This window comes from Durio zibethinus, chromosome 22, assembly GCF_047325235.1.
Source record: "Durio zibethinus cultivar Kanyao isolate XHJ-2024 chromosome 22, ASM4732523v1, whole genome shotgun sequence".
Lineage (NCBI taxonomy): Eukaryota > Viridiplantae > Streptophyta > Magnoliopsida > Malvales > Malvaceae > Durio > Durio zibethinus.
Genome location: NC_143183.1, coordinates 14,213,943 through 14,286,031, shown reverse-complemented (window position 1 = coordinate 14,286,031; position 72,089 = coordinate 14,213,943). Strand labels below are relative to the sequence as shown.

At 30.6% G+C, this 72,089-nt stretch overlaps 1 protein-coding gene and 1 long non-coding RNA gene across 3 annotated transcripts; both read left to right on the top strand.

Annotated features, from left to right (window-relative positions):
* The first annotated feature begins 17,888 nt into the window (after positions 1-17,888).
* Positions 17,889-22,091, top strand: LOC149512623 (uncharacterized). The gene is made up of 3 exons (XR_016331999.1): positions 17,889-18,201; positions 18,294-20,250; positions 20,324-22,091. It is a non-coding gene; the product is annotated as an uncharacterized LOC149512623 (long non-coding RNA).
* Positions 22,092-59,178: 37,087 nt separating this feature from the next.
* LOC111307326 (uncharacterized) lies at positions 59,179-62,693 on the top strand. 2 transcript variants are annotated; one of them, XM_022905335.2, is made up of 7 exons: positions 59,179-59,425; positions 59,664-59,781; positions 60,041-60,129; positions 60,228-60,274; positions 60,374-60,462; positions 60,966-61,099; positions 61,823-62,693. In XM_022905335.2, the coding sequence occupies exons 1-7, from the start codon at positions 59,327-59,329 to the stop codon at positions 62,486-62,488; spliced, it is 1,242 nt and encodes a 413-aa protein (XP_022761070.2). In that variant the 5' UTR covers positions 59,179-59,326; the 3' UTR covers positions 62,489-62,693. The 2 variants fall into 2 exon arrangements, with proteins under 2 accessions (XP_022761070.2, XP_089607738.1); XM_089751612.1 differs by having other exon boundaries at positions 60,207-60,274.
* Positions 62,694-72,089: the final 9,396 nt, after the last annotated feature.

Sequence of the window (72,089 nt, the reverse complement as noted above, 5' to 3'; positions counted from 1 at the left end):
TCCTCTCTATGGGGAGGACTATATTTGTTTTGTTTGGATTTTTTTTTTTTGTTTGTGGTTATGGCTAGTCGAAAGGGAACTGGGTTAAGGGTAGAACTGGGTCTCTAAACAGATATCTCAAGGCTGTTGATATGGTGGTTTCGGGTGTAGAGAGAGGGTGTGTGGCACTGGGTAAGCTTGGGTTTGTGGAGTGTGGATGTTTGAAGGCCTGGTGAGGGTCAAATGGGGGTGAGAGGGATTGGTACTTTAGGGTTTATGAGTTTTTATCTCTTGGTAGTGGTCTAGGCATCCGAGGATCCTCCGAAAGGAAAAGAGCTAGGTGTTTTTTAAGGAGATGGATGTTTGGGTTTCAAGATAATTGGGGCATAGGTTTAGCAGGGTAGGCTACGAGGGTGGCTGTAAGCGTGGCTGTAGTGTTCTAATTAGGTGACTGGATAGGAGGTGGCTGGTCGGAAGGCTACAGGGGGCTATAAGATGGCTAGTGCTAGGCATCAGCTCCCTTGCTTTTCTACTACTTTTTCTTTTTTTCTTTTTTATATTTTCTGTTTATATTTTCTTTTTGTTTGTTTCGTTTTTTTAATAAATTATTATTAATATCTAATAAATAACAGAAAAGTAGAAACAACAACAATGGGCTCAAGCTTGAAGAAGAAATTGGGCCTTGACCCGTTAGTTCGATAAAGCCCAAAACTTAAATCGAGACCCAGACAAATTTGATGTCTACATTAATCAATAAAAACCTTGTTATAGTTAATCAAAACCTTGTTATATTTAATCAGCAAGGTCAATTTTCATATTCGCTATATCAATACGTCCAACTGTCATGTTATCATTAAAAAGATTGACATTCAAACTCTTAATCATAATATGGACTTGCCCACAGATCTTTGCTCATAGAAAGAGTTTGTCCAATTATCACCATTAATATCCTCTGGATATATCATCTCACAGTAGATCAACTAGGATCCAATGACTTGAGATCATTAAATGCAACTTACACTCATTTACATGACACTTTCTTGAGTTTCATATGAACTTTTCATTAATGATCATTAATTCTGATCATATCATCGTCTATTTTCTTATATTATCTTATATATAAAATAAAAAGGAGGTTTATATACATATTTTTTAATTTTTATTCTTCAAGCTTACTTAATAATTTTTACAGCTGATTTTTTTTCTTCCTCTAACCTTAACCTTAGACATTTTACTAACTTAAATATCGAAAAGTATCTCGAAAAACCAACTTCAATACCTTTTAATCGTACTTTCTTACTGTAAGTTCAAACCTTCCAAACCTCCTTTCACATCATCATCACAGCTCCTTAGCTCAATCACCTCCCAAAACACCTTCAACCAACCTAAAAGAACAAAACACCTTTAATGATGCTGTTAATTTATAGGAAACCAACATTCAACATTTAATCTATTGAACACCTATGGATTAATTTGAAATTAGCTGTTGTGCTTAGTTTGGGCTTATTCACATCTCCTATTCAATTAATAGTTGTCATTGCTTCAAAGTTTTCTTATTCTCTGAGACTTATGCTCTAAACCAGACATCATACGACAGATAAAACATTTGTTAGTAACAAATCATTTTATTTTTCAGTTATTATGGCAGTTGCACTATCACTAAGCAGCTGAAAAGAGATATTTTGACCCTTTCTATTGTTCTCCTTTAAATAATATGGATATGAGGTTAACAAAAAAAGGAAAAAAAAAGGATTGATCAGCTTGGGTCGATCCACGGGATAAAGCCAAACTTGCATCTTACTCCTAAGCTTTAATCCAAAATTTTAATCATTTTGAAAAGGATATATTTTATTAAATTATAATGTCTTATTACATAGAGATTGTAGTCTGCCAATCTACACGCAAAACCTGTCCATACTATTCTTTTTTTCACCTATTGTTTAACTGCAAATGAAGACATGAAATCATGTAGGTTATCCCATCCATTCAACATTTTCCCTAGTCAACTTCAGAGGGATATGAAAACAAGAAATAAACCGCTATTCCCCAACTGCTGAAAAGTGACAAAGCAACTATAAGAAGCCAAAATTTAAGTAAAGAAACTATCCTTTCCTTTCCCCAGAAGCTTATCAATAATAATCATTAAGTTTAAGGAAATTTTGGATTAAGGACCCTTTCATACATTAAATTTGATTAATCTCACTGGAAAAGTGAATTAAGAAAGAGGAAACAAAAAAGTATAACTCGTGTTCTGGTATCTGATGCATATTCAAAGGAAAATAAAGAAGAAAAAGGAGAAAAACAAACAACTGTTTCATAGAGTATAAAACATGATAAATATATTATGTACAGGAGTAGGGAAGTCTCAAATATTGTTGCTTTAGAAACTCTGCCCCCTCAAAAGGCCCTTCACTGTTTAGCCGGTAAGGAAGGTGAATTTGACTCCACCAGTATTGACCATAACACATGCACATCTTCGTAGGGGCAGGACTTCACATCCTCGTATAAAATGTATATCCCTCTTCCTGAAAATTTCAGAAAAAAAAGGAAAATCGATTTAAGAAGATGAATTTTGATTGAATTTTTTCTATACTAATGAGTGACCTACACAGCAGCTTATTTTTGTTGATGAAATTGAGCAAGCATTGGTGCCATTAAAAGAAGGAAACTTGGCATGCATTTAGCCTGGAAAGAGGAGAAAAATCATGAAAATGCAGTGAATGGTAATGAACATACTCTTCTTTTGAGCTGAGTGCAGACGAAACCAGAGTTTCTTCAATGGGGAGAGGAGGGATTGCAGCCACCCCATTTGGAGAAGAGGGCGGGGCTCATGTAGGTGAAAAGGTGGGAGCAAAAAATAAGACAAGCTCAACACAGACAGAAGAACTGTAGGTTTGCTTAGACAAGCAGGATGTTGTCTTTGTCAACAAATTTTTTCTTCTTTTACTTAAAATATTTTCGTTTTTATTGAAAAAATATTTAACATTCCACTTGCTTGCCATTGCCAATCATGCATATATCACACTTCGCTTTTGGTGCAGTGTCATTGTTAAATCCTTTTTCCCTTCTAGAATAAGAAGCCACCCCACCAATCAGCTGTGATTGTCACACTTCTGTTGAAGCCTTTTTGCCCCCGACTTTCATAAACTTCCCCTGTGCATCAAGCCACAAAATTTTCTAGTTTCATAGACTACAGTATCATTTTGGAAAATAAGGTTTTGGATAGGCAATACTCTAATGGAGGGTTTCTTCTTTTTGCATTTTTCCGGGCCACCTCTTGTAAGTAAACCAAAAACTTGTGATAAGAAGTTTACTACAAGGGTCTCCCTCCCATGAGACACCTCTCCTGTTGGGTACCTTCAAATGTGACAGTGGCATGGCTTCCAGAAATTGGACTGATTAATCATTATTCAAAGAACTAAGTTTGAATTGAATTGAATTGACTCTTTTCAGCTTGTAGCGATTAGTGTACTTTAATTTCTTATATTAAGTACAAAATTCCTGATCAGCTGGAAGCAGGAGCTTGGCTGTAGATATTGGAGCACTTGCAGCGGAAAGCATTACAGTTAACGACCTGGAGAACCAGCTTGCAGTTGTATTTTCCATTCTCCCTCTAGTCTTTATTTATTAACTGGAGGAAATTTTAATTTTTTTAATAAAAAAGCCGTAACCAAAAATAGTAGAAAAAATTGAAAATGTTTGATCTTGTATAAAAAGCGCAAGAACTGAGGTATTATTTTTAAGATTTTGTTAGCTACTGCTTTATAGACGCTTTATAAAATTACTATATTAAATTAAATAATTTGTTCTTTTAACACATTAGAATCATATATTTACTGAAAATTATGTATAAAAAATATCATCTTAACCTACTGATACGATTAAAATTCTTCTTAAAAAATTTAAAACATAAAAAAAGTAAAACTAGATGGTCCAAATCTAAATTAAATATTATTAATTTATTATACTATTCAAGATTCCAATATAAGCAAAGACATTTTTTATTCAGAAAAGGCGATATCCTTGGTGAAAATTCCTTTAGAAGATAAAGATAAAATTATTTATTTATTTATTTATATATTTGAATTATCAGTTTTTTTTTTAAATTTTTTAGCCGGCTAGGGATTTTTCTCACTTTAGCATGAACAATTAAGCCTGAATGCATCACGTTTCAGTTCAAAAAGAATATTCTACTTCCAAAAATAATAATAATAATAATAAAACCAAGTGCAATGGCAGTTTAAAACTTCTCATTTTCGTTTTGGCCTTAATGCAAAGTTGGATTTTTTTTTTTCATTGTTTTCTCTAAAGTAGTATTTTGTTTTGTCGGCAGTTGGCATCATCAACACAACGAACCATAGAAGCATCTTTTTTTGAATTTCTTTGTATAAATTTTTTCCTTTCAAAAAACCAAACCATAGAAAAGTAGTTTTAATTCCTGTAACATTCATATACAAAATTAATTTTTTAAGTCGGTGCTTTTATTCATATATTTTAATCAAGAAGAAGACTCAATCACAACAACCGAACAGATAAAAAAATTTATGAAACATCTTGGGTCCAAACATCACCACCACTAATCCTGGTACTATTTTGAGCTAAATTTATATAAAGTAATTTTCAAAACGTAATTAAAATCAATAATTAATATCTATATATTAAAATTGTTACCGAAGAAGAAGTAGTTTTTTGGCACATGTTTAAGTTCTAAAAATATTATTTCGTCCTTTAATTGACTACAAAAATACTATTCTGCCTTTTAGATGAAACATAAAAATTTAAAATATAAATTATAATAATTATATATTAAAACTGCCGTCTAATGGATAGTTTTTTTTTTTACACATGTTTAAGTTATAAAAGTATTATTTAACCCTTTAGTTGATTTTAAAAATACAATTTTACTCTATAAATGAAATTTAAAAAAAAAAACTAAAAATATAAATGGTAGTTAAACACAAAGAAAATTTTTTACCACCAATCTATGGCTGCAGTCGGCAAAGTTAGTGCCTCGCTTTAACGGCTAAGACAAATCCCATAATATTAAACATCAAAAAAATAAAAAGACTAAAAACAAAATTAACCAAACAACAAAAAAATAAACGCAAACGATATCAGAATATAAAACACTTAACCAAAATATAAATCAACTTAAATGAGAAAAAATACACAAAAAATCACATATCCAAGATATCTTATCTCTCCTAGGATTTAATTTAGAATTTTTTGGTAGATTTTGAGGAATCTAAACGCTGGAAACCAAGAAAAAGGATAAAAGAAGTTATAGTAAAAGTTTGGTGGGCAATGGTAGAGACGACAACTCGAGATCTGAAATTTTTAGTTTCGAGTTTGAGGCTAGATTCATTAATTTTTAATAAAAACAAATAGTAGATCAAAACGAAGATTTTTGTGATTTTTTAAGGATTTCTGACACTGATGACTGGCGATCAAGGACGACGAGGATGGTGGGTCGACATGGTTCGACGTCAGAAACTGGATTTACAGAAAGAAGTGGATTTTTAGAGATAGAAAGAAAAAAGTGAAATGAAAAAAAAAAAATTATTGAACTAAAAAAACAAGAACGTTCATGCTTCGATTGGGGATCAAATCCGAAACCCACATACTCAACTCGATCATCGTGAAGAATGGCATACGTCCTAATAATTTGTTAAATTTGAGTAATTTTAATTTCTTTGAATTGGTTAAAATAATAAAAAAAATTCCCTAACCTTTGCTATTTTCCTTAAATAAATTTTTGTATTTTTATAGTATTTAAATAAATTTTTTTCTTTTATACTAAATATATCTTTAAATTTTAATTTATATACAAATAATTTTTTCACTTTTAATTTACACATAAATAAATCATTAATATAAATCAATTTTTTATTTAAAGTAAAAATTATATGAACATGAATAAAAAAATAAAAATTTATTTGAGATTAATAAAAATATATAACTTTATTTAAAAAACTAAAATAAGTTTTCCAATATCATTTTTGTGCATAATTTCACATGATTGTACAATAATAGTATTACAATACAAACAAAATAAACTGTCAAATATTATAAAATAATAAACTTAGAGTTCAAAAAATAGTATTAAAAAATGGAAAAATTTTGAAGTAAACTGCAACAAGCGATACTTCAAAAATCAAATTAATAAACTGCCATCATTAAAAAATTAAATAAATTCAGAAAACATAATTCCACTAACCTTTGGGCCTTTGAGATGGAGAATAAAAAACAAAAACAATTCTGAGAAAGCTTCTTCTTATCTCTTGTAAAAAATTATCAAAATACCCACTCCAATCACCATAATTAACGCCCCTAACCCTACCCTACTATAAGTCCTTTAATTTCCCAAGCAGCAACCCACCTCCGGGTGGCCGTTACAGTGGGGATGGATTTACAGTGAGGGCAATGGGGGCAACTGCCCCATTAAAATCTTTAATTTTTTTTTTAAATATATTATGATATTAGACAAAAATTTTAATATTTTTACTTTTTACCCCCACTAAATTGAAAATATATATATATATATATGAAAGGGAGAGATTTAAAAATATTATAAAATATAAATATACTTTAGTAAAAAAAATGGACTTATTTCAAAATGAAGTATTATATGTAAATATTAATAAATTTTGGTTTATAAATAATTATTTCATATAAGTCTCACTCTAGCTAATTTAAGTCCCAACTTAAAATTATTTTTTCTCTTTTGTCCTTATATGTCTATTTTCCTCTCTTTTCATTTGTGGACTTCATTTTTTTTTATTTATGTGAAATATCATGATATTATTGTAAAAGTGTTAAAGTCAAGCATAAAATAATAAAATATTTATAAAAAGGAACAAGAAAGCACAAATTGAAATTAAACTAATTTTGTATAGTATAATATAGATAATAGGTAAAATGGAACTACAACAAAATACTCATGATAAAAAAATTATTTTTAACATATCAAAGCACTTTCTTCTCTTATTGTTTTTTCTTTTATATTGATAATGTGATAAGGTGTTTTTTTAATATTATTTAGAATTTTTAATAATATATATTTGGTGTAAAATAATATTGTTGAGATGTAACATAACAAACTTGTAGAAATGTAATCTAACAAAATTTAAAATTTAGAAAAAAAAAAAAGCATCAATTTTAAAATTATTGAAAAAGTTAAAATATATATAAAAGAAGCATGTTATTGATCCTATTTTGTATTTCATGTCTTATCTTATGTCTTATAAATTATAGAGAAATTAAATTAGTATTTAATTTAAGTTAGTCAAAAACAAATATCATTGATAAGAAAAAGTGAATTTTAAAGGAAATATCCAAAATTGAATAAAGTTATATACTTTTACTATTGACAATGAAAAAGAAAATCTTACATTTTCTACCTATAAAATTATTTAACACAATTATATAGTACTATTTTCATTTAAAAAATGATAATATTGTGTTTGTGTTTATTTGATATTTAAAATTCTGATGTATTTAATATTATAAGTTTTTGTTATATTTGTGTTAATTTTTATTTTAACTTTTTATATATTTGATATTGTAAAAAATATTTCAAATTATTTTATTAAAAGTTTGTTTTACATTTAGAAAAAATTACCTTTACATTAAATAAAAATTTTTATATAAAATATATTATATAATAAATTTGCCCCCCATTGAAAAAAAGAAATTCTAGATCTATCCCTACGCTACAACGTATCTACTAATGTATGATTCAGAGAATCAGCCATAAGAGGCAAAGGTGGAGGTGACATCGAGGAGAAAGTATTAGTAGTTGGTGGCATAGGGGAAAGAGGAACATTAGTTCGGGAAGGTTTTAATAAAATCATGATTTTGAATTTTTTTCTCTTTCTTTTTTTATGCCTAAGGTTTGAAACAAAGTAGAAGCTGAAAGAGATTTTTTTTTTTGTTTTATTATTTTCTAGTTTCACAGCTCAAAAAAATTATAGAAAAACATATTTTCTCATATCTTGTTTCTTTTTTTTTTTTTCAAAACTCTAGATAATTGTTTTTTCATCGTCCCATATTTTGATATTTTGTTAGTATAATTAACTACGATGTTTAGCTTTTAATTAAGTAAAATAAATAAAATTAAATTTTAAACACATGTAAAAAAGGACGTTATTATATTCCTTTAAACCAAACTAAAATTCCTTAAATCTTTAAACTCTCATTTTTAATGTTCGCACATTGTAATTATAACTCATTCTAATTCAATTAACCATTTGGGTTTCCTTTTTTGATTGCTAGTGCGAAAAGCTTGACTTTACCCGATTTGTTAGGAAAGTTTTTAACATTTTATTTAATTGACATTTGATTGAGTTTAAACTTAGAATAACATATGCAATTAACATAAAGTAATTAATAAAGTAATCAAAACAACACTTATGTATGTGCTATCCTCTGTCCATGCACATATATTTTCACTTATGTAAATGCATACATATAGGGGGAAAGAGAAAGTTTGAAGATATGTACACTACATATCTAAATCATTCATGAGATCTACAACTAAATGCCACATTTTACCATTGCTATCAAGATTCTTTAAAGAAATGTATTAAGGTGTCAGACTCTCAATGTGAACTTGAAAAGATAGTTTTGGTAAAGAAGAAAAATAAAATCAAGGAAATCTAAATAAGCAAACCTGATAAAAATGTGAATAATATGCCCCCAAACTTTTTTTTTAGATCTATTAAAAACCATTACAAGAATTACAATAATCAAAACTTATTATTAGAAAGCCTAAAACTCACTTCAAATCATATAGGATTCCATAAAAGTCTCAACTATCACAAATTAAATATAATAATAGAGAAAAGATTGATATAAGAATGTACTCAGAATACCAGTTCTACATGAAAAGTTACATCAATAACAGTTGTTGATTTCTCTCCAACTCCAATATCACTCAAAAGAGCTTAAGGAAAAAGTTAAAGTAAATAACAAACAACTATAGAAATGATCAACATAGAGTCTATACTTTATACAAAATTCAGAAGAATTCCAATATCAATTGAATTTGATCCTTACTTGGATAAAAAAACATTGTTCTTATCTATGTTGAAAATCTTTGCAAATGTAATGAAACAAAAAAGGATTGAAACTTTAATTAATAAAGATTAATAAGTTAAGTAGCACCCAACTGCCCATCAATGTTTTTTTTTTTTTTAACTGCAAAGAGTCCCAGACTTAAAAATGGACATAATCTGGAGTCACACTACATGGGAAACCTTATATTCAGGCTAATATTAAGACTTCTAACAAAACCAAACAAAAAGAAACATACTACTTGAAATTAATAACTTTTTTTCATATTTGAATCCATATCAATGTAATCTATTTGCTAGCATAATAGAGCAAAATACTAATTCATTTGACCATCACCTTGACCACATAGTTTCTGATTACTTGATATAACTCAAACTACCCAAAGTCCATTGTATAACCTACCTACAATATTCCACAAAAATATTAAATACTAAAAAATGAAACTTCAAAAGAAAATTGAACTTCATAATAACTAAAAGAAACCCATAGCTTACTTGCTACAGAAAAATCAAAACTTTGAATAGAAACCATCATTTCTTCATGCAAAGAACTAATACTGAGCCAACCAATTCTTTGTTCAACTTAAAGAAGCTGATGCTAAGTTACATATAACCAGCAAAAAAAAACTTCAAACCTCTAAAAAAATTATTTTTTCATTTTTTAGTATTTCAAGAACCCAACAACAAACAAAACAAGCTAAGATCCAATGTCAAACAAACTAAACTAAAAAAAATAAAAAGAATAAAAAGCTAAGAAGAAATGTGAGAAAGAGACAAACCTGGATTTGAGTAAAAGAAAGAACTTTAATGATATATATATATATAAAGAGAGAATAATGTAAAAACTAAAAAAAAACTCATAATGAAATTAGGAACAGGACGAAAGGTTGGTATTTCTATACACTTTTTATCCTAAACTTGAAGAAAGTTTCACCGCATATGGGTTTCAATTGGAGTTTTTAGAAAAAACCACAAACCCAAAGAAAAATAAAGGATATTAATCTACAAAAATTCAGTAGTGCTTTCAATCTTCATGAATAGTCATTATAGAACTAAGAGTCAAAGTTACTAAGCTCTGTGTGCTTTCTTACATGCTAATTGTAAAACCAAGTGCAAAGCTTTTTTTTTTATTTTCCAAGTTTGTAAATTCTATTGGTCCAATTTTCCAATTCACTTAAAAGTTAAGAGATGGTACAAACCTCATCATCATTCACATCTAAGCAATAATAACATTTATAAAAGAATAATAGGAAAACATTAGAATAAATAACTATTAAGAACCAAACAAAAATAAAAAATAAGTAAAATAAAAGACATAATATTCAAAATTACCTCAAATCTAACTGAGCAATTATCTTGAACAATCATTGTTAATGCATATTCCTATCACTAAAATAAAAAGTAGAAAACATTAATTAGATAAATTTTATTTGAAAATAAATTAAAAAAAAAAACTCAAAGAACATCTTAAACTTCATTAAAGAAATTTATATTTTTATGTCAATGGAACTCAAACATAGTCAAAATCTCAAAGATTTATACAAGACTGAAATCAAACTTGATTTCATTATATATAACAAAACTCAAACAACACTAAAAACAATTCATCAATATTTTCAAACAACAGTGAACTCAAAAAATTCATTGTATATAACAAAACTCAAATAATCCAAATCATCATGTATATAACACAATCTCAAACAACATAATGCCATAAACACTATTTTCATCCTTATTTTCACACACAATTTTATTTGTTTTAGCCTAAAATTTTTCCTCTGTATTAAGAATATCAGTGACACTATTCTGAAATTATTGCCAATATATTAGCAAGTCATAAAATGTCTAGAACAAGAAAAAGAATATTAATGTATGGGATGAACTTGACCAAAATCTGGTTGAGTTAAAGATAATTGTGATGGTTTTTTTCATGAATGAATGAAAGCTTATATAAATGTTATTATCACACATTATAAAAGAAGTCATTGTAAAGCCTATTTGTGTTAGAAATTGACTCCTAGTCTTACATTAAAAAAAAAAAACAGCAAATAGAAAAAAAAAAGATATTACATAGTGTTTTCTTGTGTAAAGAATATACAAATGAGAAAATTAAAATTGATAGCTTTTAAATGTTCTTCAAATAACAAAAACACTAATCAAAGCATTTCAAACAACTAAACAAGAAACCTGATCTCTACCAATCAAAAGATAATAGGAAAAAACTAATAAGTATGATAATAACCACTTTAGAAACATGATTCTCTACTGATAAAAAAATAACAGTAAAAAACTAATAAGTATGATAATAACCATTTTATTATCTTCCAACAATATAAGTTGAATTTAAGGCCTTAAAATCCAAAGAATTAATTGTAATCCATATTGAATAATTTTTCTTTTCTGTTAAAAACTTTAACTAGATAGAGTTAATATATATGAAAATCTACAAATGGAAAGTAAACAATTTCTAAAGTATATTAATATATATGTCTCAGGGCAGAAAAAGTGTGAAAATTTGGTAGGGTTAAAGGTGTTGTTTCAATGCCTGAATTTCATAAAAAAACAAAACCAAAAGTTGCACCATTGGCTAACTGTTGTAAAGCTCATGAGTCCATTTATGGTACAATCTACTATTGTTGTCAAACAAAATGGTTGTATATTTAAACCCATAACCTTTTATCTCATATTGTATATACATTTGTAATAACATTACATTTTTACCCTTATATGTTTTTTATGTTGACTAAATGCAAATTTCTAACATAAGGCTATGCATTTGTACTTTATATGTAATGTTTTAGACATTCTGGTTTTATTTCACATTTATGTAGGGACTATATCAATCCATGCCTTCCTATTAATCCCATTACAATGAAAAGATTTATATAGGTAGCATTTTCATATATAAACATTGAATTTATTTTTTAATGTTAAGTATCACTAATATGGTATAATCTCTAATTACAAATCCAAAACCTTACAATTACCAATTCAAAATGGGATTTTAATATAGAGGAAGCTATCAAACTTACCAAATTGCTAATAACTGTCAAACTTATCAAATTACTAATAACGACCACCACAAAGTAATTTTAATTTTTTTAGAATGAAAAGCTTTCATAAAATCATGAAATGGAGGATAATCACTTTTTCGCATTCTAACTAAGTTTTTCCCCAGTTTAAATGTAAACATAAGAATTCATTTCAGATATTAAATACTAACAACCTAATCAAATATAAAAACATCAAAAGACTATAGAAACTATAAAGAAAGCCACCTACCAAACTTGAATAGAAATTGAACAAGAGTTACACAATAACTGTTTGGTAAGTGGCTTCTTTTTTTACAGCATAATTATTTTCTTAAAAGTTTGAACACCTTTTCCTATTGCTATACAGGGAATATGGCTAGGTTCACTTATATATAATGTTATCCATATACATATTGAATAATCACTATTGTTGTTTTAAAGAAAAACCAATTACTGTTGGATGAAATATTATGTAACATGCAATAAGCTTTAACTATGTACACTGGTAAAATGTTGCATCAAGAAGTCATACCTAAAGGAATCTGGAAAATTGAAGCATAAACTCGAAGTATTTCAAGATCTATTTCAAAAAAGGTAAGAGAACTTTCATATGATTAAGTTTGGAGGTTTTTTGTTTGATATCGAATATAAATATCAAAGTTTAAATGTTATCAAACTCGTTTCTATTCGCTCTTAAACATAATATAAATCAATAATATACTATAAAAATTGATTAGGTTATTGTTATCATTACTTTTAATACACTAAAATTTACACCAAAATCCCTAAAAGTCTTACAGCATAGTTAAAATGCATCATCTGAATTAAACCACCTCAACCTATCTTTGTGCATCACCATGTGCTCTAAAATCTAAAGTGTATTAAACAATAGAGATCATTTTATGGTTAAGTTCAATTCTTGAAAAATGCAATACAAAAAAGCTAACTAATTATGAAAAAATAGGATTTGAGTTTAAAGAAGCTAATCATGAATGTGGTTAGTTTGTGATTATTATTGTCTTTAGAGCCTGATGATTGAAGAACATTATTTCATATGCATTTTGTCTTAGTTGGGATAACTTTTTTTGAAAAAAAAATCATTAAAAGTAGCAATACCAAATTTAATATATGGTAATGGTGTTTTTGAATCAAGCAAGAGAAAGAAAGAATGATGAGTAGAGTAAGTCAAAGATAGGTTAAGTGGTGATATAATCCAAATCATGGCACAACCACCCACTCTAAAATGAACATTTTTTTTAACTTTTTTTTTAATGTTAACTATTTAGTTTGGTAATAGCATTTATATTTGCATTCACTTGTAGATAAGTACTACTTACTTATGCAATATGTTATGACAGTTGATATTTTTCATAAAATATAACCTCAAAGTAATCTTAGATTCAAATTGCTCATAGAACAACTATACATAACTTACTCTAACAATAACATTATAATCAAACCTATTTTAACAACATCACATTTCTTCATTGACAAAAAATAACCCAAAAAATTAAACAAACCAAATATAAGAAAAAAAAATATAGCTCTAATTACTAATCCAAAGCAAAAAAAAAAAAAAAAGTTAATAAAAAAATACTATTGAAACAAAAAAAAAAAACAAATCAATCTATAAAAAAATCCCAACGAACTATCATCCATGCAACATACAACAAATATTTTCCACAAGTATTTAAAACAAAAAAAAAAAACCAGTATGCAAACCTTACAACAAGGTACATATGCAACCCATAAATCCAGATAACCCTTAAATCCAAATAATGCCAACATGCAAACCTCACAACAACTTGTTCTCTATTTTCAAATTTTCTTTTAAACTTTGTTAACACCTAAATGAAATCGATCAAAAATTATTACATTGAAAAAAATTTGTTCATAACAAAAATAACTAAAACCAAAATCACAAAAACCCAAACCCTATTTAACAATTAACTCTTCCAAACCAAATCAAAGTTTGAAAACACCAAAATCCTCTAAAGAAAAAAAAAACTCACATTCAATCAAAGAACAAAAACAACCTAAAAAATTGACCAAAAAACATAAAAAAGAACCAAAAGCCAAAAAACTAAAAAACAAAACACATACCAATATGTTTTGGGCCAACATTCATCTTTTTCAAACACCATTAATTACAAATAAAACAAAGGTAAAAAAAAACTTCAAAAAACCATCTATAATACACCTGGCAAATAGAAAACAAACTACAATATTATTATGTTAAGAAAAAAGCCACTTGCCAAACTTTTAAGACAAAACATTTTAAAAAAATTACATGTGTTGTCATCAGGATCCTTAAGGGATCCTTTTTGTATAGGGTAGTATAGTTTTTTTGTCCATCTTAAAATGTCATTAACCCATTTAAAATATCAGGTATCTCTTAACAGCCTATATGATAAAACAATGCCATTTTATAAAGCTTTTCAAACTGCATCATGTCCCAAAATAATCCCAATGATTTCACTAATTAATAAATTTATCCAAAAAATGATGGCACATGTTATGTCAAGTGTTAGCTAAACATAAATTTGGGATAGTTTTAATTAATAAATATAGTGAAATAACAAATCTGTCCAATAAAATTATGGCACATGTCATTCTAAGTTTTAGTTTAACATAAATTAGGGATATTTTTAATTAATAAGTATAGAAAGACCAAATAATTTGGATTTTTTTATCATCGGTTATTTAAAAGCTATGGTCTCTTTACACATCAATTTCTAATGAAATAAATGGGTTTCAAATTCTATAGTATTTCTACAAAATTGGTCCCTTTAACTTTCAACTATAAAGAAAAAAAGGCAAACCCAGTTCAAAAAGTGAAAATTACTTTTTTTTTTTTAAGGAATATCATTTACTTATGTTAATTAAGTTTTTAGATTTTATTAATGAAATTAAAATATTGTCACTTATTTTTTAAAATTATATTAAAAATAAAAAATGATATAATAAAAATGTACACATATAGTACTTAAATAAAAATTAAAAAGGTAAATATAATAGTAATAGAATATTTATACAATTATAAGTGTTTGTATTATTTTATTTCTTATGGAGAAGTTGGGATGTATATCATGTGGTAAGTGAGGTAAGTGATGATAAAACAAAATCTCCGAAAGACTAGTGGACCTTTGTTTGCTAACAAGGAAAAAATTGGCCCAATAGTTCTTATTAGGTCATGAGGCAATCTACAATAACACTCAACCTAAGGTGATCAAATATGATTGAGAAATATTGGATCCTTTTAATGATGATTTGATATGAAATCAAATTCATGCTCTATGGTATAATAATATATTATATGAAAAAAAAATTTACTGATACCATATTCTTGGTGATACAAATAAAGCAATTAAAAGAGAAATGATGAAGACTTCATTAACGGTGAATAAAATAATACATAGTAAAAGGAATGTTTGGAGTACAACACAGCAGATGGTTTAAGAGAAGAGAAATGGTTGGCTGCATGAAAAGAAGAATAAATAATGTAACTCACACTTGAACTTAAATGCTTGTAAAATAAAGTAATGGTGGTTGTTGATCTTTCTGTCCTACTTTGTTTCAGAGGATGTCCAAAATTTATAATCGTTTTTTAAAAAAGGGATTATTTAGCCGAAACACTCTTGTATAGTCATTGGAAGAGGTAGAGTTTATTATTTATTAGCTAAAAATAGTTATTCATTACAAAAAAATATCTTGAGCAACATCAAACATGACTCTTAGTTGATTCATAGACTAGAGCTTTTATTTGGTTATAATGTAAAATCCCTTGTAGCATTGGAGACAATACCTATGAATTTTTCCTATTACGATCGTCATTGGTTTCATCTCTATTAATGCATTGTAGAGGCTAATAAATGAGAATATTTAATCACGTGTTTAAAAAATCCTGTTAGGTTAATTAATCTCTCAACTTTGGTTCCTCATCCTAATAGCTATTTATGAGCTTTCTAAACAAAGTTCAATAGCACGAAAGAGGAACTAGAGATGCTACCAACCATTTCAATACCAACTAAACCACACTCCCATAATTGAACCTTCATGGCGTGTGCTTAGGTCATGTTTCAACTAATAAAAAAGTAGAAAGTTAGTGATGAAATATGAAATAATAGAATTAAAAATGATAAATAAGTAAATATATAAATAAAAGATTAAAATAATGAAAAAAGAAATTATTAAGAAAGAACAAGACTTATTTGGTTAAGGAGGTGAACTTAGTGACATAATTGACTAAAAATGATACCTTGAAATAGTCATTTAGGTCCTTCTTGCCTTTGTCAATGATAACACTTGTATACTTATTTATCCATGGTGGAGGTCTGCACAGTTTAAATGCCATATTGGTTCACACTAAAACTCATTAGTCTAACAAACAAGTTTGCTAATTGTTATTAATAAAATGTATGCTTGACCTCAATAAATATAGTTGTTAAGTTATATTATTTCTTTGGCTAACAATAAATGAGATGAGGTGATGATAGCCGTTGACACATATTATGGCTGATAATGATGAAATGAGGTAATGATAATCACGATTATTAAGGTTGATGATAAATAAAATAAAAGAGATAATGAAATGGCAAAGCTCACACTAAACAACATTATTGTGCCATTAAATAGGGTAACGAAGGGTTGTTATCATTGCCAGTTTGAAAAGGAATAGTTACTGTGGGCCCATCACATTAGGCAAAGGGTTTGTAAATTTTAGTCTCTAAAATAGAAAACTTAAGCTTTTGAAGGAGCCTAATATCTAGATATTAGGTTCTAGCTTAAAGCTTTATGTATTTCAATAAGAATAAATTTCAAAAAACTTCTTCAATGCATTGGAAATGAATTTATGAACTTTTCTTAACTATACTGGAAATTCATTCTAGGAAAGCATTGCAATTATCTGAAAATAAATTTTCAGAAATAATTTTTTACTTTAGTTTCTTTGTTGCGGTCTCCAAATTGGTCTATAATGATTTCTCCAACGTATGTGATGTTTAATTTTGGCAATAGAAACTTTTAATCTTTCGATCATGCACTATCTGTTCAATAACGTTTAAAACATTTATCAATTCTAACAAACATGCATTTAAAAAAAATCGCTTATTGTAAAAAGTGCCCGTGCAAGTGGCTACTACACCATGTGCAATGAAACAGTCACGCTCCATCGTGCATGGTGCAGCAACCAATTTTTATGAGTGCCTTTTCACACTAAACGATTCTTTTTAGATGCAAGTTTGTCAGAATTACAAAATGTTGCAAAAATTATTAAACATATAGTGCCTAGTGACTAAAAGATTAGAGGTCCTTGTTGATAGATTGCCAGTCTACTAATGAATAATGACATCAATTTTTATATATTGGAAAGTTATTTGATCTCGATTGGTAGCCGAAGGGTATTGTATACTAAAAATTTATTTTTAGAAGTTTGTAAAGGTTTCTGGAAATAAATATCTAGAAACCATAAAAATTTTCCAAAAATACACTTTCAAAAATTTCCAGAATTGAATTTCCAAAAAAGGATTTCGAAAATGAATTTTTGTACATTAAAAAAAATTTTGAATATCCATTTTAGGAAACTTTCAACACATTTCAAAAATTTATTTTCGGAAGCCTCGAATCATTGCCCCAAATTGCATCTCTTAACTTAAAATCTTAAAATTTTAAAAACTAAACATAAAATCAAACAAAAAAAAAAAGCGATTTGCCCATAATTCTAAGCTATTTAACATCAAAATCAAGAATAGGGCTTGATTTGGGGCTCCTAAATGGTTTAAGGTTTCAGTGAAAAAGAGAAATGGGTGTGGAGTGTTTGGTATTTTAGGAAACTAGTGTTTTAGTTTAAGGTGTGAAGAGAAAAAGGATGGTTGTTAATAGTAATGGGGTGTGAAGAGAAGAAATGGAGCCGTAAATAGTACCTCTCATTTCAAAGCTCTTCCCATTCCTTTATAAAACAACGCCAATTGCATCATCGGTTAACTTGTCTATCATTTTTTTGGGTATTTGAAAATATATGTGATTTGGGTCCTTCGTCTCACACCATTTCAAGATCCACAAGTCACTCAGCTTTTTCTTCTAGACCAACTTTCACTGTCAATTTGGGCATCTTCGGGGTAAGCTAATCTCTTTTTATCACTCTTCTTTTTCTGCATATTACGGGGCTCATTCTGTATTTTCGGTTTTATCTGTGTGCTTTGTTTTTTAGGAGAATTTTGAAATTATCGGTTATGCTCGAATGGGGATATTTTTCTAAAATGGTGGATCCTGGGAGGACACAGCGAAAAGTTTTCTTTTATTCGATAAACAAGGAGCGTTGGCAAGGATTAAAGACAGGCTTAAAGGATATGTGGGTGTGAATTTTTTAGCTAATGATAATGATGTTTGGTATCCATCTCCCAATGTTATGATAAGGACCTCATCTTGCTAGACTTGATATACACACTATGCCTATAGTTTTTGACTTTTTTTGTGGTATGTCGAAATCATATTCCTTTGGTATGATAATACTTTTCAAGATAAGGAATTTACTAAGATGTTGGAAAAGGCTGGGGTTTTCTCTACAGTCTTGTTATTCTGAAAGGCTGAATTTCATGGTAATCATCCGAGATTGTGACATTTGGTGAGATGCTGGATAAGCAATCTCACACCATTTTTATGGCATTTGGTGAAATAACAGTTACCTTAGAAGATGTGGTCGAGGTTACTTTGTTGTCGATCTTTGACGAGGTAGATCTCAACTGGATCATATTATCCACAGCAAAGAGAGAGACTCAACAGTTGTTGATGGGTATTTTTGAGAAAACGACCATTCAATCGGCACCAGAACCTGGGGTAGGGGGAAGAGCACCAAGTCATATCGATGGTGTGATTACTTCATAATCCGTAAAAGTGAAACTTTGAAGTTTCGATAGGAGGCTTTTGTTCTGGCTTAGCTGAGCAAATAAGTTTTTGGAGGTGCTCCTGGCAATAGGATGTGGGAACTGATTCCTATTGCCATCAAAATTTCCCCGATGTGCCAAATTTCCGTTAACTCCTTTGGCATTAGGTACTTTATATCATCATCTGATTTTGTTGGTTGACAATTAACTTGACAGGGTTGGGAAATACATAATCTATTCTTATGTTCATGTCCCAATACTGCAAGTCTTCATGTGGGAGCATTATTTTTGCTATGCAGGAAGTAGGGTGGCTTTGAACAAAATTCAAGGAGGGTTTTATGACAACTAGGAAGTTGTTTTTAGTTTTCTAGAAGGTAAATTTCCTATCATTTTCTTGTGGCTCGGACATAGAAGGAGCAATGGTATAGCTTTTAAAACAATAATGGATGATGAAAAATGCTTTGTGTGGCGTCTTTATTTGACTGCTGAGAAAGATTTTCAAAGTCATCTTATCAGTCACGTTCCAATAAAAGTTAACGTTGAGTGTGTCTTCTTTTCACAAGAGCTAGCTTTTCTGGCTACATATGCTATAAATCAACTACCAAGTGGGCTCCCTTATTTCCATGCTGATGGCAGTTTTTATAGCATTACTTCTGCCATAAGTTCAGAGGCAGTTTGGACTCGATCATATGTCCCAACCAACACATATAAGCTTCTTCAAGATTTGAAGTGGGAAAATGGCATTTTTCCATATATAGCGAAAGTGGCAATTTCTCTTTTGGTTCAATTTGAGCTCCATGTTTATTTTTTTGGTATGGAGTTCGCTCTTGGTATGACTTTGGAAATGGTGAATTTTGGGAAGAATATTGGAATAGATTGCAAAAGCTTTGATTTTGATAAGGTTGCATTAATGGATCGAAATGAGCACTCGATTGAAGGTGGTGAGCCTATCGATTGGCAGTGTTGTGAAGCATCACCATACACTGTTTTATGCTCGGTCCAATAAAGCTTGGGTTACTATAAGACTTAAAGATTCGCCTAAGGTTCCCATTCTGATTCCAAATATAGTTGACCGCATATTCAAGGGAGTTCCTTCTTCCTCCTTTAGTTAAAAAGACCAGAATGAGAAAACCGGGCACAACAAACCCAAAAATAGTAAATTCCCGATGAAAGTTGCAGTAGTTGATCATACGTCTCGAAGGAGGAGCCATAGGTTGAGCGTGAAGTCTTCATTTCATAACGCCTTTCTTTTCGAACCCATATTCTCCTATCGATCTTGCCGAGGTATACCTCTTGTAATTTCCTTAATCTTCCATTTTAACGATCCTAAAAATCATTGTATTTATTTTCTTTTCAGAGGCACTCCATTGATGGCGACAATCACGCCAATGATTAAGATCTCCAGTCTTAAATCTTGCTAAAGTAAGTTCCCTTGCTTATAACAAGCTAATATCATGATGGGTTTTGGAGTTATCTCTACTATTGTTGTAGGTTGAGTTTGCAAAAGACTCGAGTTCTTCCAAAGAGCAAAGAACTCTTCCAGGAGGCAAAGAACTAAAGGTAAAATGGAAAAAGTTATAAATGCAAAATCGCCGACAATGGACATTATTGATGGTGAGTTCTCTGGTATCTCTTCGAATAACATTCTCACTTTCCTTTCTTTTGCACTTAATGAAAGGGATGATTTGTTTGGTTGTGATTCTTGTATTTCTTGTTGGATTTTTATTTTATTTTATTTTTTGTTAGAGGCTACAAGCAAGAATGTTTCTTCCGTTGGTAGGAGTGAAATAGTGATTTGCATAGTTGCTAATACCCGTTTCTCTTGATTTCTTTTGACTTTATTGACTTATGTGCTGTATGGAAAGAGGGCTAATGAGAGTGTAGGTGCCCTTTGGCTATTGGATATAGGTGTTGCTTGTGTAGATGGTAAGTTGGAGAACAAGATATCTTGACTTTGCCTTGGATATTCGTGAGCATGGTAATTTCTGTCCTCGTATTTTATATCCTATATAATTTTGATACATTATGAATAATTTTAACATTGAACATAACATAAATACAAATAATTTAAATATAAATATGACGCATTTATTATATATATTACATGTGATACGATATGATTAATATATTTAAAATTTATTTATATTCAACTAACATAACACGATATGATTAACACAATTATATATGAATAGCATGATTAGACACAATTAATTATATAAATAATATAATACGATATAATATAATTAACATGATTATATACAAATAATACGATTATATACAATTAATGCATTTATTTAAACAAAAAATAAATTTAAATTAGTATTTAAACAAAAATTATTTAGAAATTAAATATTTATAATCTACTTAAACATCAAAATGATATGATAAATATGATTATTAATTAATTTTTTAAATAATTTAAAATAATTTTTAAATCTTTTTATGTTATGAATAGTATCGTATCTTAAATATGTTATTATCGTTTGACACGAATATGATATAAATAATATCGTGTTTAACCGTGTCAACAAGATTGAGACACGAAACACGATTATACTAACCCATACACGATTTTTTTCGTGTTATTTTATATATTATGTGTAAAATTGTCGGGTCTAGATACACATATACAAAGCAATGAATGTTTTTGTGTCTGATCTTTCTTGTATCAGCCAATGCCGCAAGTGCTAAAAGGGATGTTTCATTAGAAAAAATCAATGTAACTAGTGGTCCTACCTCCCAAGCTGTCAGTGGTTTTGTTGGGATAGTAACAGGTAATTTTGCTAAGTTTGTTGAAAGTGAGATGACTCGTATCCTTACTAGAAAGACTAGTGGAGCTGCTGCAAGCAAAGTTATCCAAGCCGTTAGTAAAGATGTTGAGATTGCCGCTGACAAGGTTGTTCGAGTTGCAATCAGTGGGGCTATTCAAACTGCTGCCGGTGATACTGTTAAGAAAAAGTACCCCTTACTTAGTCTATCATAGATTCTTTGCATTTGTTAAAGATTTGGAAAGCCATGTGCTGGTTTTAGATGTCTTGATAATGAGGATGATTGAGCTTATAGATAGAACTGTGAGTTGTCGAGAATCAGATTGTGGATGAGTTGATGGCATCGTTCATGCAAAACTTAGATTACTACATTCAGATACTTCTTGCTTCTTTGCTTCTCTGAAATGTTTTGCAGAATTTCACCTTTACTTATCTTGTTCTTACTATTACTGCTGAGGATTGGAAAACCTCTGATGATAAAAGTGTGTCGTATGATAATGATGATGAGAGCGAGGAAGATGTAGCCATGGTCGAGAATGATGACTTTCCCTTTACTAACACAGCTTTCAAGATTGTGCTAAGTAATGATATTTTCTGCTTAATAATAGTTACTATTTCCTGCAAGTAATTAGTGTATTCATATTTATCTGTGTGGCACAAATCAAATAACACAAACTTTTTTGTTTTAGACTCTCAGGTGGGTGTTATTGTCGTGATAAGGGTTAGATATCCCAGAGACAATGATGTATCCTTTAAAGATACCACTCTTCTGGGGCTACCCCCAGTGCTTCTACCAGTATTACTTTTGTGAAAGATAGAAAAATAACCATAGTTCACAGCAATGATTCGGGGCTTACCAACACCGTAGAGTCAAAGAACGAAACATATGCTATTAATTCGACCAAAAGAGTTCAGGTTCCTTATTCTGAGTCTGATGCTAATGATTTGCTAAGGATTATAGATGGTACAAACATAAGCTCTTATGTCTCACTTGTCAGTTTTGAAAGTGGTAACTCAGAGCGCCGTCTTGTGGGTCACAACCGTGTTCCATTAGAGGAAGTTCCATTGGTGACAATGATCTTTGAGAAATATCCATATTTTTATAGTAATCTAAAGGTTGCTCTTCGTCTGTTTTGCCGCGTCCTTAGAAAAATGAAGGTAACGATCCTAGAAAACTTACCTAAATGCTACTCAAATGGAGAGGTCACGTGAGGGATAACTTGTATGCAGGTTTTAAAGCTAAGTTTGCCTTGAGTCAATTGAAAAGAGTTGCTTAAGCTTATCTTGATCAGTGTGCACAATCATCCCCAGAACTGATGGAGTTAAAAAGCTTAGATGCAAATATAGCCAAAGATCACAGCAAAGATTGAGCACAAATAGCTGTAACTAATGGGTTGCTTAGTTCACGAAATGTTAGATTTCAGGTAAAAGAGTGATATTCGAAAAAGTGTAATCTTCAAAGAAAAGTATGATTTTAAGAGATTTCGTTTTCAGATTCCAGTATTTGGTTGGAAGAATATGCATTTATTAAATCATGTATTTTTATCATAATATCTTTGATAACATAACAAATACAATATTTTGTTAAAAAAATAAACACAAAAATTCATGCCTTTATCTTTAAAGGGATCGCAAGATTTTATATTTTTTTATTATTTAAATTATACCAATTGTTATGTTTATATAGGAAACCGCAATAATTGATTTTTTTTAAAACATAATTATGAACAATTACTGCATTATTTTTTACAAAAATGCAATAATTGATGATGATAAAAATATTACAATGATTAAATACTGTGTAATGAATAAATAAACGTTGTATTTGAGTTTTGTGTAAAAAAAACTTAATTATTGAGTTTTTCTTAAAAAAAAATAGTAATTGATCATTTATCATGTTTTTAATATACAAGGAACTATTACTTTATTTATTTTAAATTACATAGTAATTGAATTTTTTAAGAAATTACTTGACTCAATTATTGTGTTTCTTTTAAATAAATGCAGTAATTGATATTTTTAAAATCATAAACTCTATTTGATTTTAAACATTCTATTTACAATACTTAAACCTTCAACCAGCAAATGAAGCACCTGAATTTGAAAACCCCTAATCCATCATCCAATCACCCTCATTGCTAGGTCTCTATCATCGTGTCGTCGAGCTTAAATTGTCACCATTATCGCCTAGCCTAACTTTGGTAAGTTAATTTTTTTTCTTATTCTCTTTTCTTCATGGGTGGATGCGTTTGTGATTTTATTTGTTATGTATTTGCAACATGAATTTTTTAGATTTCATCTTATATATATAAAGCTAGTAATCATTTAAATTTGGCAATAATAGCATTATTATTCTACACTAGCATTGACATAGGTACAAACCCATTAAATCCTCAGCCTAATTTACATTCAATTGGGGGGAAGAACTATAGAAGCATTATGTACAAACCTCTCCCTTGTCTATGAATGGTTACCTACCCCCGAGCTTTTTGTTTTTCTTCTGGATAGACCTTTTACAGATTAAGAAGGATTGGCATAAAATGAAGACATGTTGATTTTCTAATCATATGGTTAGACATCATGCAATAAGATCAATATAGTAAATCAAAAACTAAAGAAGAGTAAAATGTTTGTATTAAGGGATGAATGAAATCAATAGACATTAAAAGAAAACAAAGATTATTAAAAACAATTATCACATACATTATACATTTAACAAGAAAAAAAATACATAAATATATATTCAAGAAAGGTAGAAAACAATCAGTACACTCAACGATATTGTACAAACATCAATTAAACCAAGAAAACATGATAAGAAATAATCAAAAATCTATAATGTCCTTATCCTCGGGATTGCAACCAATTCATGAACATCTCTTTTGCCAGATTGTCTCTAAATTGAGATCAAGCATTGGTTGACTCAACATGTGTAATCAAATCTTAATGTTTAGATCCATCTAGTTGATTACTACTTCTTTTAGCAACATCACCTTCAACAGGGTCAATTACTATCTCAGACCTAATAAAATTATGGAGAAGGCAATAAGCAAAAATTATTCTACACTATGTCTTTATTGAATAAAATAATTTCTCCCTTAAAATTATCCATCTAGTTTTCAATGTGCCAAAATATCTCTCAATACAATTTATTACTTGCAAGTATTTCATATTGAAGTATTCCTGTAAGGTCATCAATTGGAGTCCTAGCCTCCAATCATTTATATTGTATTTTTTACTTTTATAAGGTGCCAAAAAACCTTCCCTATTTGTGTATCTGACATCACATAAATAATAAGTACCTATTACAGTATAATAACATTAATACACATAAAAAAGGTGTTCCATTCTAACTAAACCAAAATATTAAAGCTAATACCTCGTGGGATCTTCAATCCATTTTTTACGTGTAATGACATCCCTTAACATTTTGCCATCTGCTGCAGAACCTTCTCATCCCAGTAAAACATATATGAATTGCATATCTATAGTGCAAATACTAAAGACATTGGTAACAATTTTATTTTTCCTAATCCTGTATCCATGCCTATCAATTACGCCTACATTGACCTTAATGTAGTCCTATTTAAGGCACCCAAACAACCCTTACACCATTTCATCTATTATCTGTTAAATTTTTTTATATCGGTTTGGGTTTTTAAACAACAAGGTATGCACTATCAAAATAGAATTCAACACAAAATGAAATTGCTTGCTAATTGTCTTTCCAAATCTAGTTACTTGATGCTTCAAAACCCTACTTTTTGTATAATAAGCAATTATGTGGAGGAAGCTAATAACCAGTTCTTCTATTGACATATGTTTAGATGCTTATAATCCCCTTTCTATTTGAAACAAATGATATAATTTTACAAAAACTCTCATATCCATTATAGTAATATCTACACATTATCTATTGCTTTAAAAAACCATTGCATTTAAGTTTAACTCTTTAATATATTGCCTATCATAAGAGGTTTCACTATAAGATAGTCTATGTTATTTTTTAAGTTTCATTGCAATTAAAGTCATAGCAACAATAACTAACGCATACAACAAAGTTTTCATCTAGTTTAAATGCAAAATATGCACTGTAACCAATTGCATTTTTTTAATGATATACGACTGTTTACAAGAAAGATTCTCGTTAATTTTAAAAACATAACTGGAAAGTAAATCTTTGTATAGTATATGGAGTCTATCACATATCCAAAACCAAAACATAATCCAATAGCAAAACATTTGTGTATGAAGGAGCTAAAACCAAAATGAATAGCACATTTTATATATCAACATATTTTCAATCAAGATATAAACGAGATATAAACAAATAAAACAAGAAAACATTTAAATACAACAAATAATGCAAAATAGATAATTAGGTAATAGATAATAGATACACCATTTATTCAAAAAATAGATAAATTGAACAGCACGAAGATTAAATGATAAATGTTAAAGCTGATGTTAGTTGAAACAAAAAAGTATTTACATAAAGCTCTACTGTGTTAAAAAAAAAATGGTCTTTATTATTGAAATATAATGAAGACATTAATTACAAGGTTTCTTATGTAGAAACATCATAATAGTTATTAAAAAGATGTTTTTCTAAATTTGATTAGACATTACAACGATCAAAATGTTATAAACACGATTTTGATAGGAAAAAATATTTAATTACTCAATTATTGCATTTATTTTCAAATAAATGTATTAATTAATAATAAGAAAGAACTACGCAAAAAAAAAAAAAAAAAAAAAAAAAAAAAAAAAACAGAATTCTAATTACAAAAATGAAATAAAAACTTCAATCAATTATTATGTTTTTTAAAATAAATGTAGTAAATATAGTCAAATATTGCGTTTCTTTAAAAAGAATGTAGTAATTGAAATATTACAAAAGCCACACTCTCTCATAGTTACTACGTACCTCTCAGAAAAATCCAATAATAAAAATATGGAATTAAAAAAATAATGAACAATTACTGCCTTTTTTTCATTACAAGCGTCATAATTGACTTTAAAAAAATTTTACATGGCGTTGTTTTTCAAAAGGTAACATATATAAAAGAAAAATTTTATTCAAGTCAAATATGAAACTCAAGCAACTTTTTATCCGAAATCATAAATTATTACAAGAAGAGATGTGTTTCTAATTTTAAGACTTTTAGATACTGTTAAAATTCGATTTTTTTTTTTTTAAATCGAATAATCTTAAACTAAATGTGAGAATTAGATACCCACAATAAAGATTATAGAGAAAAAAATTTTTATTCCGTCTGATCAAACGCTCGCCAAAGAAATCCCAAGAGGAACGCAAGGTAAAGGCTGTTATGTTATCTTCTGCTACCCGCATGAAATGTTTTGAAGTCTTCTAAGAGTTTGTGGAAAAATAGTTATCTTTGGCATGCTCTGTTGATCCTTTGTGAATGACTTGTTATATTAACAGCTTGATTTAAATACCACACGCTTTTAGGCTTATTTTGGTTTGGTATGTAAATATTTGTTGGACTTACTATAATGGTGTAACATGGAATTTATAACGTATGTGTGCCTATATGAGGTTTTTTTTTTGTCCTATATATTTTGCTCACGTGTATATGTATATATTAGAGTACAGGCAGCAATGATCATGGAAAAAAGAATAAAGGACATGGATGCATGAATCTTTCAATTATGTAGGTAGTAAAGAGGGGCCAGTCAATACAAAAACTTCCATTTCAAAGGGTCATGGGCGTCATAAGATTATAACATATTAGATCCATAACAGCATCAATTTCAGTAGAAATAAGGTTTGAGCCATTTAGCGTCTGCAAGTTCTGACCATGAGCCATCTTTTCCTTCGATTTTGTAGTAACCACTGGCATGAGCTTCCAAGAAAATAAAAGGTCCATCCCGTTTTAATGCAAACTTGGAAGGCTCAGCAAAATTGCATTTGACATGATCGACTCCTTAAGAATGGATTGGCCAGCAACAAAAGATTGCTGGTAACTCTCTCCATTTGTCTTTGCCATCTAACGTATTTCTTCTACTGTTGGTCGCGAATAACCAAAGAACTATCCAAACATATACATTGGTACCCCACCCCTAAAACTCATTGCACCTACCGCTAAGATTGTTGCATCAAGTAGTAACTAGCGAATATGTTGACCAACCACAATTTCTCTTCTTACTGCTTCTCTGTTTACATTCTAATCTTGTACTAACATGTCCCAATATGATATTATTCCCCTGTAGCTTGGCTAACCACAAGATTAGAATCACCCATAACCTTTAGGCATTGGATTCCCATGTCCCTAGCAGTAAGACATCTTTGTGTTCTTTCAAGTATTTGGTCAAAGTTTCCTTCTCTCTTTCAGACAAAGTGGAACTAACTAAAACAATACATGGGTCCTTAGGTTCTTCGCCGATATCAATAACCTCAAGAGGTTTCTTCTCTAGTAATGGTAAATTGCTTCAGCTCTTCCTTAACATGTTTCTTAGTCAAAGCTGTATGACACTCAGTTTTGCTACTAGTGATAGGATCCCCTTGATTAAAAGTAGAAGACCCCGTGCACCTTCATAACCTGTAGAGGGTTCGCCAGTCGAGCCGGATAGATTTGGTGTACCTTGGTGGAATTCAATTACTCTTTTGTCAATTATGCTCAATCATTTAGAGCAAGTCCCAGCTAGGATCATCATAGATCTCTTCCCACCGTGGAAAGGATGTTCTTGTAGGCCTAGAAACAAGATTTTTTCTTGGTGGAGCAAGCTCATCATAGAAGTTAGCCTTCAAAAATTGAAACTCAGTGGTATCAAATGGTGATGGATTAGCAAGAACTCTAAATTTTTACCATTCAATATTCCTTTGACAAACTGGTGGTAGGTTGAAGGAATGACTTGGTGCTTGTGAAGCCATGGTTGGCCAAGAAGGATATGGTATGGCACATTTGGCTTAATCACATAAAATCAAGAGATCTAACAAGCCCCACCTTTAACTCAAGAAAAATGTGACCCATGATTTCCTCAACGACATTGCCAATCTTGATATTTGTATAGAAGCCTTATTGATTTTTTTTTTCTGAGAAATTCCAATGGTAACGAGAGTAGTTAGTGCTACTACATTTAGCGAAGATATAGTGTCAACCAAAGCTCAATGCGCATTGACCTTATTGATTTGAGTTACCAGGTACAAAGGATGATGATGATCTAAGTAAGCAACTTCCATATCTTCATTGGTGAAAGTGATGGCATTGGACGTTTCTAAGAAGGCATGTCTGGTGTCACGGACTAAGCTTTCTCTCAACAAGCAATAGACCGTGCGGCACTTGAATGGGCGCTCCCAACCAAGTCAGCCTTCAATAGATCGATATCTGAACAAATAACCATAAGCCATGGTTAGTCCCAAGCATTCACAATATATCGAGATCAATCTCAAGCACACACACAAGAAGGCATATTCGCATCGAGAAAAAGAAAAACACATCGAGGCAACAATCGAGACATTCAATCGGGGTGAGTTTTATTATAAACGAAAATCATACATCAGGACCTCCCACCATCACCAGGGCCAGGGGGCAGCCCTTGGTGGGTGGCCTAAGCTCACATAGCAACCGGTGAAACAGCCCAACACTACGCTGTCGGCTCACCCCCCTAAAGAGCCTTAGAGATTTTAGAGCTATACTACCAGTAACCATTACAATGTTTGAAATGGGGACACTTTTCCTAGCACAAGGGATCTACCCGACCATGGCCCTATACATGGGTGGCTCATGGCAACCTAAGTCCTAATCATGGCCCTATACAAGGTTGGCTCATGACATCCTCCCCCCACCTATTCTATCAACGTCCTCGTCGACTTACTGACTTGAAATTTTTCGATCTTCTTTTGAAATCTCTGGAGGTCGTGTTCTCTCTCCTAACTGGTTTCTTCTAGTCCTAATCCCTCCCACTTCACTAAGTACTCCCGAACTAGTCTTCGAGATATCTTGGTTTCCCTGTCAGCTAAGATCTCTTCGACTTGACGCTCTGAGGGTGGCTTCATGGTGATGGCAGCTCTGGTTGGCTCCCTTCGGCTAGCATCTATAGGATCTATATGGAAAGATTTCAGGTTGCTCACATGAAATACTGGGTGCACCTTCGTCCACTTTGGTGGGTTGATTTTGTAAGAAGCATTCTCTACCTTGGAAAAGACCCTTACTGGACCTTCATATTTACGCACTAGTCTACAATCTCTCTTTCTCAAGAACCTGGTTTGTTCTGGAACTAGTCGGACAAGAACCAAATCACCAACTTGAAAATGTTGAGCTCTACGACCCTTGTCTGCCTATTTTTTCATCCATTTTGATGCTTTTTCCAGGTAGGCTTACGCAATCTCTGTGTTTTACTTCCACTATTTGCTGAGATTGAAGGCTCTCAAATTTTTTCCTCCATATTGTTCCAAGAAAGTGTAGGGTAGCCTTGGTAATTATCCAGTGACCACCTCAAATGGGCTCTTATTGGTGGAAGAGCTTTTGTTGGAATTAAAATAGAGTTAAGCCACGTCTAATAATGAAGGCCAGTCTTTCTGATTGGCTTGAACAAAATGCCTCAAGTATTCCTCTAATAATCCATTGAACTGTTCCGTTTGACCATCGATTTAAGGGTGATAGCTTGAGGAGATGTTGAGTTGAGACCCCAATATCTTGAAAAGTTCTCTCCAGAAGGATCCCGTGAATCTCGAATCTTGATCGCTGACAATGGTTTGAGGGAGGCCCCAGTATATGACCACATGTTTGAACAATAGTCGAGCTGTGTCTTTCGCAGTGCAATACTTGTGAGCGGGAATGAATGTGACATACTTAGAGAACCGATCAATCACCACCAAAATAGCTCCAAGGTCACCAACCTTGGGTAGGCTGGAAATGAAATCGAAGGAGATGTTTTCCCACAGTCTGGTGGGTACTGGTAGTGGTTCAAGCATGCCTGCAGGTTTCCTCCTTTCAATCTTGTCTTATTGGCAAATGAGGCAAGTTTTCATATAGTCCATCACATCTTGTCACATGTGAGGCCAATAGTATCCCTGTTTCAATAACGCCAACATGCGTTGCCAACCTGGGTATCCCGCTCATGGTGTGTCATGACATTCCCTCATTAGTATCTGTCTCAGACCTTCTACTCTTGGCACAAACACTCGAGGTCCCTTGGTCCATAAGACCCTATTTTCTTACCAGAAGTACTTGGACTTCCCTTCTTCCACTAGCTTCAGGATGGCACAAGCTTGCGGGTCCTTCCCTAAGTGATCTCCAATCAACTTGTGAATGTTTGTAGTGGCTCTACTAGCCGTCATTGGGGTAATTCTTTTAAGGGCCACTAAATCTGTTCGCTTGCTCAATGCATCAGCCACTTGATTGGTCTTTCCAGTGGTGTGCTCAAAATAAAAGTTGAATTTCGCTAAAAATTCCTGCTACCTAGCTTGTTTTGCCGTAAGCCTTGGTTGGGTGAGAAAATGGCTAACGGTCAAATTTTCTGTCTTCACGACAAAGTGTGAACCCAACAAGTAATGTCACCAAGCTCTCAAGCAGTGAACCACAGCCAGGAGTTCTTTTTTTTGGGCCATATATTTCCTTTCAGCTTCACTTAGCTTCCTACTTTCAAATGCTACCGGGTGATGTTGTTGCAAAAGCACTCCTTCAATAGCAAAATCAGATGCATCCGTTTGAATTTCGAAGGGCTTTTCAATATCAGGGAGAGCTAAGATGGGATCCTTCATAATAGCATCCTTCAATCCCTCAAAGGCCTCTTGGCACTCACTTGTCCAACACCATTTACGCTCCTTCTTCAATAGCTCCGTGAGGGCCGTGGTCTTACGAGAGTACCCTTTCACAAACCTTCTATAATAATTGGCTAGTCCCAAAAATGAGTAGAGTTCACTAACTTTCTTCGGTGTTGTCCACTCCTTAATGGCCCTAAGCTTTTTCATGTCCATTCAAATGTGGCCACGTTTGACAATGTGATCGAAAAAATGGATTTAGGTCTGAGCAAATGCACACTTCTCCCTTTTTACGTATAACTAGTGGTCCTGTAATCTTTGAAGTACCTAGCGTAGGTGCTCTTGATGTTCTTCCAAGGTGGAGCTATATACCACTATATCGTCTAATAGATGACTACAAATTTGTCTAGGTAGTCATGGAACACCTGATTCATCAATGTACAAAATGTGACAGGAGCATTGGTCAGTCTAAAGGGCATAACAAGAAATTCAAATGCACCATACCGTGTCACACAAGTGGTCTTTGGCTCATCTCCCTTAATGATTCTGACATGATGGTAGCCAGATCTCAGGTTCAATTTGGAAAAGTACTTGGCCCGACTCAATTGATCAAACAAGTCTGTTATAAGGGGAATGGGATATTTGTTTCTTACGATGACTTTGTTCAGGGCCCTGTAGTCAACACATAATCGCAAACTTCTATCATGCTTCTTTTGAAATAGCACTGGCACTCCGAAAGGAGCCTTTGATGGTTTGATGAACCCGACTTGTAGCAGCTCATCTAACTGCTTTCTTAGTTCGGCCAACTCTGGCGGGGCCATGCGGTAGGGAGCTCTAGTAGGGGGGTTTCGCTCTTGAGAGGAGCTCAATTTCATGGTCCACTACTTGTTGAGGGGGTAGAACCTTAGGCAACATCTCTGGCATCACCTCTTCGAATTCTTCCAATATTTTTTCCACACCATCAGGTATTGATTCTACTTTCGACCCTTCTTTGTAGATCGGCACTGCCACAAAAGGGGGTTCCCCTCTCTTTACCCTTTTTTTGAACTGCAAAGCAAAAATCATTTTCTTCCCACTCTTTGGTAAGATGTTGGGTGGCACCACACATGGGTGTTCTCCTAAGAACAACAAGCAGCTAGCGACAGGGATAGGGATGACCTGAGCCAATATCATGAAGTCCAATCCGAGAACAACATCAAAGTCATCTATGGGGGAAACTGTAAAGTCTACCTTTCCTTTCCATGGCCCCAATCGGGTTGTCACACTCTTAGAGCTTCCACTGATCACAAAGGCTGGTGAATTGACTGCCTTCATTCGTCCACAATCTTTACTAATCTAAAGACCACACCTTTTTACTTCTTCTGACGTGATGAAAGTGTCGGTTGCACCCGTATCCACCATGGCCTTGGTGGCTTTCTCATTGATCGTCAAGTTCACATACATCAAGCCTCTACTCTGCTCTTTCTTTATAATGTTCAATTGGGTGTGGAGGGCATTAAGGAACCTTATTGAACCCATCCTGGCTGGCTCCTCTTCAGCTTCTTCAATGCCCTCTGGCGCTTTTACGGACTCTTGAGACGAGGTCCTTAAGGCATTAAGGGCTCCCCTGTACGGGCATTCAGCCACCTGATGCGACCCTTTGCAAAGAAAGCAAGCTAACGGTTACCTAGGCTTGAAAATCCCTGCGTTGCTTGTCTTGGGTTAGGTGCTATCTCGACCAAAGGACCTCCTGTCTGATCCCCCATTGAAGGGCCGGTCCAATCTAGTCATCTTTCCCCTACTCCCAAAGTTAAAGCTACTGCCAGCCGATAGAGGATTTTTCTATTTTGAGGAGCCATCATTGTAATCGTGAAGACGTTCAGCTACAGCCATGACCGTGGCCACGTCTTGCACTTTCTGCCTTTGTAGTTCTGTCCTCGCCCAAGGCTTGAGGCCCTCAAGAAAATAGAACATCTTATCCTTTTCGGACATGTCTCGAATATCCAACATCAGGGTACAAAAACTCCTTACAAACTCTCGCACCGTTCCTGTTTGCACCAACTCTCGAAGTCTCCTTCGAGCCATATACTCCACATTCTCAGGAAAAAACTAGTTTTTCAATTCTCACTTCAGATCCGTCCAAGTCTTAATTGGGCACTCGTCATCGACAAACTTAGAGCGCCACCACAGCTTGGCATCCCTTGCGAGGTACATCGACGCCATTGTAACCTTGTCTTCCTCTAAATCTGTGTGTACAGTTCGGAAGTACTGCTCCATGTCAAACAAGAAATTTTCAAGTTCCTTAGCATCCCTTGCCCCCTCATAGCATCGAGGCTCCGGCACCTTGGGCCTTTTTCCCCTTTCCATCAAGCTCGAACCCGATCTGGCCACAGCCATTTGTAGAATGCTCACCTATGCTCTGAGCTCCTCAAACTCCTTTTGGAGAATGTTCAAGGCATCTCTAGCCTCTTCGCTCACGTTGTGGAAAGTATCGGACAACTCCTGCTGGGTTGTCTCGATCTCCCTCACTCGGTCTTTAGTCGTCATATGAGTTTTCATTGTGGCCACCGCGACCTCAGGTTCCTCAATTCTCTATTGATGATTCGGTCCACCACATGTGGCCATCTCATCCATTTTTCTAGCACTTCTCAACCGTGCTCTGATACCACGTGTCACGAACTAAGCTTTCTCTCAACAAGCAATAGACCGTGCAGCACTTGAGTGGGCGCTCCCAACCAAGTCAGCCTTCAATAGATCGATATCTGAACAAATAACCATAAGCCGTGGTTAGTCCCAAGTATTCACAATAAGACACAATATATCGAGATCAATCTCAAGCACACACACAAGAAGGCATATTCGCATCGAGAAAAAGAAAAACACATCGAGGCAACAATCGAGACATTCAATCGGGGTGAGTTTTATTATAAAAAAGGGAATCATACATCGGGACCTCCCACCATCACCAGGGCCAGGGGGTAGCCCTTGATGGGTGGCCTAAGCTCGCATAGCAACCGGTGAGACAGCCCAACACTATACTGCCGGCTCACCCCCCCTAAAGAGCCTTAGAGATTTTAGAGCTATGTTACCAGTAACCATTACAATGTTTGAAATGGGGACACTTTTCCTAGCACAAGGGATCTACCCGGCCATGGCTCTATACATGGGTGGCTCATGGCAACCTAAGTCCTGGTCATGGCCCTATACAAGGTTGGCTCATGACATCTGGCATGTGCCTCGACGGTAAAACAATTTGATCCTAACTTGGCTAGAATGGATTCAAGAGCTTCAATGGTAGCCCTGCGTGTTTCAAAGTCCAACCCAAGCTAGTTGAACTGAGTTTTAAACATTGGATTTTGCTGAAGAACTATTATAGTAGCTTAATTGGAAATGCCCTTCGCAATTGGTTCCTCACCAGGTTCTTCGCTGTTATGAATGACTACAGCCACGCGAGGGTGATTATGTCCCGACAGATGGTTGTTGACAGTTTGTGGCTGATCTGGTGCTGCTAATGTTCCGTTGGCTATTAGCCGGTGGATTATTTTTCTCAGCATTTGACAAGCCATGGTAGGATGGTGCACATAGCGATGGACCTAACAATACTGCGGTTAGGGCGTTCATTGCCAGCCACCAGGGCTTGGTGCATATTCTTGCTTTCCCCTCTGATGGACCTAACATTGGTTAACTTTACTGAATGAGTAGTCCTTCTAGCAGCATCTAGAAGTTTGTCAAATTGATTTATTCCCAAATTCTCCAATAGAGCTCTAAATTCCCCCTTCATGTTATGAATACAAACATCCATAAGCATTGACTCCATATACTTACCATAACAATCCAAAGCAACATTTCTAAAGCGACGTACATATTCAAGCAAATTTTTTTCCAGGTTCTTGGGTATTATTTTGCAAATGAAATATTGTTACCTTTTCTTCATTTTGAAAGTACTTTTGGCATAATTTTTTAACCATTTCTTTAACATATGGAACCGGGAGCCAAAATAGTGTACCACGTATATGCTCGATCGGTCAGGGACTTTGAGAATTCTTAGAGGCAATGATCATCATCTAAAATGTGAGGACCCAGGGCATCCATAAACTTTCCAACATGTTCCAGAGTATTTCCCTTGTGGCCATCATACTGAAAGAGATAGAGTCTCATAATTCCTTGGATAAGGTCTTTTCATCAATTCCTATGGCTAGGGAGGCTCTTTAACAAAACGAAAACTGCCATTATTGGGCTTAGAACACTCTCTTTCCAAAAGGGTGGCCATATTAGCCATTGTCAAATAATTATTTGCGCCATAATTGTAATCATTATTGACAACAACAGACACTTTTTCATTCGGCTTGGGTGTGACATGTCGTATCTTATTGCGTCCAACTCCATCAACTTCGTTTGTCTGCGGCTAATGATAGGAATCCTCTATGGAACGATTCGAACACATTTCCTTAAAGGCCTTAAGAATTTGCATTTGCCCTTCATAAAGGCTTTGAGCAATATCAGCCATGATTTGCATCGGTTCTAGCAGTTGAGAAGCAGTTGCCACTGAATTTTCCTTCGGGCCATCATCAGAAGACTCTTCTTGTACGCCACTGTTACGTTTCTTCAAAAACATCTTGCAAGTCTGCTACATCATGGGGACGTCCTCTGATTTTCGAGTACCCTTGCCATTTGTTTTACAACAAAATAAAGCATGAGCTAGCCCTCCCTAGTGAAGTTACCAAACATTGTTAGGGAGGTTTTGATGTCTATGACGTGTCAAATGAGGTGGGCAATGGTAAAACAAAATCTCTGAAAGACTGGTGGGCCTTTGTTCGCGAAGAAAAAGAAAGTTGGTCCAATACCTCCTTTACTGGGTCCTAAAGCAATAAGTAATGAGACTCAACCGTAGGTGATGAAATATGGTTGAAAAATATTGAGCCCCTTTGACGGTGGCTATGTACGAGGTTGAATCAGTGTTCTGTGGTACGAGAATAGACTATATAGAAAAGACGAATAAAATTTACTAATACCATAATCCTAGTAATGCAAACAGAACAATTTAGAGAGTAATGATGAAGACTTTATTAATGGTGAACAAAATTAATACATGGCAAAAGGAATGTTAAGAGCGCAACACATGAGATCTTTTGAGGAAGGAGAAATGGCTGGTTACGTACAAAGGAGAATAAATAGCCTAACTTGAACTTAAATGCTTGTGAAACGAAGTAATGGTGGTTGTTGATCTCTCTGTTCCACTTTGCTTCAGAGGATTCCCATATTTATAATTGTTTTTAAATGAGAGGATTATCCTGTCGAAACACTCGTGTCCAATCTCTGGCAGAGGTAGGACTATTATCCATCGACTGAAAATAGTTATTCACAGCAAGAATATCTTGAGCAGCGTCAAGCAAGACTTCTAGGTGGTCCATAGACTGGAGCTTTCGTTTGGTTATAGTGTAAAATCCTGACAATACCCCAAGGATTTTTGCGGTTACGGTTATCGTCAGTTTCATCTCCATTAATGCATTACAAAGGTAATAAATAAGATTCTCTAATCACGTGTTTAAATAATCTCGTTAGGCTAATCAATCTCTCAACTTTGTTTACTCATCCCATCAGTTGTTTATGAGCTTTCCAAGCAAAGCTCAGAAGCACGAAGGGGGAACTAGAGATGCAGCCAATCATTTCAGTACCAACCAAACCACACTCTCATAGTTGAACCTCATGACATGTGCTTGGGTCACGTTAACTAGGAAGTTAGTGATGAAATATGAAATAAAAGATCAAAAGTGATAAATAAATAAATAAATAATAAATTTAATAAAAAAAGAATAAATAAGAAAGAACAAGTACTTGTATGACTGAGGAAGTGGACTTAGTGGCATAATTGGTCAGCAGTAACACTCGTATGCTCATTTATTCGCAATGGAGGTCTGCACCCACTAAAACACATTAGTCTAACAAACATGTTCGCTGGCCATTATTAATAAAATGTATGCTTGGCCCAAAAAATATAATTGTTAAATTATATTATTTCTTCGACCAACAATTAATGAGATGGGGCAATAATAGCCGCTGACACAAACTATGGCTGACAAAGGTGAAACAAGAGTAACAGTAACCGTAGCTGTCATGTTTGACATAAAGAAGGTAATAAAGTGGCACAGCCCACACTAAACAAAGTTTTCGTGCCATCGATCATGGGGAGCCGAAGGTTACTATCGCTGTTAGGGTGGGGAAGGGCAGTCGTTGTGGGCCCACCACCTGGGGGAGGGGTTGGTAGATTTTAGTGTCTTAAATAAAACATTTGGGCTTTTGGGGAGGCCTAATATTTAGAAATTAGGCTCTGGCTTAATACGTTCTGCGGTTCAATAAAAATTAGCCTATCACAAAAATTGACTCTAACAATTTAAAAAAAAGGGGTTAATTGCACTCATAGTCTTTAAATTTAGAGATAAATTTTATTTTAATCTTTAATTTTTAAAAAATTTTTTAAGCTCATCAATTACTTAAAAGTCATTTTATATTAGTTCTTTCGTTTATAAAATCGTTTAAATTACGTTAAGTATCAAATGCCGCTAAGTGGATAATGTCATTGGTCATCTCACATAGTAGACAAAGAGATTAAAATAAAATTTCACTCAAATTTTAAAGACTAAAGATGTTATTATACTGAATTTTATTTTATATTTCACATATATTTTATAAAATATTATATTTAAAATGATATTTTTTATATTTTATTTTAATATAATTTATTTGAATAGAAAATAGATTTTCAAAATTAAATTGAGTTAAAATTTTCTAAATCTTTACAAATAAAATTTCATATAATTTTAAGAAGTAGGCAAAAAATTTTATATCGATTTAAAATTTAAATAAAAAAACTCACAGCATTTTAAAATATTATGTAAAAATTTTTATGTCATTTAAAAAAATCGATTTATTATTCTATCTATAAAAATCTATCTATTAAAATTTTTCTATTGAACAAAAATTTATTTTGAATCTGTTCACTATTAAAATTTTATATTTATAAAATTAAAAACTTAAAGAATTAGAATGGCCCATACTGCCACCGATCCGACAAGGGGAATAAATTGGGTAATTGAAAATAAATTTTATTTAAATATAAATTTTTAATAGAAAATAGAGTAAAAATAGATTTTCGAATAGATTAATAAATTCATTTTTTAAAATAATCTAAAAAATTTTACTTAATATTATAAAATGATATGTAGTTTTTTATTTAATTTTTTAAATTGATATTGAAAATTTTACTTAATTTTCAAAATGATATAAAAACTTTTAAAAGGATTTTAAAATTTTGAACTTAATTTTAATTTTTTTAAATCTATTTTGTATTAAAAATATTATTTTACCGAAAAATCATATCATAATAAAAAATAAAAATATTTTAAATTATAATATTTTATCATATATATTGAAATATAAAAATCATTTTTTTCTTTAATTATTTATATTTATATTTTTTACAAATTATATTTGAAAAAGAAAAAACGAGAAGATATTTAAAATTTTTAATATAAGTTTTTTTTAAAAAATGATATAGATTTTTTTTTAAAATCATTTTTAAAAATTTATTTTCTATTAAAAACAAAAAAATATTTATATATATATATATCTGAAATATATATAAAAAAAAAAAAAACTTAAAATAATAGCATCTTTAGTGAAATTTTATTTTGATTCTCCTATTTATCATATAAGATGTCAATTGAAATTATCTATATAACTTCAGGTGGTATTTATTGTCTATTTAAAAAATTCTATAAATGAAAGAATCAAAATAAAAACTTTTGAATAATTAAGAATTTGATTACAACTTTTTAAAGATTAAAAAACAAAATTAATTTTTACTTAAAATTTTAAAACCATTAATGCTATTAACGTTAAAAAAAAATTGTTTAACTATTCTTTTCCTAAAGAAAAAATAAAATTATAATATTTCCGTAAACTCGTGTCCCAATTCCCAAAAGCACATTCATAACAATTGCTTAGCAATGAAAGAAATAAAATCCAAAATTTCTGATTAAAAATATATGAAGTACATGATAGTCTCAATTTCGAAATCAATGAAGATTTGAATTCTTATTGACTTATTGTGGGGAAAAACCATGTCAAAAAGAAAAGTAAAACTAATACGATGGGCCATGATAGATGGGCCCATGATAGATAGGCCTTGAAACAAGACCTTGCAGTAATTCACCAAGGTCATGATAGATGGGCTGAACCTGTCGGCCAGGTTTAGGATTTTAGGTTGACCCACCAAAAGACTCTGGATCAGTCCAAATTAAAGAAATTCTGCGATCCATGAGATTTAATAAATTTTTTTTTAAATTTGGTAAGTTTAAAATAAGGTCAAATCATGCACCTAATCCCAGACAAAAAAATTAGATTTTATCCTACCACTATAATTCATATAGCGAAATTGACGTCAATGTTTAAATGGTCCGTTTGCTGGGTCTAGTGGGCCAATATTTTCAATCTTTTTATAACTCTATATTGGATTAATGTAATGTATAAGTCTTAAATTTATAATAAAATATTTAATATAATATTTAAATTTTAAAAATATTTAATGTAATACTTGAAATATAAATCTATTAATTAATATGATATTTAAAAATTAATTGTTCATCAAATATCTTCATTTGAAACTAATTAAATTAAAAATAAATATCACGTTAATTAAAATATTTATAAATCAAGCAATATATTATAAATTTTAAAATTAAAATATTATATTAAATATTTTATTATAATTTAAGAATCATTTATGATATTAATTTTTTTATATTAAATAAAAATTAAATACAAAACATAATATATATATATATAAAAAATATTGGATTGATCCTATCACTTACAATAGAGGAGATGGGCATTAGAGTCAATGCCTCAATTAAAGGGGAAGAATCCCGTGATTATTTTTTTATTATTTTTTTCAATTAGGAAATCCGTGAGTGATTTACATAAAAAAAAAATCAACAAAATTTGGTTCAGCAATTAGTTCATCGGTATTTATTGAAATCTTGAGGGGCTTTCATTAAATCGACTTGGAGGTTATAAGCGAGCTAGTCGGGACTTAAGGCTTTGCAAAATAAATATATAAAGCTGATTCTCTCTTCATACTTTTGTAAACTTGATAGTATTAAAGAGAGAGAGCATGATCATATTGAAAGAGAACTAGTAAAAAATTTTAGATTCAAGTATGATCTCTAGTTAATGCTATTTAGAATGTAAATCCTTTGCAAACGAATAAGAAAATTGCATAGTTGTATCAAAGGTATATTTGATAGTTTGTATATTTTAAATTATATTTATATTATATTAAATGTGTAAAATATAAAAAATTATTATGTTAAATTTATGTTAATATATTATATATAATATTTTTTTTCATATGTTTATTAAATTTATATATAAATTTTATTAACATTTTAAATTTATCAATTTTATATTTTATATTATTATATTATATTTAAAATTATCAAATGACATAAAAATTCAACCGGTCTATTTAATTCAAAATTTTGAAAAAAAAATGATAATTAAATTAACTTATATTCAGTATATTCAAGTTATTGCTGATTTGATCTTTACACAGTGATAACAACACAGCTCAACATATGCACGCACTACACACAATAACGAGAAAGCTAAAATAAATAAGCATTTTATGTCAAATCAGTTGCTACATGGTACGAATTTGTGGTCTACTCGTGTCATCATTCCAATACATTTGTTCACCAAAAAAAAAAAAAAAGTTTAAAGCTTAAAAGCTATATAGTATCATTATAATTAGCACTACTTTTTATTTTGGAATCGGATTGGCCACCGAGATTTGATTGATATAAACCACAATCATTCATTCTCTTTCTCTTGTGCTACTTGCTTTTATTACTTTAATCAATCTTGTGATTAGTTTAAAGCACAGTGAACCACCACTCCGTGTTTCCCTGCTTTAGTTCCTTTGCTGCCAACTTCTCAATGCAATAATACCTTCATCTTAGTTGAGCAAAGATGAAGAATAAACTTCCTCTTCCATAAAAGGACAATTCCTAATGATCCAATGGATTCAAATTATTCATGCATTTACTAAACTAACTTTTGGATTTCTTGCTTGTGTTCACTATTTACTCTTTTACTGTTCATTTTTTTATATTCAAAATTATCAAAAATTAAATTAAATTAAATATTTTATAAAGAAATTATATAACTATCAACAAATATATTTTTGTTATTTATTAATAATTTACACCGTTTTATCTTTTTATTAAAGATATTCAAAGATTGAATGAATCGAATTAAGTTCGATCGATATTTTTAAAATTTTATCTAAAGCTCGGTTTGATTCATACATTTGAGTTTGTTAAATTATTTTAATATGTATTAATATATTTTAAAATAAATTTAATTAAATGGATCTCAATGGCTTTTGCAAGCAAACCAAATAAGATTTTGGACAAAAATATTAGAGGTGTCAATTAGGTCAGCCCCAAACGTGGACACCTCTATTTTACGCAGAAACCTATAAATAAGTTTGTACAATTTTATGTGTGTGTTTATATAAGTAAAATATTATATTATCAATTAATAAGCATAATAGATATTCAATTTGTCTATTCCTTTTGCATTCAACTAGAGAGAAAGGCAAAATAATTCATACTTAATATTGGGGCTACTTGCAAAATATCCATAGGTTTATTGCATAAAATAATATTAAAATAATATTATGAATAGAATTAAATTAAATAATATTACAAATTAAATATGATACAAAATAATTATCATCTTATCTTATCAATAATTTTATATATCAAATATAATATTTAATTCTTATATCAAATCAAGTTTAATGATGTATATATATATATATATATATAAGTTTGAAAATTCAATTGCCCCCAATCGTCTAGTCTATTTATAGAAATACTGGACCCTAACACCCAAAAATTTAATTCATGACCATTTCAAATATTCAAAATAAAGGTTTAAAAATTCAAAAATCATGTCAATAAAAATTATAACCTTGGATTGTATTGTTGAAAGCTATAACTCATAAGTCATGAAATTGTAGGCCTGTGTTTTTTTTCTTTTGAATGTTTTCTTCTTGTAAGGGTGTGCTTCTATTGAGGTTTTGGCGAGGAAAAAGGTGTACCAAAGATCATTTCGATCCCAAAAGAGGTGAGTGAGGGCAGGGCTTCAAAACTTTTCTCAATGGCGGGACCAACGGGTGCAGCCATAGAGCCATGGGTCCCCTACAGGCTACACCATGTGAGAAATTATGAGCTGTGGTCAACCGAGCCCACAAATGGGAAGTGTTGTACTCATCATGAAAAGGAAAATCCAATGCTGCCTTTGCCCAACTTGATAGTTATCGCCTCATTTACAGTTTTTTTGTCTTCCAACGTTAAACAAATTAGCATCTCTCACTTTCGGATTAAACTACATTAATTATTCGTAATTTTGCATAAAAATATTTTTATTTGTAATCATCCAAACTCAATTTTCAGATTTATGATTTTTAAAAATATTTTAAATTCATTCACTTCATCAATCATCATAAAAAAAATTAATCAAAATTTATCAAATTGTTAAAAAATAATAATTTTTAATATTTGAATGAATTTAAAAGTTTTCAACTTTGATAAAATGCATAAAGTCAATCTAGTTAATAAGTCATCAATTTAAATATTTTTAATTTACTCTAAAATGGGCATTTGGTATTTGGCAATGTTAGCTTGAAACTTACTACTAATAAATATTTAGTCAAAGCATATATAGGTTCAATTGGTAGGTACAAATGCATCTTCTCCCCCTCATATGAGAAATTTTTTAAAAAAATTGTCATCATCACTAAGAAAAAAATGTATGCCTCCATTCAAATTTTTTTCTCTTTCATCATTTTCTTTCGGGATGTTTCCAAAATTGTTTTTCCTTTTTTTTAACACTTAAACTATTACTTGTTTTATATTCTAATATTATATTTTATTTTAAAAATTTTTGACATTAAAAATCGTGAAATATCAATTTTATAAAAAAATTAATATTAAAAGTTTTTTTAAAACTTCCTTAAAAGTAAAAACAGAAAAATAATTAAGACAAAGTACATATTTTCTTTTGAAAATCATGAAATAATTTGCACACAATGTGATGAGTTAGCATTGCAATGAATTTTCAAAAAGCCATCCTTAAATTTTTAGGTCTTAAAGGGTAAATTATTTGTACAATTCTTAAATTTTGAAGTAAATATTATTTTTATTCTTAAATTTTAAAAAATAATATATTGATCTTTATATTTTGATAATTATGAAGAAATCATCCTTTTGTCAATAAAATCATTAGCATAGCGTTATAAAAAAAATTTTACAAAGTAAGATAATTGATTGATAATATTATATTTTAAAAGATAATTGATTGATAAATTTTATTTTTTTAAATGACTTTTTGGGACATTAATTCTTATGTGTTTTTATTGTTATTTTGTAATATTAATTTTTAAATCAATTAATATTTTTATTTTTTTAAAAAAAATTTTTTAAATTGCAATTAGATTTACCTATAAATTGAGCAGTTAATTAGATCCACAAATAAGACTCAACTTGAATCAAGTTTTAGGCATGATTTTTAAGGTCTAAGTTTGACCTAATCAAACTATTATTTTATTAATAAAATTTTTTTGTTTAATTTGCATTTTAAAAATATTTTAAAATATTAAAATATTTGTTAAGCATCCAACTCAAAATCAACTGACAGTAAGTGAAGGGATTTAACTTAAATATAAGATTACATGATATTAAAATTTTATTAGATGTGAGATAACTCATTTTAATAGGCCCTCATCACGTTTAGATAGAGATGCAAAAGCCTTCCACGTGATAAATTTTAAAAAAATAATAAAAATAAATCTTGACTCTGATTCTATGTTAAATATATAACTTAAAACTAATTACAGTAAGTAGATGGGTCAAACTTGAATATAAGATTATAAGATATTAAAAATTTATTAAATATGGGATAACCCACTTTAACAATATTAATATAAAAGTATTATTTAATTTTTAATAGTAAAATGAGCATATTTAGGTTTATAATGGATGAGTCAAGTTGGATTTTAAGTGAAACTTTGAAAGTGTTATACATTTTTAGCTCAATTTATGAAAATCTCCAATTAAATTTATCATTTTCTATTAACAAGTGATAATGTGAAAACTTATAATATTTTATTGAAAATTTTATACTAATATTTTATAATTAAAAAACTTGGCTTTTGAAGAAATATTTTATGATGATATATAATCTAATTATATGTTTTAAACAAATAAAAAATAAATTTAAAGAAAAATAGATCAATTTTATTTTCGAAATACAGACATATTTTTTCTATCCTAACACTGAACTCAAAAAAATGTTTACTAACAAAATTAAAAGTAAAAAATGTATTTTTATTTTTTATATAATTATAAAAAATTACTAATATATTTTATTTTTAGTAAATATTTATTATTATAATTGTAATAAATAAAAAAATTTTATCACTATCTTTTTTGTTATTTTATTTTTGGAATTGTTTTGATGACTATATTAACAAATTTTCTAATGTAAGAACCATTTTGTTATGAACAAAGAAATATAGAGATTAATATATTATTTTTTAAAATTTAGAAATCAAAATGATATTTATGACCGTGAAAATAATTTACTCAAATAAAATAAAAATTTTGTTTTGCTGCCCCAAACTTGTTACATATGGCCTTCTTTCAAAGGAGACAAGATCCCCTATCCTAGTTTTGTCCAAAAACAAACATTATCAAAACAAGACAAGCAGCACCTAATTATATCTTAGTCAAATTGGCAACTTGGAAAAATTAAACCAAAACACTTTATCATCTTAATTGATTAATTAATTAATTTAGAGAGAGAATATGAGGCAGAGAAGAAAGCATTATGATTATTTTGAATTTAAAAAGAAATGATTAAGACATCATCATACAAATGTTATGGTTGGAAGAACATAGTGGTGTTATGTGGGGTGTGAAGAGCACAATGTAAGAAGAGCTAAGAGGGAGGAATGGGGTGTTTCAAAATTTGAAATCAAAATCAAAATCACAAACAAAAAAGTTAGGTGAACTAAGGGAAAACAACTCTAGGGCACTTTGGGGCACATGGGGGAGATTGGATGTGTGAGTCATTTAAAAAAAAAAAAATCATGTCTCAAAAGTCATCATCTTATACCATCAACTATCCAACCTAACACATATATAGTTGGCAAATATCAGAATAAATCTTTGCTTTAATTTACAAGAAGAGAGAGAGAGAGAGAGAGGAGAGAAAAAAAAAAAAGAAAAAAAATTAAAGTAATCTAGTGGCTGCATAAAGACGAGAATCTACTACACAGTTGAATGGAGACAAATGAAACCAATCTTTCAGTAGATACCATTTAAAAAAAAAATTTAAATGAGTTAAGATGAGTATTTAACTTTTAATTAAGTATACGGAGGATTACTGAGTAAAAAAAAAAAAAAAACAAACGAAAAATATGCAAAATTATGAGGGTTTAAACTGGGAATATATCAGGCATTATTCATTTAGTTCAGATTTTTGCAGGAGCCAGAAAATTGATTGTCATAGATAATAATCACAGGGCACTGCCATTAATTGAACCAATATAAAAAAGCCAATTGCCATTAATGCTACGGATATTGTTTGTCACCTCCTGTGATCCAGATTGGGATTTGTTCACATGTTTCTGCTCCTTTTCGACTTTTGACCTTTTGGTTTGGGAATTAGATAAATTTTTTTATAATTAAAACTACAGGGATTTAAATTTGTTATTTAAAATTAAACGTTTAAAATATTATCAATAGGTCTTGCGGTGTTAGCGAACTTTTTTTTTTACTACTTTATTAAAAAAGCAATGGTCAAATTATATAATTAATTCATATTTTTATTCAAAAATCTAGATTTAATTGTGTTATTATAATTTATATAAATTAAATTATTTTGTTGTATCAAATTAATAATTTTAATTAAATTAATTATTCAATTAAATTTATTCTATTAAGTATATTAATATAATCGTTGACTTGAATAACATGTTATTGATCATGCTGATACGACATTAAATTGATTAATATAATTTTTTTTTCTAAATGCACATATAAGATGCAATTACTATAGATAATTTATTTTTTCATTTTTCTTCAATTCTCTCTATTCCATCTTCTCCCTCCCTCACGAGCTTTGAATATTTCAAACTAACCACCACAAAATTTCATAATCCGACCAATGAATTTTATAGGAGTACATAAATTAATAATATAATTTGAGTGAAACTAAATAAAACATCAGTAGTTTTTTATTTAATAGTAGTAGTAATTAATAAAATAATAAAAAAATAAAAAGAGGAGATAAAATTTTTTATTTTAAAATTGACACGTGGAGAACGTTGGAAAATTTTGGTCCTTTCAAAATGTGGAAAAGTCTACACTTTAACAACGGACATTGAACTTTTATTTTCACTTTTATTATTATTATTTGCTTACGGTTTCTCATTTTTTATATTTGGGGATAATAAATATCAATGTTTAGAATTGTATGACTATGTATTTGGGTTAAATATGCAGTGGTTTGTGCTACTTCTACTTCAAACAATATAGAGCAATCCAATTTATTAATTAATGAACTCCAAAATCTTTTCTCCTTTAATAATGCACGCATGGGTTAGTAAATACGCTCTTGTAAAATATTATATACTTTCCTACATATAGTCTACAAATTAAATAGATATATATATTTTTGCTACATAAAAGGTTTATGAGACTAGATGTGTTCTTTGATTTCCAGTAGTCTAATACTGAATCTCTATCTTTCTGTAGAACTACCATTATTTGGTTACAACCAAAATGCCAAACCAAATTTGGTTTTTATTAGTTTTTTGGAAAGTTAAAAAATTTTGATTTGATTTCAAATCAAACCCAATTAAATTTGGGAAATTGTTATATACTTTCTTTAAAAAAAAACTATTTAAAAATATAAAATAATTTTTTATGTGAAAAAGTCACATCATCTACTCTTAAATTTTCAAAACACTCCTCGACCATAAAAAAGTGTTTCAAAAAAGTGTACGTAATCAGTTTGATTTTATATTTTTATGAAATCAACAATACAAAATATTGTTCATATATTAACATTTAATTATATTAACGGTCAAATTTTATCAATAAAAAAAAATTTTATTGATGAATTTTTAATATCGTTAGAATATATCGTATTTATACCAACATATTATTTAACCGTCAGTATAAATAAATTTTTTTTGATATTATATAATTATCTGTTAATATAAATATGTTGACGGTTATTAACGTATCCGTCAATATATGTTCAAAACAAAAAAAACTATTAGTTTAAAAAAAATTAAATAAGACTATTGAAGGTGTTTTTTTTGTCAAAAACGCCTTCAATAATCCCTTGAAAATTTTTGGAAGAGATTATTGAAAGCATTTGTTATCAAAAATACCTTTAATAATCCCTAATAAAAATTTATAAGGGATTATTGAAAGTGTTTTTAGCCAAAAAGCGTTTTCAATAACCTCTTGAAAAAATTTAGAAGGGATTATTGAAAGTGTTTTTAACAAAAAATACCTTCAATAATCCTTCATAAAAATACCTTCAATAATCTCTCATAAAAATGCCTTCAATAATTCATTCAATAAATATTTATGAGAGATTATTGAAGACATTTTTTGCCAAAAAATACCTTCAATAATCTATCATAAATATTTATTGAGAGGTTATTGAAAGTATTTTTTTGTAAAAAATGCCTTCAATAATCCTCTGAAAAAATTTAGAAGGGATTATTAAAGGTATTTTTGACCAAAAACACCTTTAATAATCCCTTATAAATATTTATTGATGGGATTATTTAAAGCATTTTTGGCTCTTGAAAAAATTTGAAAGGGATTATTGAAGGCATTTTTTTACCAAAAACACCTTCAATAATCCTTCATAAAAATTTATTAAAAGGATTATTGAAAGTATTTTTGGTCAAAAATGCTTTTAATAATACCTTCAACAAATTTTGAATGGGATTATTGAATGAGTTTTTTACTAAGGTAAACAAGGCCTTCAATAATCCATCAGAAAAATTTATTGAAGGAATTATTGAAAGTGTTTTTGGCTAAAAAAGCCTTCAATAATATCTCATAAAAATTTATTGAGAAGATTGTTCAATATGTTTTTGGCCAGAAATGCCTAAATAACCCTATTAATTTTTTTTGTAAGAGATTATTCAAGGCATTTTTGGCAAAAAATGCCTTGAATAATCTAAAACAAATTATGGGCTCATGAATTTAAATCAGTTTCTTCACCTCCACCTCCCACCGACTCTACATACTTAGTTTTCACCTCTTACCAACTTTCTCCACCTATTGGTACCCATAGCTTAATCTCCACCTCCCACCACCTCTCACTTACTCTACGAACTTAAACCCATTAGCATCTATTTTGTTTTAGAGCTAAATTAAAGTTAAAGTATTATGATTTTCATCATTTTTCAAAGGTATTTTTCATTTTTTACATTTCAATTTTGTGTCATCAAGCATACCTATTTTTTTGTATTTTTAGCTGTATTGGATAAATCTAGGCTTAGTATTTATCACAATAAGGGCTTGAAAATGTTATTAACGGCACTATTTTTGTTAATAAAATAGCTTCAATAGAAAAAATAAATAAAAACTTCATCTGTTTCTACTATGAATTGGTGGCTTCTTGATAAATGTGACTATAGAACATGTAGTTGGGGAAGAGCTTCTCTTCTTAATCTGGTAAGTAGTTTATCTTTAGGCCTCTTGGATAAAAACATCACAGAAAAAAATCATTCTTTTATGAAATTTTAATGCTTACTTCATTTTTACAAGAATTTATTAAATAATAATCTGGCAAATCAAGAAATGAATTGTGTGGCTCTGACATTGGAACAAGAGTTGCAGCAGATCAATATACATCTGATGTGAACAATCTTCAAAACATTATTCAAAATATATATATAGAGAGAGGATTTGAGGTTCAACCATTAGTAATAGCACCAGAAGGATTCTTTGATGCAAACTTCGAGCACTATGTTTGTAGACATTCAATCATATATATTAATGTTCTTTTTTTCCTGAATTTGATACGATGATGTTAGTTCTTGACTTATTTTAAATTTGTGGATTATAAAACAATTTGGTTGTTATTTTATTTAAAATGTTATTAAATATTTTTACTTTTTTGTGTATTTTTACTTTATATGAAACTATATCATATTACGATTATAAATAAATTAATATTAATATTTAAAAATATAATTAAAAAAGTTTTTACCAACACCTTAAAATTTATACCGAGGCATTTTACTATTGAAATATTTTAGGTTATACTGACAGTCATCACAGACTATCGGTAAAAGTTAAAACACATAAGGTTATACTGACAAGCATTGATCATCGGTAAGTTAAAAAAATTAAAACATATGAGTCTATACTGACGAGTATTAAGCATCGATATAGGCAAAAAAAATTAAACGTACAAGTCTATACTGATGGGTGTTAACCGTCGGTAAAAAGCATAATGATGAAATACACAACAGATGCTATAGCAACATATATACATTTATTGACAGTCTTGAACTATAAATATATCTCTGATACCTTAAAAATCGTCAGTATAGGTCTATACTGACAAAGATATATTGATGGTTAAAAATTCATCGGAATATATACTTTGATCATCGGTATAAGATTTATGGTGTTATATTAATGGATTTTAAGATTTTACAGATAATTTTTTAAGCGTCACTATATGTGAGATTTCTTGTAGTGCAACCTAAATAAAAAATCAAATTAAAAATAATAATATAATGACATTTATATTTACACAAATATTTTATTATTTTAATTGTATAAGTTTTTTATGTATGAATAATTTTTATCTAAAAATATATCAACTCTTTTTAATAAAAGGTTTCTTTATTTGATAAGTAAATCATATACATCACCCCACTTCTAAGTCTCTAACTCCAACTTTTCTTCTTCAAAATATACATCCCTACACTCTATCATTTTGTCTCAAAATGATTAATGATGATTCATTTCAGCTTCATTTTGTGTATTGGTTCAATTCCATAACCATTTAATTTTTTTTTTCATGGATGGTCTTTGGAATCTCAATCTAGGAGCAAGAACTAGTAAATGGAATAGATTCCTTATATAAAATACATTATCTAAAATTTAGGAATTTTTTTTTCATATTTTAATTGACACTATTACAAGGTCAAACTAAATGAAAAACCAAACCAGAACCAAATTATTGGGTTTAGTTGGTTTGATTTCTATTATCACTAGAATTGGTTTGATTTAAAAAATTTAAAAATCAAAATATTTTGGTTTGGTGTGGTTTTTCCTTAAAACTAATACAAACTTGTCCATAGTCCATACTCACCCCTAGATCTATTTAATTTATATTGTTTTTAATTACCTATTTTAAAAAAAAAAAAGAATTAATAAACAGCAAATGTAAAGTTATCTTAGCAACGAGAACTAGAGTGAAGTAAGTAGACTCTAACCAACATAAACGAAAATACTATTTCTACATTACCTTTCATGCCAAGTGTTATAGATTATCACTCGGAATATCCGTTCAAGGGTCTCCACTCCCCTTGCACTCTTCTTGTCTTTGGTCTTCATAGGTTATAAATTATAATGATCATACTAGTGAAAACCTGCATTTTGTTATGGAAAGTGAAGGTCTTGCATGCTTTTAATCTAAAAAAATTTATCAACAAATAATATAGAAATAAATTATAAATGAGAATAAATATAACAAAATATATGCAAGTATAAGAAAAATGAATAAAATTAATATACCATTGGTAATCAATCAAATAATTTTAAAAGCGAAGAACATAAAACATTGCCATTGAAAAATCAACATAGCAATTTACAAAAATACTTCTCCTGATTTTTTAAAGAAACATCTTCACTTCTTACCTTTTTTTTTTTTAACAAAGCTACTTCTTGACTTAATTAATGGTCTAAAGATCTAAATTAACCCTATTAAGCATCTTTACCCAAATTCCTTAATTTTTTTTTTTACCAATTACCTAAATTTAATTGATTGCTTAAAGATCTACATTAAACTCATTAAATATTAGTCATAGTCCTAAATGAATCTCATGCAAATAGTTAAAGTCCCAAATACCTCAATTAAAGTTAGTTGAAGGTTTAAACAATATCTAAAATACAAAATAATTCAATTAACCCCAAAACATATGTTAAAAGTGAAAAAAAAATCCCAAATTATATAGTCAAAGACCTTTATTATCTTCCAAGTAATATTTTATGCCACATCTTAGTTGACATTAAATTATGCATGAAAATTCCAAATGAGTCCATTATATTGAGCTGGGGATAATTATAATTTATTATATATATACATGCTTGCAATAATTTACCAAAATCCTCTCTAGATCTGTATTTACTATAAGAAAACATGTCTAAAAATTATTATCTGGTACATAATATCGTAAAACAAGCTAAATGCGTTAGTTTATGACCCATGGCTATAGACTTAGCACTTGTGTCACGAATTTGAGACTTATGCCACGAATTTGAGACTTATGCCAATGCTCTATACGATCTTAGGCTGAACTTCCTTCTTATATGTTAAATAAGTTTAAAAATAGTTTCGAAGAATGAGCACTCAAAAGAACACTGAAAGGCACTCTAAAGCTAGAAAAAGCTAAAAAGTAAGAGATGTTTAAAAATGCTATAACTTTTATTCATTCAAATGTTTCTTACATTAAATGAGAGTGAGGAAGCCCTCTATTTATAGTTGAAGTCTCCATGAATCAATGGCTAGGATTAACTCAATCTAATAGCTATTATAGAGTCCAAGATCACAAAGAGATTATATGAGATATACATCAAGAGTTTGAATTGTGTAGGGAACTATCTTATCCTTTGGAGTCTTCAAATCTTTTTAAAACATTTAATCTGTTGTGTTTGCTTGGGCTTGGTACGCTGTTAGGTTTGTTGAGGCCTAGTGCACCAGCACATATAAGCTTGGTTTGCCTGCATCATGGCTTGGTTCATTTAGAGCCTTTCTAGAATCATTTACCTTGGTCTCGAGAGCTTAAGCAAGTAGTCCAAGTGATTCTTATGCTTGCACATGCATTCTGAATTCTTATTGTGAATCCAAGTCTTGAGCCCTCGTCATTAGTGTTTGGGCCTTGGTTGCACTTGCACGAGCCATGACATTCTCTTTCACCTAATTCTGTGATGCCCTCATTGTGTGCTCTAAATAAAACTGGTTGATTTGATCCTCAAACTTTTAAAGATTTTCAGTTGGTTCCTAACTTGCCTCACTATTAGGAAGCCCCTTCCACTACACCATATACTTATACCTTGGCCTGTAATTTTATAGCCTCAAAACTTGTCAGCTAAAATGCACTAAACCTCTTTGTCATATAAAGCCTTCATCCCCATGAGTGCATGCTATAACTTTGCTTGTGCTAGATCTTATTGTTCCTCATGAAATGCCTTTAACATGCTGAAATGAAAATTTTGGTGTATCTTAGGCATCGGTGGTAATTCTAGCTTATAGGCTACTTTGCCTACTCTCTTTAGAACTCTAAAAAGGTTTCTCATATCTCCAAACTAGGCCCTTATGCATGCCCATGTGGCGTAAAACTGAGTGTAGCTTCACCATCACTAAGTCCCTAACTTGGTACTACACATCTTATTGCTTGTGATCTACTCATTTTTTACTCTTCTTGGATACTTTGTAGAGATAGATTCTTACAAGGTCAACTTGTTCCTACCATGCCTTGGTAATTTTGTAAGCTATTGGATTAGGTCTAGTGTAGCCCACAGCAATAGCTTTTAGAGTGAGTACCTGCTGGCTTGTCATTAACTCAAATGGACTCTAGTTTGTTACCTCATTCTACTACAAATTATAAGAAAACTAGTTAAACATCCAACAGCTTGGGCCAATCTCATTGTGTTGCATTAACATAGTGCTTGACGTAGACCTCTAATAAACCATTAACTCACTCGATTTGCCCATCAATTTGTGGATGTATGCTAGTGAAAATGTTTAAGTTTGACCCTAACAAATTGAACAACTTATCTAAAATTACCCAGTAAAAAGCCTGTCTCGATTAATAATGATGGTTTATAGTATTCTCTAATACTTCACCACATCTTTAGAAATAAGCGGGTTGTCTTTTCAGTTGGGCACTTCTTAGTTGCTATAATCAATGTTCCATACTTGAAAATCTATCTACCATAACCATGATGCTCTTAAACCCATCTGACTTGGGTAGTCTGACTATAAAATCTAACAAAACGTTTTCTCATGATTACTTCAATATAGGCAATGGCTCTAATAGATCAACTGGTAACTTTTACTCCACCTTATCCTACTGGCAGAAAAAACATATTTTGACATAAGCCTTATTGTCATCCTACATATGAGGTCAATAATATCAATCCTGCACCAATGCTAAGGTGCAATGCATTTCAAGGTGACCAGCTCATCTTGAGTTATAGCATTTCTGTATAACTTTCTTGTGAAGTTTCTTATATTGCAACAAAAATAACATATTTTTTAAGTGAAAAGTAAGTCATCTTGTAACCGAAAACATTTACTTTTACCTTGTTGGGCATACTCTATGAGCATCTTAGCTATAGGATCATAGGTTAATCCCTTCTTAATATGTGACACCAAGAACCTTTTAGGTTGACTGATGGTAGTTGGCATCGCCTTTCTACTGAGTGCATCAGCCACTAAGTTAGCCTTTCCAAGCTTTTACTCCATGCTAAAATCAAACTCTAAAAAAAAATCTTACCATTTAGCTTGTATGAAAGATAGCTTCTTTTGAGTTTAGAAGTAGCTTATTATAACATTATCGATTTTAACCATAAATTTAGATCCTAGTAGGTAATGTCTTTATATACATAAATAGTGCACCATCACTATCATATCTTTTTCTTGGATCATGTATTTATGTTTGGTCTCTTTGAGCTTTCGACTCTTAAAAGCAATAAGATGATTCTTTTGCATTAGCACCCCTCCAATGACAAAGTCTAATGTGTCCATATGCACCTTATACAAGTTAGTGTGATTAGGCAAAGCAAGAACAAGCCTTTTAGTCACTATATGTTTTAGTCGATCAAAAGCTTGTTAATAGTCCTGACTTTAATTTGACACTCTTCCCTTTTTAATCATATCTGTTAATAGTGTGGTAATGGTGAAATAACCTTTGATGAAGTGCTTGTAGTAGTTCACTAACCCAAAGAATGATCTCAGTTCCATAACCTTAGTTGACGGCTCCTAATCTAGTATAGCCTAGACTTTGCTTCCATCCATTCGGATCTTGTCACCTTCAACAATGTGGCCTAAGAACGACACCTCCCTCTAAATAAAAAATTTTTTTTTTTCACGAATAGTTCATTTTCTTATAATACTTGAAACACTTGCCTAAGGTGCTCCACATGCTCTTCTAATGATAAACTATAAATCATAATATTGTTAAGAAACCACAATAAAATAATCTAAGAATGGTTGCAATATCTTATTCATTAAGGTGCAAAATATGGCTAGTACATTGGTCAAGACGAAAGGCATTACCAAGAACTCATAAGATCTATATCAAGTAACACAAGCTATCTTAGACTTATCTCTCTTAGCAATTTTGACTTGCTAGTACCTTGATCCCAAGTTTAGCTTGGTGAATCACCTAACATCTCCAAATTGGTCAAACAAATTTGCAATGAGTGGGATTGGGTACTTGCTCATCACTGTCAACTTGTTCAGTGTCCTATAATCTATGTACAGTCATAAAAACCCATCATGTTTTTGTTGGAACAACACTAGAGCACCAAATTAGGCTTTTAATGGTTTGATGTAGCCTGCATCAATAAGCTCCTTGAGCATTCTTTGTAACTTCTCCAACTTTAGGGGTGACATTTGATATGAGGCCCTGGCTGGTAGAATAACATTCAACATCAGTTCAATTTTGTGATCCATCTTTCTCTTTGGTGGCATCCCCTTAGGCATTTCAACATGCATCATGTATTTGAATTACTCCAGCATTTTTAGTAGTTTCAAGGGGGTGTCAACACTATTCTGGTTAGACTCTTCCATCTTCAAGGTTGTAAGAAAAGTTTTTTCATTCTTATTAACTCTTTTGGCCAACTATATGGTAGATAGCATCTTAGTCCCTAACCTTAATTCTTGTCTCACTAGTACAATGCATAGGAATTAATGGTCTAATATGCAAATACAATTGGCAAAAAACACCATAAGGGCACTAATACAATCAAAAAATTCTAAACCAACTATAAAATCATAATCATATAGAGAAATTACCTCAACTGATTCTTGATATTTTCACTCTCCAAGTTATAGCTCTATTTCATGTGTTATGCCAATTGTTGGGACATTCTTAGAGTTAACTATTTTAATCATGCTAACCTTTTTTTATACTTTTAGGTCTAGTTTTTGTACTGTATCTCTAAATATGAACAAGTGAGATGTTCTTGTGTCAATGAGTGCATTCAATTTCTTACCTGTAATTATCATGTCTATAAACATTAGTCATTTTTGCTTATGGCACCCCTTGGCCTAGATTGAATTTAGCACAATTGAGCCAAGTTTCATGGTCTCCTTCTTTAGCTTTTCATTATTCTTTTTGTTGATGGCAGATAGCTTGGTTTTCTTGGTGCACTCTCTTGACAAGTGCAAACCTTCACAAATGTAACAAGTCGATGGCTCATAATCTTTATTGTTCTATTGCCTTGGCTTTTATTTCTTAAAAAAAGGTTTGTCTTGACCATTATTGGTCTATCAATTTTTATACCCATCTTTGGATTGTCAATCTTTATCTCTCTTTTTAGGCTATTGGTCTTTACTACTACCTTTTGGCTTGAATGACTCAAACTTTTTTTATGGTCAAATCTCCATCAAAGATTCAATAGCTGTCACGATTTTGGCCAGATCTTTGACATCCTTTTATTGTAACTCATTCTTGGCCTACGTTTTGAGTTCATTCATAAAACAAAAAAGACCTTCTTCTTTTCTAAGGTTTGAAATTTGGAGCATTAGTTCTAAAAATTCTCGAACATACTTCTGCACCTCGCCTCTTTAACTTAGCCTACGAATTTTTGGTCAAATCTCCATCAAAGATTCAATAACTGTCATGGTTTTGGCCAGATCTTTGACATCCTTTTATTGTAACTCATTCTTGGCCTACGTTTTGAGTTCATTCATAAAACAAAAAAGACCTTCTTCTTTTCTAAGGTTTGAAATTTGGAGCATTAGTTCTAAAAATTCTCAAACATACTTCTGCACCTCGCCTCTTTGACTTAGCCTACGAATTTTTGCCTTTGCCTTTTCATTAGCATACTTAGGATATAACTATGCTTAAACTCTACCTTGAACTCTTCCTAAGTCCAGATAATAGCACCTCCGTGGCTCGCATCATTACATTTATGTTTATACCACAACAATGCAATGTCAACCAAATACATGGAGGATGTGCTTACCTTAGTAGTATCCTTATCGATGCCCATGGCTCGAAAGTATTACTCCATTCTCCATAAAAAGTTATCGACATCTTTTGTAAACCTAGCTCTATTATATTCTTTTGGCTTAGGAGCTTTCATTCAAGCCCTAGTTGTTACAACTAACACATAATTCCCAATAGCTGCCTTGTATGCTATGAGCTCTCTTTTGAGCTCTTGCATCTGTTTGTGTATCGCCTCCAACATGGCCTCTAAAACTTTATTCTTCTAGATGAACATGTTGATGGTTTGGTTGAAGACACCATGGAATCTTTCTTTGATCTCTTTTTCAGTCTCCTTAAACCTCTCTCTAAAGTCTAACACTATCACCTTCACCTTGGCTAAGTAGCCATCCAGGGTCAACATCATGTCTTTTGAGCTAGCCTTTTTTTTTTCTTCCATGAGTTAGCTCATAGACCTTTGGCTGTTGACTACCAACATCACTATAAGATGCTATTTCCTTGAACACCTTGAATACGAATTGAACACAACCTTGAAATGGAACATGCTTTAATACTAATTGTCACGGACTTAAAACTTATGCCAATGCTTCATGCAACTTTAGGTTAGACTCTCTCCTTATATGCCTAAGTCAGCCTAAAAACATCTCGAAGAGTGAGTATTAAAAAAAAACACACTCTAAAGTTAGAAAAAACTAGAAAGCAATAGATGCTTGAAAATGCTATAACTTGTATTCACTCAAGTGTTCTATACATCAAATAAAGGTGGAAAAGACCTCTATTTATAGTTGAAGCCCCTATGAATCAATGGCCAGGATTGACTCAATCCAATGGCTATTACAAAATCCAAGATCACAAAGAGATTACATGAGATATACATCAAGAGTTTGAATTATGTAGGGACTATCCTATCTTTAGAAGTCGTCAGATCCTTCTAGAAAGTTCAATCTATTGGGTTTGCTTAGGTCTGGTGCTCTGTTGGGTCTGCGAGGGCCTGGTGTACCCACACCTAAGCCTAATCTACTTGCGCCAGGGCTTGATCCATTTGGGGCTCTTCTAAAAGCGTTAATCTTAATTTGGGGAGCTTGTGTTGCCTTTTAAGTGGTTTTTATGCTTGTCTGTGCATTCTGTCGTTCCTATTGGGAGCCCAGGGCTTGAGCCCTCATCATGGGTGCTTAGGCCTTAGTTTTATCCTTGTGGGGCATGACACTTGCACCTTAATCAATTTTTTTTATAAAGAAAGTTGTATTTTGTAATAAGAAAAAGGGTTATAAACGTTGAAATATGAATTCTAAATTTATTAGATGTTATTTTTTAAAATTAATTATATAAATTAATTGACTTAAATTTTGAATTCTAATAAACTTTCTTTTTAATACAAATTAACGATGAATTCCATTGAATTTCATCAGCTCATAAAATTTCGATCAAATCCAGTTTATTTTTACCATTTGAATTGATTAGCTTACTTAGTTGGCACCTTGACGATCCTTTTGCTCGTAATAACTCATCTATACTACGTTAAAAAGGCTTTTACCTTATATATATTTTTTGTTTTGCTATAAGAGTTACATATTCAACCAAGCGATGTTAATTAAATTAATGAAAGATAAACAAATCGAAGGAAAGTTATACATATTGGATTGAACATTGAGAGCATAAATTTAAGAGATACTTAAGCAAATTGATCATGATCATTGCATTTTACAAGGTTCAGACAATGGCATAGTACTATTACGGCTTGCTTTCATTTTCATCCAATTATATGGTTATACTACTTTCTTACACTTAATATCGCAGTGGGCAGCCTTACACATAAGAGTCCGGTACCCATAAATGAGCTTTGTACAACATTAATGTCTTATGAACGTACCTGAAAAAATTTTATTTTGGACTGAAATTAAATGGGTAGTCTGCTATTCTTTTTTAAAGAAGAGACTATAACGATTGGTGGGCTAGGGGGTTGGACAACGTTTTCCGTTAGGAATAGTCGACAAAATAATTGGGTTTTCTGCATTGACCAATAAAAAGCAGTGTTGACGTTGAACCTTACCCTACGTTTTTTAGAATATTTTTCTTCGTACAGCCACATACATAACGGCGTTATTAGCCGTCAGCCCGCTATATATAGACTCCATTTGCTCTATTCTATTCTCTCATTATTCAACGTTTCTAGTTTTGAACTGCTTTTCCCTCTCTCTCTGTCTCTCTTCTTTTTTTTTTTTTAATATTCAGCTCGTTACTGTAAGTTTTTTGTTATCAGTTATCAGTCAGTTTGAGTAAAATTTGTTTTTTGGTTTTCTCGAAATGGGGAAGAAAGATCAGTTGAGAGCTGAAAAAGTGAACGAAAGAGTTGAAGCTGTTCTTCAACTTGTTAGGAAACAGTCTCCATTAACAGTGAAACAGGTAGGTTTTTTCAGTTTTCCAGATCTCTATGTCACTAAACAATTATGAGGGAGGATTTCATAAAGTTTTTACTGCTTTTTTTTTTTCCATATAGTGCTTCAAACCATTCATCAATGGTTTCATAAAAAATCACATAGCTAATCATTATCTCGTATTTGGGACAGAAGATTCCGCAGTAGCTAGCTGCAGCTGGGGTTTTCAGGCTATTCTGATGTGATTTATTGTATGTTTCAAACAGGAGAAATTCTGCAACAACGCTTGCGTCGAGAGGTTTTTAAGAGCTAAAGGTGATAACGTGAAGAAGGCTGCTAAGCACTTACGAGCTTGTCTTTCTTGGAGAGAGAGTATTGGCACTGGTAAACCTTTTTTCTTTCTATACCTTCTTCTCTTTTTATAAGCCTCTTCTTTTATTTTTATTTTTATTTTTTGTTGTTTTTATATCAAAGAATCTTGCTTTTTCCATTTCAACTTGAACGTTAAAAAGTATAAATATTCTCTAATCATTAAAGCCACTTACTCAAAGGATTTCACTTTTTCTTTTTCTGGGTTTTTCTTTTATTTTCTTATTTTTTCATAACATAAATTTTCTTTTTAATTTGTTATATATATATATAGAAAATTTGATAGCAGATGAGTTCTCAGCTGAACTAGCTGAGGGAGTTGCTTATGTAGCTGGTCATGATGAAGGATCCAGACCTGTCATGGTAATTTTCAACACCCATATTTTGATTTTTCCTCTAAGCTGATTTTCTCGAGAATCGAAGCTAGAAATCATTTCTAGGAATTGAAAATTTTGTTACAGATTTTCAGGATCAAACAAGATTACCCAAAGTTCCACTGTCAGAAACTGTGAGCACTTAACAAAAATTCGTGTCTTCTTTTTCTTGTTAACTGACGAAAACAATATCTGAATTTTGTTTGTTGTTTTTTCCTTTGTCATTTTTTTAGGTTCACTCGTTTGCTGGTTTTTACATTGGAGGTTGCTATAGCAACCATGCCCAAAGGCATCGAACAATTTGTTCTACTCTTCGATGCAAGTAAGTTTTCACAATTCAAATGACTACAGTACCCTTCCAAAAGCCAATGAAACTTTGAAATTCGAGTTATTTTTTGGTCATTTCGAGTTCTGTGTCGTCATTGCACGCTGCCAAAGCAAACTATGGTGTACCAAATGGGAAAAAAACCCAAGACAGGCAACTTTGTCGAATCACCGGCAGGTTCTGAGACAACATCTGTTAATGTCCGGACAGCCCCTTCAAGTGTCACAGTCCATCTTCATTTTTGTAGGGGTATTATAGGGGTATTACCGGGAATTGAAGTTGTTTAACAGCATTATTCTTTCCTACAATTGGTACGTCTCTAGCAGTGGAGATCAGGACGGAATTAACTTTTTAAAGCTTTTATCTCGTAATTATTCCCTGCAAATGTCAGGCTTTAATTTTTTTAATCCTAAATTAGTAAAACAAAAATCAAAGAAATTTGAATTTATTTTATTGTGGGGGAATTGGTGATAATTTTGAGTATTATTTTTTTTTGACAGGCTTTTTCAGATCAGCATCGGCTTTTATGAACTTATTGTTGGCAGCACTGAAAATTGTGGCCGCGTACTACCCAGGACGACTTTACAAGTCTTTTGTCATCGACCCACCTTCGCTCTTTTCTTATCTTTGGAAGGTTATTTCAAAACTCTGCCCCCTTCTACGCTAGTCATTGTTGTGTACCACAACTTTTTCATCTCTTAAAAATAATAGTGAAACGTCTAAAATTGTTGAACCTGCAAATGCTTCTGTTTTCATCATCACAGTACCTTAAGTCAAATCATCTACACTTTCTTTCTCTTGGTGGGTCCTTTATATACCATCTCGATTATGGGATAGCTTTGAAATTATGTGAGTATTACCATGTTTGCCAGTTCAACAAGTTACATTAATTCCATGCATTTCAAAAACTTGGCGAGTCTAGAATAATTAGGTCCATGTCTAGCGCAAAATTAATCATTCTCTTCTTTTGATGGTTTCATTATGTGATAAAAAGTGATTATGATTATGCTTACATACTAGTGAAATGTAAAGACAATTGAATTTGATCAATCTTGACATTCTTAATTATCTTCCATTTAATTTTCATCAAATCACGTTATATGGCTTTACTAGCCCTTGATCATGTTCAGTGAATATAATATCTGCTTAAATTATATTGCATATGAATTTAAAATTCAATTCAATTAATTTATATAATTATTTTAAAAAATAGTAAATTTAAATTTTAATATTTAAATTTTTTTTTATTTCAAATTATGATATTTTTTATAAAAAAAATTTGTTGTAGTTTTATTATTGGGATTAAATTTAATCAAGTTTACGAGTGATTACGCTTTTGTGTGACGTTATTTTGCAGGGTGTTCGTCCATTTGTCGAGCAATCATCGGCTACGATGGTGGTAGCATCACTAGATTTTGAAGAATCACTGGAGTTTAACGACTTCACATCATACCCAAGAGCATCATCTCTCCGGTTTGTCCCCTCGTCCATGAAATCAACGGCCAAGATCGGCTCTTGTTCATCCTCCAGATTCTCTTTCACCGTATCACATCATTTGGACTCTCTCAAGCCCTGGTACCTCACCATGACTGACACGTCATCATCCAAAGTTGGACCCACGAGCCCATCCCCCCTTGGCCCAGCTTTGATCTCTCCGCTCAATGCCCGATCCCTCTCGTTTGCATCACCGGCTGCTAGGACGCCAAGTGGCAACATCAATATGAGGAAGAGCTTATTCCCATCTACACCTCTACCACAGCGTAGCAAAGCCAGTGAATTCATCAAAGCCAACCGTCCACGGACGCCACGGCCATCTTTCCTCCAATCACCTGCCATGTTTTTCCGAAGGGATTGCCACGTTAGCACCAAGATAGAAAAGTCTCGCGAATCGTTCTTGCCCTTCTTGAAGTTCTACAGGAGGCCGTACGATGAGATGATTTACAGGTCAATGATGCGGGCCCCATTTGGTGCCCTAATTTCCATCGTTAAGCGTCGCCACATGTCGGTATCACAGCGCTTCTAGACCATAATAACAAAGGAAAAAAAAGAGAGAACATAGAGCTATTATATTTACATTGACTTCAAGTGTTAAATAACACTACTAAATTACTACTACTAATTTGATTAATTATTTGTTAATGTCATGTTCACGTTGCTCCTCGTGTGATTATTAATTTAATTAACACGAGAAAGAGAAAATGAATCAATTGAAACAATTTATTGAAGGAGACTACGTGCGAGGTGGGATGTGAATTTTTGTGCTTAAATTTTTGTTTAATCAAAGTCAGCGTTTCGTGCTTTTGAGGAGAAGCAAAGCATTGGAAGAAGACACCGTGGTCGAAACGTTGAACATTGCATTGGAAATCATTTACCAATGAAAAACAAAGCGTTGAAAAGAAATATATATATATATATGTTTTTCAAATGCTTTAATGTTTCACGGTTGATATTAATACTATATTGTTTGCCGTAAGTTTTGGGAATATGTGTGGTTTTATGTCGTTGTAATAAGTCAAACTCAAAACAAAGAGCTTCAGATTCTTTGCTTGTATGAACTATGAAAGGAGAAATTTTGAGAAGAGATATTGGTTTTGGGAAGTGTAAAAAGAAAAAAAAATACTGAAAAGAAAAATAGCAGAGATGGGCGAGTTTTGTCGTGTAAGAGAGATGTCGTGAAGGACTCAAGGTAATTTTGTGTTTGGAATTTTACTACTCATTTCTTTGGCATTGATACCATTTTGAAAACGGGCAATGAAAGTGGACAAATGGGAGGTACTGACTATTGGGAGAGAGATACAGAGTGAGTGTTGGTGTTCGGAGTAAATTCTTTGCTGTTTGCAGTTCGAAAGTGGATCCTATCCTCTATAATTATTATAACATAATTAATTAATTTTAATTCAAAATTATATATGATTTATTAAAATTTTATATAAAATTCAATGACAAATTCTTAAATAAATTTTTTAATATAATTAAATAATTACAATTATTATAAAAAAAAATTGAAAATGAAATGTTCTCGTTTGAAGGTGACACTTTCATTTCATTTGTATTTTAGAGGCATATTTCCAAGGAATGGATTTTATTTACTCATGAGCAGTGTGATGCGTCTGTAGTCTCCAGTCTATGGTCTATGCTCCTGTTTATTTTCAGAGATTGGAGCATTCCTTTTTTTTTTTTTTTTCCTTTTTAAGTGGAATTATCTTTTAATTTCAACTCTACACTATCATTCTGCTGTGATTTTGATTCTGTTTTTGTCTTTTTTTTTTTTTGCAATATCTGCATTACCATCGTTCGTTACCAGCATGAATGTTTTGAACTATTTCATTTTCATGTCATTTTCTTTCTTTTTGTCACTTGCTTTGTAGTTTTAACTTTATTTTTCATCAAGTTGACAAATACAAAAACATTATTTCATTGATGATTAAGGACTGATATGGTTCTTGATCAAGCTGAAGTATCACACTGTTTAAATAGTAAGACATTCACAAACATAAAAATTCATTAGATTTGGAACTGAAGTCGGCACTCGCATCGAATAGTACTAGTAAAAAATTGGAATATGACTAAAAGGTTTTAAATTTTTGAGGTAATGTAATTAGTTTTATTATATGTGGGTTTAATTTAATTTTAAATTAAATTTTAATTTGTTGATTGATTATTAATTTTTAATATATTAATGTAGTACTTAATTATAATCATAAATTTTGTTCCTTGTAATTTGTAATTTCATAAAAATGAGATGCCAGTGAGAACTGTACTGGAAAAAGAATTTGAAACCGTCCTAGGAAGTTGGAAATCCAAATTTACCAACATTTTTCTCTTTAAATAGGCTATGGTAAGTCCATTGGTCATGGGTCTAAACAATCCAGCGGATGTCTTCTTCAAGAACAGCAGCCCATTAAATTATACAAAATCCACGTGTATTATAGTTTATATTTTGATGATGCAGGTCAAAGGATCAAAGCTCATGTTTAATGCATAGAATTATTGATAAGATATGATAATAATTCTTTTATATCATGTTTAGTTTGTATCTAAAGGTAAAGATGAGGATTGTAAGGAGGATTAATATTATTTTGGTATATGATTATTCAATCCTTGCCAAGTGAAAATGATTACTTTTAATCCATGAGATTAAACTTACATGTCTAATTATACCCTTAAAAATTATATCAACAATTTAAATTGTATAAACTTCAAAGAAAGATAATTTTAGCAAATAAATAAATTATTCTATCATAATCATTATATACATCAAACACAAAATAAGATAATATTATTTAATCTAATCTTATTAATGATATTATCTTATCCTATTATAATATTGTGTACCAAACATAACCAAAGATGATTAGATTATTAAAGGAAACAACAATTTTTTTATCATTAATTTTGTCACTCTTTATCCATCTAGGGTGAATTCCAAAAATATAAATAACTAATGTAAGAAGATCAAGTTGAGACACTTGAGCTTTGCATATGAATTGTTGATATTTGCAAAAGGTAACAAGGATTCAATCATTGGGATCAAGGAAGTCACACAAGTTTTCTGCTAGTATTCAGGGTAGCAGCTCAATTGTGAAAAGAGGGAGTTGTGTGTCATTGGAATAAAAAGGGATAAAGTTCAATTAATTCAATAAGCCATGGGGTTTAAGGTAGGATCGTTGCTAGTTAGATACTTGGAAGTTCCTTTGATTATTGTCATAATGTGTAAGTTTAAGAATTAGTTCATTAGACAAAACATATAGAGTTGTTATTAATTTTTTTTTATCTAGATATGATTGGCCATTTAAGTAAATTTATCCATTCTAAAGAGATTTTAAACTTGATTAAGGATCTTTAAAAAATATATTCTAATCTCCTAAATAGAATTTGGTTTGAGAGTTTGGTTATATGTAAGGAAGGTTATAACACCCCATAATGGTAACAAATTGGTACCAATAAATCTTAAATTATCTTTTTTGCCTTAATTAATATGGTCATAACTTATTCTTATTTTTATTATTTTTGTTAATTTTAATATTTAAATATTGAAAATATTTTAAAGTTTTTTTCAACATCTTGGTTGACTTTAAAAAAAAAAATTCTCATCTCAAGAGTAATCAAGTAATATGCTTGTTTTCTTCAAAGGGCACCATCATCGAAAATTTTATTTATTTTTAAATTTAAATATATTTTAATTGTACAAAAATTAATAACTCAAATATTTCATATGTAAAAAAATAAAATAAAAAAAATATATGCATAAAAAAAAAACAAACAACAAAGTATGATTCTTGAAACTCGAAAATGCTAGCAATAATCAACGATAACTACTACTAAAAAATTTTGCAACTTTGCTATATCTACCTATCAATTGCTATCTATTCTTATGTGTGCTTGTATGGGTTCTTTATAAGGACTTAATTCTAAACCAAATGGAACAAAAACTTCTTTCGATTTACTTTCACAAAGATTTGGGTTTTAGAGTTTAACTCTAATCTTGTTCGAGTTAGACTTGGTAATCTAAAACACTGTATAGTGAAACGACACAAATATTATATAAAAATATGGCTTACAATTTTAGTAATAGCTAAATATGGATTTAACAAAATAAAAAATATATATTTTATATTTTCGTGTTGACATGAATTATGACATGTAATTTTCGTATAAAACAAATACGAATATACAAATTTTAGTATTTTACACAATACAAATACACGAATCACTAAGTCGAATTCAAGTTTTTTCCAAAATTCAAGTCAAATAAAATATACATTTGATTAAGATTTTAGTCCTGACAAAAAATGTAACAAGACTTTTAATTCCGACATAATTTAGAATTTTAATAAGTTTTCAAACCCAACTCTTTCCTTTTATAATTTTGAGATCTCTTTTTTTTTTTTTGAATAACCAAAATGAAATAAAAGATAATGAGAAATAAATAAAATAAAATAATTGAAAACAATTAAATCCAAATAAAACCTCAAACTAAATAAGGTGTTTATAGTTGCCATTTTTTTATATATTTTCTATGAAATTTTATAAAGACATAAACAGCCATTATGTTCGAGTCCTAGTCTATCCAAACAGATTTTGTTTCTTATGAAAAGACTCCTTTAAACAAAGACTCGATAACTTTTGAAACATTTAAAAGGCGAATCTAAACGGAGGCAATATAACTTTAAAATTTGGAAAACTCTTCAAACCAGAGGCAGTGAAACTTTTAAAATTTGGAAAAGCTATTCTCACTTTAGGTGATGTAACTTTAAAATTTAGAAAAGCTCCTTAAAGAGACAATGTAACTATTAAAATCTTAAAAGGCTCATCTAACTAGAGGTAATAAAACTTTTAAAATTTAGAAAATTTTGGTGGAAGTCATGCATTTGACTAAGCTAAAATTTGAAAATGAAATGACCTGTACTGAGCCAAAATCAAAAAATGAAATGACTTAAACTGAGCCAAAGTTCAAAATTGAAATAACTTGAATTAAATTTAAGTTGAAAATGCAATGATTTAGATTGACTTGAAGTCGGAAAATGCAATGACTTGGATTGAATTGAAGTTGAAAATAAAATGACCTAGACTGAGTTGATGTCAACAAATGAAATCAAATATCTTGAAAACAATACTTGAAGGTCTTTGTGATTATGCCTTGAGGTTTTACCTATGAGCTCATTAGAGATTATGCCTTGTGGTCTTCGAAAATTATGCTCGGACGTATTACAAATCATACCTAGAAGTCTTTAAGATTATGCTTTGAGGTTTTACAAATTATACTTATTTTTGAAAAAACTCCTTTAAACAAAGGCTTACAACTTTAAAAGGAAAATTATAACATTGTTCTTTTCATGTGCCAACATAATTGGACTTAAATCTTATCCAATGGGCTAGCTAAACTAGGTTTAAAAATCTTATCATATGTTAGCTAAATTGGGCTTAAACATGTTATCATTTTTAAGAATCTCAACATTTCCTTCTAATATCTCTCATTTCTTTCTCTATCTCAAAGCTTACAAGAATGCTAATGTCAAACTTAAAGGAACATTTCAAATTTAAGATAAATTAAAAGCAAGAATAAAAATGTAAGAAAGCTTGAATTGAATTGAAAACAAACTAGAACTTGTATTTAAAATAAAATTGAAATTGAACTTTGTGTGAACATAAAATAACTTAAAGAAAGCTTAAAAACATGAAAAGTAAAGAGTAAGAAAACTTAAAAAAGCTAAATACTTCAACTTGGGCTATAACCTCAAACCTTATTTTAATTTTTCCCTAAACAAATGATAGCTATTTACAGAACAAAAATACAAAGAATCCCAAAGTTAGAAAGATAGGTAGGAGACGGCTAGGGCTTTTTTTAAAACAAAATAATGTAATTACTTTTAAACTTTTGGTAGCCTTTTTTAATAAAATCTCCAACTTGGACTAAGTTTTTGCATTTTTTAGACCTTTCTTGAATGGGGCTAAGTTTTCTTAAATAATAGAATAAACAATTGACCTTCTTTTTACCTACCCAAAATCTTGAAGTTTGTTGGGCTTTTCTTAGACAACTTCTTCCATTGGCTTGAATCTTGAAATTAATTGGTCTTAAGATCAATTCTTAGATCTAGGACATATTTTTAATTGAAAAGTTTTTGGAGAAGAGAAAAATAAAATTCTAAGTTGTGTTCTTTTAATGCGTTGCCTTTTTTTTTTTTTATAATACTCTTTTATTTTCTTGCAAATCATACCCCTAGTCGGAATACCCATTCAAACTAGGATTTCCTAGTCAATTCAAGAAAAATGACTTTAAGTAGGATAACCAACTATTATTTGCAATCAAAGTAGGAATTCTAAGTCAAAGTGAGATTTCTTAATCAAAGTGGAAGATCCAACTCAAAGTAAGAAAACTTTCTTTAACTAAGATTATTAAAGGTGATTTGGACATTTCCAAATATGGATAAAATTTTCAATTCAAGATGCCATATAAGATTCCAAGTTGTCTCTCTTGGTTAATGAAAAAAACTTATTATCATGCCATCTATAATAATTCCATGCATTGCACACTACATAAGCTACTATGGATTTTCATTTAACTTAAAATCATACATTTATCCTTAATCACAGCCAATATCTCTTATATAATTCTTGCATAAATTTTTTAAAAATTTTAATAGGATTCATCAATTCTAACTTCAATAGGTTTGGCAAAGCAAATCTTACAGAAATTCATCAATCCAATTTCAAAATTTTTAAGAATTAACAAGAACATATCAAAAACAGTTCAAGATTACTCCAAATGTACCAACAATCATCCAAGATTGATCAAGAAACTCTCAGATTCTTTATGATTCACCAAGATTCAATATTTTCTTTAAGATTTCCTACAAAATAGAAAATTAAACACATTATGAGTAAAAAAAAGTTTATTTTATCAAAAACAAAGCAAAAGTAACTCATTTAAGCACTAAAAATAATTTTATTTCATAGAGTTATCAAAATCCTAGATGATGGATGTCCTTATCTTCTATGCTAGAGTTCAACTATTGTTTTCGGATTGAACAAGGTTATTTTAGGCTTATTTGATGAAGTAAATGAGATTAAGGAGCTATTAGGTTTAGAAAGTTCATAAATAATATTTTTGTTATATCCTCTCATCAATGTTGTCTCTGTGGCTAAATCTTTCATAAGCAAAAAGTATATAAAGAATGCAATAAAGACTTGGTTAGATTTGCAAAGTTTTGAAATTGAAATTAGATTCTTTTGCATCTAAGGTACATGTAAGACATTAGAAAGAATCAAATGTGGTGATTTGTGTGGAACCAATATGTGTAATGTTCAAACCTGAGCCATTTCAAACCACAATTTCATCGGGACCTCCATGGTCAGAATAAAGAGACAAATTGTTGATGTCAGTGGTAGCATGATAGGATGCTCTTGAATCCATTACCCAGTTCTGATTATTTGTCAAACCTAACATTTGACCAGTGTTTGCAACTAGTTTTTGCAATGATAAAAAATTGTAATTCCTGCAAACCCTGGCAATACATGCCAAAATTTCCCACTTAGTTGACATATTGGTCTATTGTTGCTTGAAATGACATTAAACTAGTCAAATTTTCTTCTAGCACAACTGTAATTATTGTGTGAATAGGAGTTGTTATTGATGTTACCTCTAAAATTGTTACTTCTAGTTGTTGCTATTCAAATTATTTCCATTTCCTTACCATGTTGGCTACCACAGTGTTATATTTTCTTTTATTATGCAAAATGAATCTCAGTTTTGCATAATCTTAATGCCCAAGATTTTAGAATAAGAGGATTTTCACAATTTCTTAATTAAGAAAAGTCATACCTTGATCCATTATAACTTCTTTTAATAACATGTTTTATGAATTTTTTTCTCTCTCATGACCTTTTTAATCTTTTATGCACTTTCTTTATAGATAAAAAGTAATAATATATAAGCAGAGAGAAGAGCAATGTTTTCATTCATTCTATAATAGCATTTATTCATACATTCCATCAATGTATAAGTTATTAGTAAAATAATACTATTCAATTTAATCAATGGGATTTTTAGTTTTCATTAATTATCAAACCATAAATATCATTTAATTAAAACAAAAAAGTATGTTACTTAAAATTAGATAACTGCACGTTAGTCATAATATCTAACATTCTCCAACTTGGTTTACTTAGAGTTATTCAACTTTATGGTTTAATAACAAAACATAATGTGAATAATATAAGCTAAATTCTTTCTTTAATTGATCAAATCATAAATCATTGTTGATAAAAAACTAAAAAGGATCATAATGGTTGTATGCCATTAGCTCAATATAATCCCTTCTATGTATCACATTATTAGTTCTATAATCAACATAACCTTTTAATAAGAGATATCATAATATTCTAACAATAATATCTTTGTTAAAGATAAATCTTGTTCATATTCACATAATCAAATCATGTATAAATATTAACATATTGGAACATGATGTATAAATTTGTCAAAAACAATACTTAAAAGAACTCAGAGTATCAAATACTTAATAAACATAAAAATTTATCGTAATGTCAATAATGATTTTCAATAATGCCCATTCTTTTGATATGTTTATTAAATGTCTTTTGTGGTAAACCATTTGTTAACGGATCCAAAACCATAAGATTGGTGCCAATGTGTTCAATTAACATTTTGTGTTTCTAAACTTCTTTTTTAACGGTAAAAATTTCAATTCCATGTGTTCAGCACCTTTTGAACACTTGTCGTTTTTAAAAAGAAGACTATTGTGACATTATCACAATAAATTTTTAGCGACTTGGTAATACTATTAATAATTCCAAGTCCTAAAATGAAGTTTCACAACCATAAACCATGATTAGTGATCTCAAGGTATGCCACAAACTCAACTTCTATAGTGGATATAATAATGACAGATTGCTTTGTACTTTTCCATGATATCACTCCATCGGTTAAAAGACATAAAGAGGCAAATGTGGAATTTTTGGTATCCACACATCTAGTAAAGTCTGAATTTGAATATCCTATCACCTCAAGATGATTGGACCTTCTATAAGTGAGCATGTGATATTTTATTCCTTGTAAGTATCTTAATTTTTTCTTTATAGCCCTTAAATGATCTAATCTTGGATTACTTTGATACTTACCTAGCATTTCGACACTAAAACTAATGTTTGATATGGTATAAGTTTGGGCATACATCCAACTTCTAACAATAGATGCATAAATAATTTGTTTCATTTGCTTGCATTCCAATTCATTCTTTAGGCATTGCATATGGCTCAATTTATCTTTTTTTTGAATTAACACAACACTTGCAAAGCACTTTTCCATTTTAAATCTTTCTAAAATTCTATTACTATATGTTTCTGAGACAATCCTAACAATTCTTGTGATCTATCATGGAATATTTCAATTCCAATTATAAAAGATACCTCGCCCATATCTTTCATTTCAAAATTTTTAGAGAAAAATTTCTTGGTCTCATGTAATAAGCCAAGATTAATAGTAGTAAGTAAAATATTATCAACATACAAAATTAGAAATATAAACTTACTTCCACTAACCTTTAGACATATACATTGATCAATAGTATTTTTTTTTAAATTTAAATGAAGTAATAGTATAATTGAACCTAAGATACCATTGTTGGGAAGCTTGTTTAAGTTTATATATTATTTTCTTAAGTTTACACACCATATGTTTTTTTTCTTTAACTAAAAAACCTTCGAGTTAATCCATGTAAGCTTTTTCCTCTAAATTCTTATTTAGAAAAATTGTTTTTACATCTATTTGATGTAGCTCTAAGTCATAATAAGCCATTATTGCCATAATAATTCTAAATGAGTCCTTTTAGAAACCGAAGAAAAGTTCTCTTTATTGTCAATGAAATCTTTTTGAGTAAAACTTTTAGCAACAAGTCTAGCCTTGTATCGTTTACTATTACCATTTAAGTCGTGTTTGGTCTTGAATATCTATTTACAACTAACTTTTTTATAACCTTCATGCAATTCAAAAAGATCTTAAATATCATTGTGATCCATTGATTTAAATTCTTCTTTCATGACATCTAACCATTTGGTAAAATTAACAATTTTTATGGCTAGTAAAAATGAAACTGAACCTTTAT

Excerpts from the sequence above, each read along its gene's own strand:
- LOC111307326 (XM_089751612.1), top strand. The coding sequence starts at position 59,327 with ATGGGGAAGAAAGATCAGTTGAGAGCTGAAAAAGTGAACGAAAGAGTT. Across the intron at positions 59,426-59,663 it reads CTCCATTAACAGTGAAACAG|GAGAAATTCTGCAACAACGC; the intron begins GTAGGTTTTTTC and ends TGTTTCAAACAG. Across the intron at positions 59,782-60,040 it reads GAGAGAGAGTATTGGCACTG|AAAATTTGATAGCAGATGAG; the intron begins GTAAACCTTTTT and ends ATATATATATAG.